Source organism: Pseudophryne corroboree, chromosome 7 (genome assembly GCF_028390025.1).
Source record: "Pseudophryne corroboree isolate aPseCor3 chromosome 7, aPseCor3.hap2, whole genome shotgun sequence".
NCBI lineage: Eukaryota > Metazoa > Chordata > Amphibia > Anura > Myobatrachidae > Pseudophryne > Pseudophryne corroboree.
The window spans coordinates 89,516,107-89,588,195 of NC_086450.1; positions in this window are offsets into that span (position 1 = coordinate 89,516,107).

Sequence of the window (72,089 nt, forward strand, 5' to 3'; positions counted from 1 at the left end):
AATAATTTATAGAAATGTCACTTGCGGTGAGTCAACTTAAAAGATTGATATTGCCAATTTTTCTTTTCTGATTGAAATGGTAATTGATAAGGGATTAAAAAATACTTCACATAAAATGAAAGTTTGAATCGTAAGGTCACCACGGGCAGGAAAACATGTTTTGTGGTTTACCAGAGCATCTCAGTTGATATGTGATTTGTGGAGGTTATTATGTAGTATTAAATTGCATATACCTAAAACAGCATACAAAAAACAAACCTGTCCATTATAGAGGTTACGTAGTTTTGAAACCATTTAAAAGAAAAAAAATTGTATTGAAACAAAGTGTTTTGCATAGAGATGAGCGGGTTCGGTTTCTCTGAATCCGAACCCGCCAGAACTTCATGTTTTTTTTCACGGGTCCGAGCGACTCGGATCTTCCCGCCTTGCTCGGTTAACCCGAGCGCGCCCGAACGTCATCATGACGCTGTCGGATTCTCGCGAGGCTCGGATTCTATCGCGAGACTCGGATTCTATATAAGGAGCCGCGCGTCGCCGCCATTTTCACACGTGCATTGAGATTGATAGGGAGAGGACGTGGCTGGCGTCCTCTCCGTTTAGACACTTGATTTACTAATTTTGGGGAGCATTAGGAGTACTCAGTAGTGTACAGTGCAGAGTTTTGCTGATAGTGACCAGTGACCACCACTTTTATTTATAATCCGTTCTCTGCCTGAAAAAAGCGATACACAGCACACAGTGACTCAGTCACATACCATATCTGTGTGCACTGCTCAGGCTCAGGCCAGTGTGCTGCATCATCTATTATCTATATATAATATTATATATCTGTCTGACTGCTCAGCTCACACAGCTTATAATTGTGGGGGAGACTGGGGAGCACTACTGCAGTGCCAGTTATAGGTTATAGCAGGAGCCAGGAGTACATAATATATTATATAGTGAGTGACCACCAGACACACAGTGCAGTTTATTTAATATATCCGTTCTCTGCCTGAAAAAAGCGATACACACAGTGACTCAGTCAGTCACATACCATATCTGTGTGCACTGCTCAGGCTCAGGCCAGTGTGCTGCATCATCTATATATATTATATATCTGTCTGACTGCTCAGCTCACACAGCTTATAATTGTGGGGGAGACTGGGGAGCACTACTGCAGTGCCAGTTATAGGTTATAGCAGGAGCCAGGAGTACATAATATTATATTAAAATTAAACAGTGCACACTTTTGCTGCAGGAGTGCCACTGCCAGTGTGACTAGTGACCAGTGACCTGACCACCAGTATATATAATATTAGTAGTATACTATCTCTTTATCAACCAGTCTATATTAGCAGCAGACACAGTACAGTGCGGTAGTTCACGGCTGTGGCTACCTCTGTGTCGGCACTCGGCAGCCCGTCCATAATTGTATATACCACCTAACCGTGGTTTTTTTTTCTTTCTTTATACATACATACTAGTTACGAGTATACTATCTCTTTATCAACCAGTCTATATATTAGCAGCAGACACAGTACAGTGCGGTAGTTCACGGCTGTGGCTACCTCTGTGTCGGCACTCGGCAGCCCGTCCATAATTGTATATACCACCTAACCGTGGTTTTTTTTTCTTTCTTTATACATACATACTAGTTACGAGTATACTATCTCTTTATCAACCAGTCTATATATTAGCAGCAGACACAGTACAGTGCGGTAGTTCACGGCTGTGGCTACCTCTGTGTAGGCACTCGGCAGCCCGTCCATAATTGTATATACCACCTAACCGTGGTTTTTTTTTCTTTCTTTATACATACATACTAGTTACGAGTATACTATCTCTTTATCAACCAGTCTATATATTAGCAGCAGACACAGTACAGTGCGGTAGTTCACGGCTGTGGCTACCTCTGTGTCGGCACTCGGCAGCCCGTCCATAATTGTATATACCACCTAACCGTGGTTTTTTTTTCTTTCTTTATACATACATACTAGTTACGAGTATACTATCTCTTTATCAACCAGTCTATATATTAGCAGCAGACACAGTACAGTGCGGTAGTTCACGGCTGTGGCTACCTCTGTGTCGGCACTCGGCAGCCCGTCCATAATTGTATATACCACCTAACCGTGGTTTTTTTTTCTTTCTTTATACATACATACTAGTTACGAGTATACTATCTCTTTATCAACCAGTCTATATATTAGCAGCAGACACAGTACAGTGCGGTAGTTCACGGCTGTGGCTACCTCTGTGTCGGCACTCGGCAGCCCGTCCATAATTGTATATACCACCTAACCGTGGTTTTTTTTTCTTTCTTTATACATACATACTAGTTACGAGTATACTATCTCTTTATCAACCAGTCTATATATTAGCAGCAGACACAGTACAGTGCGGTAGTTCACGGCTGTGGCTACCTCTGTGTCGGCACTCGGCAGCCCGTCCATAATTGTATATACCACCTAACCGTGGTTTTTTTTTCTTTCTTTATACATACATACTAGTTACGAGTATACTATCTCTTTATCAACCAGTCTATATATTAGCAGCAGACACAGTACAGTGCGGTAGTTCACGGCTGTGGCTACCTCTGTGTCGGCACTCGGCAGCCCGTCCATAATTGTATATACCACCTAACCGTGGTTTTTTTTTCTTTCTTTATACATACATACTAGTTACGAGTATACTATCTCTTTATCAACCAGTCTATATATTAGCAGCAGACACAGTACAGTGCGGTAGTTCACGGCTGTGGCTACCTCTGTGTCGGCACTCGGCAGCCCGTCCATAATTGTATATACCACCTAACCGTGGTTTTTTTTTCTTTCTTTATACATACATACTAGTTACGAGTATACTATCTCTTTATCAACCAGTCTATATATTAGCAGCAGACACAGTACAGTGCGGTAGTTCACGGCTGTGGCTACCTCTGTGTCGGCACTCGGCAGCCCGTCCATAATTGTATACTAGTATCCAATCCATCCATCTCCATTGTTTACCTGAGGTGCCTTTTAGTTGTGCCTATTAAAATATGGAGAACAAAAATGTTGAGGTTCCAAAATTAGGGAAAGATCAAGATCCACTTCCACCTCGTGCTGAAGCTGCTGCCACTAGTCATGGCCGAGACGATGAAATGCCAGCAACGTCGTCTGCCAAGGCCGATGCCCAATGGCATAGTACAGAGCATGTCAAAACCAAAACACCAAATATCAGTAAAAAAAGGACTCCAAAACCTAAAATAAAATTGTCGGAGGAGAAGCGTAAACTTGCCAATATGCCATTTACCACACGGAGTGGCAAGGAACGGCTGAGGCCCTGGCCTATGTTCATGGCTAGTGGTTCAGCTTCACATGAGGATGGAAGCACTCAGCCTCTCGCTAGAAAACTGAAAAGACTCAAGCTGGCAAAAGCACCGCAAAGAACTGTGCGTTCTTTGAAATCCCAAATCCACAAGGAGAGTCCAATTGTGTCGGTTGCGATGCCTGACCTTCCCAACACTGGACGTGAAGAGCATGCGCCTTCCACCATTTGCACGCCCCCTGCAAGTGCTGGAAGGAGCACCCGCAGTCCAGTTCCTGATAGTCAGATTGAAGATGTCAGTGTTGAAGTACACCAGGATGAGGAGGATATGGGTGTTGCTGGCGCTGGGGAGGAAATTGACCAGGAGGATTCTGATGGTGAGGTGGTTTGTTTAAGTCAGGCACCCGGGGAGACACCTGTTGTCCGTGGGAGGAATATGGCCGTTGACATGCCAGGTGAAAATACCAAAAAAATCAGCTCTTCGGTGTGGAGGTATTTCACCAGAAATGCGGACAACAGGTGTCAAGCCGTGTGTTCCCTTTGTCAAGCTGTAATAAGTAGGGGTAAGGACGTTAACCACCTCGGAACATCCTCCCTTATACGTCACCTGCAGCGCATTCATAATAAGTCAGTGACAAGTTCAAAAACTTTGGGTGACAGCTGAAGCAGTCCACTGACCAGTAAATCCCTTCCTCTTGTAACCAAGCTCACGCAAACCACCCCACCAACTCCCTCAGTGTCAATTTCCTCCTTCCCCAGGAATGCCAATAGTCCTGCAGGCCATGTCACTGGCAAGTCTGACGAGTCCTCTCCTGCCTGGGATTCCTCCGATGCATCCTTGCGTGTAACGCCTACTGCTGCTGGCGCTGCTGTTGTTGCCGCTGGGAGTCGATGGTCATCCCAGAGGGGAAGTCGTAAGCCCACTTGTACTACTTCCAGTAAGCAATTGACTGTTCAACAGTCCTTTGCGAGGAAGATGAAATATCACAGCAGTCATCCTACTGCAAAGCGGATAACTGAGTCCTTGACAACTATGTTGGTGTTAGACGTGCGTCCGGTATCCGCCGTTAGTTCACAGGGAACTAGACAATTTATTGAGGCAGTGTGCCCCCGTTACCAAATACCATCTAGGTTCCACTTCTGTAGGCAGGCGATACCGAGAATGTACACGGACGTCAGAAAAAGACTCACCAGTGTCCTAAAAAATGCAGTTGTACCCAATGTCCACTTAACCACGGACATGTGGACAAGTGGAGCAGGGCAGGGTCAGGACTATATGACTGTGACAGCCCACTGGGTAGATGTATGGACTCCCGCCGCAAGAACAGCAGCGGCGGCACCAGTAGCAGCATCTCGCAAACGCCAACTCTTTCCTAGGCAGGCTACGCTTTGTATCACCGCTTTCCAGAATACGCACACAGCTGAAAACCTCTTACGGCAACTGAGGAAGATCATCGCGGAATGGCTTACCCCAATTGGACTCTCCTGTGGATTTGTGGCATCGGACAACGCCAGCAATATTGTGTGTGCATTAAATATGGGCAAATTCCAGCACGTCCCATGTTTTGCACATACCTTGAATTTGGTGGTGCAGAATTTTTTAAAAAACGACAGGGGCGTGCAAGAGATGCTGTCGGTGGCCAGAAAAATTGCGGGACACTTTCGGCGTACAGGCACCACGTACAGAAGACTGGAGCACCACCAAAAACTACTGAACCTGCCCTGCCATCATCTGAAGCAAGAAGTGGTAACGAGGTGGAATTCAACCCTCTATATGCTTCAGAGGTTGGAGGAGCAGCAAAAGGCCATTCAAGCCTATACAATTGAGCACGATATAGGAGATGGAATGCACCTGTCTCAAGCGCAGTGGAGAATGATTTCAACGTTGTGCAAGGTTCTGATGCCCTTTGAACTTGCCACACGTGAAGTCAGTTCAGACACTGCCAGCCTGAGTCAGGTCATTCCCCTCATCAGGCTTTTGCAGAAGAAGCTGGAGGCATTGAAGAAGGAGCTAAAAGGGAGCGATTCCGCTAGGCATGTGGGACTTGTGGATGCAGCCCTTAATTCGCTTAACAAGGATTCACGGGTGGTCAATCTGTTGAAATCAGAGCACTACATTTTGGCCACCGTGCTCGATCCTAGATTTAAAGCCTACCTTGGATCTCTCTTTCCGGCAGACACAGGTCTGCTGGGGTTGAAAGACCTGCTGGTGACAAAATTGTCAAGTCAAGCGGAACGCGACCTGTCAACATCTCCTCCTTCACATTCTCCCGCAACTGGGGGTGCGAGGAAAAGGCTCAGAATTCCGAGCCCACCCGCTGGCGGTGATGCAGGGCAGTCTGGAGCGACTGCTGATGCTGACATCTGGTCCGGACTGAAGGACCTGACAACGATTACGGACATGTCGTCTACTGTCACTGCATATGATTCTCTCAACATTGATAGAATGGTGGAGGATTATATGAGTGACCGCATCCAAGTAGGCACGTCACACAGTCCGTACTTATACTGGCAGGAAAAAGAGGCAATTTGGAGGCCCTTGCACAAACTGGCTTTATTCTACCTAAGTTGCCCTCCCACAAGTGTGTACTCTGAAAGAGTGTTTAGTGCCGCCGCTCACCTTGTCAGCAATCGGCGTACGAGGTTACATCCAGAAAATGTGGAGAAGATGATGTTCATTAAAATGAATTATAATCAATTCCTCCGCGGAGACATTGACCAGCAGCAATTGCCTCCACAAAGTACACAGGGAGCTGAGATGGTGGATTCCAGTGGGGACGAATTGATAATCTGTGAGGAGGGGGATGTACACGGTGATATATCGGAGGGTGAAGATGAGGTGGACATCTTGCCTCTGTAGAGCCAGTTTGTGCAAGGAGAGATTAATTGCTTCTTTTTTGGGGGGGGTCCAAACCAACCCGTCATATCAGTCACAGTCGTGTGGCAGACCCTGTCACTGAAATGATGGGTTGGTTAAAGTGTGCATGTCCTGTTTTGTTTATACAACATAAGGGTGGGTGGGAGGGCCCAAGGACAATTCCATCTTGCACCTCTTTTTTCTTTTCTTTTTCTTTGCATCATGTGCTGATTGGGGAGGGTTTTTTTGGAAGGGACATCCTGCGTGACACTGCAGTGCCACTCCTAGATGGGCCCGGTGTTTGTGTCGGCCACTAGGGTCGCTAATCTTACTCACACAGTCAGCTACCTCATTGCGCCTCTTTTTTTCTTTGCGTCATGTGCTGTTTGGGGAGGGTTTTTTGGAAGGGCCATCCTGCGTGACACTGCAGTGCCACTCCTAGATGGGCCCGGTGTTTGTGTCGGCCACTAGGGTCGCTAATCTTACTCACACAGCTACCTCATTGCGCCTCTTTTTTTCTTTGCGTCATGTGCTGTTTGGGGAGGGTTTTTTGGAAGGGACATCCTGCGTGACACTGCAGTGCCACTCCTAGATGGGCCCGGTGTTTGTGTCGGCCACTAGGGTCGCTTATCTTACTCACACAGCGACCTCGGTGCAAATTTTAGGACTAAAAATAATATTGTGAGGTGTGAGGTATTCAGAATAGACTGAAAATGAGTGTAAATTATGGTTTTTGAGGTTAATAATACTTTGGGATCAAAATGACCCCCAAATTCTATGATTTAAGCTGTTTTTTAGTGTTTTTTGAAAAAAACACCCGAATCCAAAACACACCCGAATCCGACAAAAAAAATTCGGTGAGGTTTTGCCAAAACGCGTTCGAACCCAAAACACGGCCGCGGAACCGAACCCAAAACCAAAACACAAAACCCGAAAAATTTCAGGCGCTCATCTCTAGTTTTGCATTTATATGTGTTCTAGAGCTTGTGAGTTAAGTGTAAAGTAGCCCATGCCCTAGGAACTAGATGCCCGATTCATGTTTGTACGGCATAGGTGTGCGCAGGGGGGGTGCCTGGTGCGCACAGGCACCCCCTAATGTCTGGCACCCCGATCTCACATGCCTGATGCAGCGATCGCTGAGCAGGCTGATTACTGTCCCCTCTGCACTGCACCCTGTCAGGATTGCATTACTGACCGGGCGCCTGGGTTAATCAAGGGTGCCACTGCCACCGGCTTTCAAACTCCCGGCTCCACCTCAATGTACAAAAACAGCGTGATGTGACGTGATGACGTCATGCTGCTCGCACGCCCACCCATCACACGCCCACCTCTCTCCTTCTATGATATGCCAACGCCAGCCACTGATGAGGATCAGCATGCAGCCAGCATTCCTCTTAGGAAGACAAATTCAATACTGGCAGGCGGTCGGCAGCAGCATTGACACGTCACTCATTTTTCCAGCAGCGGCAGTACTAGTCTGCTACTGTCAGTGTCAGTGAGTGACTGACTTGTAAGTAAGCTGCTGCAGCTTGCAGGGGAAAGAGAGGGGGAGCCAGACCAGGCTGAGAAGGAGCAGTGTAATTGCAGCGAGTGCCATCAGGGGTGTTTGTTTGGTGCACACCACAACATCTGACAATGTATCTGCTTTATTAGGATTGGTACATGGGTGGATATTTTATATTGCGTTGACCGTCAATAGATGGTGCTAGAAACGCTCCTCCAACAGTGCACCCCCTAATAAAATGTGCTGCGCACGCCTATGTTGTACGGCATAGCACAGTTGCCAGGAAACGGCTTGGCAATTCCGTCTACTTAAAATTTGAATACAGCAGGAGGCACTTAGCTAGATGCCTCCTGCTACCATTGGCGAGGATTCGAGTGCTGCTGCTGAGGATGCAGCCTCGAATCACCATTGCGACCATTGGGTGCGTTTCACGGCAGTTACAGGCACCAGCCTTTCTGCGTATCTGAAGCTTACCAAGGCTGTCCGTAAAATCTGGTCACGGGGGCAACATACCCCCACCCCATTTTGAACAACGGTGCCAGGTGCCACCCCCACACCGCCCACACCGCCCACCAAGTGCCGTAGCATATTAATTATGCTGCGACTAATAGGGGGCTGCAAGGGACATTGCAAGACCTGTTCTGCACGGGTGTAGTATGGTATGCCGGCGGCCGGGCTCCCGACGACCAGCATACCGGTGCCGAAAGTCCGACCGCCGGCATACCAACAGCGTGGCGAGCACAAATGAGCCCCTTGCGGGCACGGTGGCGCGCGTTATTCTCCCTCCAGGGGTGTTGTGGACCCCCACGAGGCAGAAAAATTGTCGTTTTGTCGGCTGTCGGGATTCCGGCGCCGGTATACTGTGCGCCGGGATCCCGACAGTCGCCACCTGAAGACCACCCGTTCTGCACATGCATAGGACGGGTCTTGCGCCTCTGCAGATGCCCAAACATCATACTCATCTGCAAACCATCGGTTTTACTTACAAATATGAATCAGGCCCCATGTGACATGGACAAATCACACATTTGAATCTGTGTCCATTTAATTCATTTAGGTGCTAACATGTATATACCCACCAGAATGGAACATGTCTATAACCAGTTCATACACATCCCTATGCAGCTGTAAAATGATAGCGGACTGTCTTATATATTTTCAATTGCTGCAAGTCACAGGATGTTTATGAAGATTGGTGTATCTGCCAATATTCATGTACAATTTACAGGGATGTTTTTCTTGTGAGCATATAAAGCTCCTGCTATTAGGCGAGCACACGGCATTACACATCCCCTAATCTCCAACTTGAAAACCAGTGGTGGACATAATGAAGATATAACACAATGACATTGTAGACAAATAATTATTTAACTAAAATAACTAAAATATCTGCTCTTGTCTCTACCACTAATGTCTCATATTTAAAATGTAGTTATCTACTGTATAGGCAGAAACTGTATTTACTAGTGGACTAAATTAATTTTTCATTTGATTGTATTTTATCAATTCACTAGCTATAACGACAGGACTGAGTTATAAGACATAAGAGTGGAAACGTTGACATGTGGAAGAGTTGCCCGTCTAAACCAATTAGCTTCTAGCTATCATTATTATAGACTGTACTTGATAAATACAAGCTGAAAGCTGATGGCTCCGGCAACTCCTCTGCTTGCCCACGTCTCCGCTCTTTAGACTGTTTGATACATTTCCCCCATTGCGTCTCACAACTCAGTGCTATCATTACTATCTAGTAAATTGATACAATACAATCAAGGGAAAAATTAGTTTGGGCTACTAAATACAGTTTCTGCCTATACAGTAGATAAGTACTATCTAGTGAAGGTTTGTTACATTTCCCTCCAAAGTCACTAGTTCCCACTAGTGAATTTTAAGACTCATCGATGACTGCCTCTACTGTGTTCAAGCAATTGAGAGTTTATGGGGCATATTTAATTAGCCATGGGGCTTCCCGTAGGAGGATAGCCTTGAGCTTTAACAGCCGACGCTATTCGATTTTAAGACTATTTCCTCCCACGGTAAGCTCATGGCTAATGCATATTAACCCACAGATTTTGGGTTCAGTGTCCGGAGCTATGGGATCACAGATTCACGGCAGCCTATGAGTAGGGCAAACAACCCTACTTACCACGGATTTCTTTTCACACCTCAGGAGGGTACAAACAGAAACCTGCGGCTAATTCAGTATGGCCCTAAATGTATTTCTGTGCATGTATGTTCTACCCAGAGGGCACCTTGGTGACCTGAAGAACTTGTCAGATAACATGATGGGTGAAATGGTGAAGGTGGAATCTCGCCTAAGATATCATTAATGCTTATTCCACTAGAAGAAGGGGCAGTACGGATGGTGTAATGGTTAGCATTACTGCCTCACAGCACTGAGGTCATGGGTTCGATTCCCACCATGGCCCTAACTGTGCAGAGTTTGTATATTTTCCCCGTGCTTGCGTGGGTTTCCACCGGGTACTCTGGCTTCCTCCCACAAAATATATACTGGTAGGTTAATTGGCTCCCAATAAAATTAACTCTTGCGTAAATGTGTCTGTGTGTACATGTGGTAGGGAATATAGATTGTAAGCTCCACTGTGGCAGGGACTGATGTGAATGGGCAAATAGTCTCTGTAAAGCGCTGCAGAATATGTGTGCGCTATATAAATAACTGGTAATAAATAAATAATAAGACCATTTCTACAATACGGTTTAACTAGCAGTCAGGGTCCAAGGCCCAACCAGGAAATTTAAGAAGAACATGATGTACATTTCAACATTCATTTTTTTATTGACAGTTATTTACATAGGGCCTAATTCTGAGTTGATCGCAGCAGAAAATATGTTAGCAGTTGGGCAAAACCATGTGCACTGCAGGGGGGACAGATATAACATGTGCAGAGAGAGTTAGATTTGGGTGGGGTTTATTCAAACTGAAATCTAAATTGCAGTGTAAAAATAAAGCAGCCAGTATTTACCCTGCACAGAAACGAAATAACCCACCCAAATCTAACTCTTTCTGCAAATGTTATATCTGCCTCCCCTGCAGTGCACATGGTTTTGCCCAATTGCTAACAAACTTGCTGTTGCGATCAACTCAGAATTACCCCATAGTGCGCACTTATTAGCCTATGCAGTCTAGTTCAGTATTGGCACTGGAGCAAAGAATACACCGGATCTAACAATGACAATACTAAAAACTGGACACCCCTTACACAGCATATACGTAATCTGAAAACTGTATATAAAAACAAATGAGGGCAATTGTGGAGGAATTTTGTGCAAAAAAAACTTTGTGGTGTAACAGGAGATTTCCTAAAGGAGCGATATATATATTTTTCGATTTCTGCTTTCACGCCTCTGCATTTGCAAATCCCTCATTCCACATTTTAATAAATCTGTGTTTATTGATGACAATGTATTTTGTCATATGCTGTATTTGGGTTCAATTATGGGTGATGTCCAACTTTAGCTAACAGTGAGGGAGAAAGATATATTTTTTTATCTCTTGTCTCTTTGTTCCTTTCTTATTTTATAATTACATACAGGGTTCATTTCTATACACTTTTGCCTGGAAATAACTAATATATTATTTATATACAGCTCTTAGTCTTTTTAACTAACTCTTTTGTCGCCTGCTTGGTATTTAATACTGAGAACGAGCAGACTGGGAAGGCCTTGTGTCTTGTGCATGTATCGAAAGGTTCTAACAGCATCTTTACATCTGAGAGCAGAACACGAGCTGTTTCTAGGATCAATTAGAAAATTAGATATTTAAAGTAGATAATTACAGAGCATGTTTACGCTCCCTTTTACCAACTGACTCAAGCTGCAAGCAGCTGAGTGCATTTACTGCCACCTACTGGTCATCATGTGCTCCCTTCAGTTTCTACCTAATGCTACAGATTCTGTAGAATAAAATCTACACAGTGGAATTTACATCTGTATCTACCTAAATAGTTTATCTATTTCTTCTTAATATCTAAATATCATGACATCCATGGAATTACTAACAATCTTTTATTAAGTACTTGATATTTTATTAAACAGAAAAGTTATAAAATGTGTTATTTGTTCTTTATGGAATTGACATTTTATTGAATGCATTAAATGAAAAGTTTGTAAAGTTAAAGATTAATAAGAAGCAAATCCATAGAACCAAGTTAAAAGAAGCAATTTTATCAATGGAAATAAAATTAGGATTATAATAAGGAATGTTTTAGTAAACTAATTACAAAAGACATTAATTAAAAGTGACAGTAGTTAAGTCTTGCCTACTTTTTGGCAAGGTAATGACTAAATCAGGACAAAGATGAATCGCTATCATTTAAGAACCATTCGGTGAAAGAAAGCTAGTTTAATATTCTGGATATGGCATAATCTGTTATTCATGTGCTAACATGCATTAATTATACACTGATGCATGGCTGGCGACCGTCTATAAATTTAAGGACAGCTAATGGCAAAAATAGTAAAAATAATTGCTTGTCAGTAACAAAAACTGAATGATGACAGCCTTCTGACCTTACTAAATATCACACTGCAGTCACCGCAGCAATTATTAGGGGACTATGGGGATTATTCAGGTTGCATCAATGATCGATGCGATCACAATAACCCAGAGCCGGCCCTAACCAATATGATGCCCTAGGCAAGATTTTGGCTGGTGCCCCCTAGCACCGCCGCTAGTTCTGCAGGAGATGCCTGGCATGAGTCATCTGGCAGCTCTGCTAACGTCTGGCGCCTTTTGTTTCTGAAAATGCATCTTATTTGCATTACTATGTGGCTAGGTTGCACAAGCAGCTTCTACTAATTAAAATGATATGCAGCATGCCTATATTCTGTGTGCGAGTGCGGCTGTATCTGCATACGAAATGCTACATTACAGTGATTTCCAGGAATACAGTGCAATGTAGTATTTCGTATGCAGATACAGCCGCAGTCACACACAGAATATAGGCATGCCGCATATCATTTTAATCAGCAGAAGCTGCTGGTGCCCCTAAGCATACCAAATGCCCTAGGCATTTGCCTAGTTTGCCTATGCCTAAGGCCGGCTCTGCAATAACCCCAGCTGCAGTGGCAGTGCGCAAATGCAGGTCTCATCTTGCGCATGCGCTGGCAGCCAATGTGATCTGATCGCATTGGATGCGAATGCCTCTGCCTGACTGACAGGCAGAGGCATTCACGGAGGGTGGACGAGGGAGCATTGCTGGGGCGGTGGGTTTTAAACGGGGTCATGCCAGTGTCAATTTCGGGGCAGCTGCATGTGACCTCTGATCAAGAAAATCGTGACGGACTGCCTGCCTACGCATGCTAGCTCTGGCTGCAGGGGGTCGTCCACAGTTGCTGTGACTGCAATTAAATTGCGGTCACTGCCACTGGGTAGGCCATTTAGCATGCTTGGCGGCCTTGCCCTGCGATGGGCGGCCCCCAGCATGCAAAAGAATGGATTGCAAATTCTGCTTTTTAGCAGAATTTGCAATCTGTACTGAATAACCTCCTATATACTGCAGGGTTCCAACCTACCTTATATTCAATCATCCCGTGGCCCCCCTATATACATAAGTACATTGGTGGTCATTCCCAGTTGTTTGTTCGCTGCCAATTTTCGCAGTGCGGCGATTAAGTAAAAAAATTTCAAAAATGCGCATGCACATAGTACGCAGCGCGCATGGGCTAAGTACTTTCACACAAAACTTTGTAGATTTACACAAGGTCGAGCAACGTTTTTTATTGCTCGAGTGATCGTAGTGTGATTGACAGGAAGTGGGTGTTTCTGGGCGGAAGCTGGCCGTTTTCAGGGAGCGTGCTAAAAAACGCAGGCGTGCCAGATAAAAACGCAGGAGTGGCTGGAGAAACGGGGGAGTGGCTGGCCGAACGCAGCGCGTGTTTGTGATGTCACAACCAGGAGCTAAATGGACTGAGGTGATCGCAGTCTAGGAGTAGGTCTGGAGCTACTCAGAAACTGCAGCAAATTATTTAGTAGCAGTTCTGCTAATCTTTCGTTCGCTATTTTGCTAAGCTAAGATACACTCCCAGAGGGCGGTGGCCTAGCGTTTGCAATGCTGCTAAAAGCAGCTAGTGAGCGAACAACTCGGAATGAGGGCCATTAAACAATGCCCGCTGTCTACGCACTTTTCATGTGCAGACCTGCATGAGAAGTTGTAAAAACAGCTTAAATAAAAGGGCCGGGCAAGGCTTAGAATTTGCATTGAAAATGCATCAATCTCGGTACGGCACGGTTGGTACAGCAGTTAGCAGTGTTGCCTTATGAGTGCAATTTCTGACCAAGGTACTATCATCCCCATGTTTTTGTGGGTTACTTTCCTTACAGTGCTCTGGTTTCCTCTCACACTCCAAAAACATATACGTAGGCTAATTTGTTTGTGACAAAAAAAGTAACCCTATAGTGTATGTGTGTCCATGTGATAGGGAGTATGCATTGTTAAGTTCCAGTGGGGTAGGGACTAATGCATACTTGCCTACTTTTTGGCAGCTCTCTCCGGGAGAGAGCTGCTAGGACGGCTCAATGGAGGGGCTGGGCAGGAAAATGACGAGAGGAGTGGGCGGGGAGGAGGCGGAATGGGGCGGGGAGGAGGAGGGACATAGGTGGAATGAGGGCGGGGTTACACCATTGAGCCACGCCCCCACTCGGTAATGCCGCTATAACCGGCATTTTATAGCAGGGGGCGTGACTATGATGACGCGATTCAACAAGAATCGCATCATCTACTGTCCGGACCGCCCACTTTACTCTCAAAGTGGGCGGCCGGGCAGGGGGTAAGTTAAAAACCGGGAGACTTGTCTGCTCTTCCGTGGGGCCGGGACGGCCATTCCGGGAGAGTAGGCAAGTATGGACTAATGTGAATGAACACAATATTCTCTGTAAAGCCCTGTGGAATATGTGTGCACTATATAAATAACTGGTAATTAATAAACAAATAATGTAGCCTAACTGGCATGCTGCTTTGTCTATATGGGTCATGACAGTAACATTAAAGGATATTTTGCTGTAGATTTGGTGCCATCGTATGTTTAATTGGACTTGCTGCACATTCTCTCTTATTGCTGAGCACTCTGGAAATGAAAGGCATAAACACACAAGTACTGTATGAAAAATGCATTTAGCAAGGCTGTATTGAACTCTTTATTCCCATTATAGCATTGCATTTTAGATCTTCCAATAATAATAGGGCAATTGTAAAACACAGCAAACTATCTATTAAGTAAAATAAAAATTCTTAAAGAATGGCTTTATCCAACATGTAACACTTAGTTTTAGGTGAAGTACGATAAGGTAAAATAATTTTTCATTTTTTTAATTATCGTCCATGCTACAGTCAGCAGATCCTCAGGGGTCCCTGTCTGATCTAATGGCCCCACGCTGGAGTCCACTCTTCATTCGGCATGTTATAGTTTTATCTTACTGTACATGTGTTTTTTTCCCTTTCACATGGACCAATACCTCTGTCCTGTGAAGTTCCCAATAACATCAGGGCAGTAAGAGGAGAGCGAAGCTTGGCCTGGAAAAATCTAATGGGCAAAGCATGAAGAGTAAATAAAAATTATTATTTTTCTTTATGTAATAATAATATAATCTAATTCCGTTCAAAACAATAGAGGTGGGAATGATCATTTGAAGATAGTTGACATAAAAAAAAGTTGCCTCATACAAAAAGCTACTGGTAAAGTTCACAAAAACATAAGTCAAAGTTTACTATATGCTTATTAACATTAGTGAATGCCACAAGTTGATTGGGCAGACACCACTTTAAGTTATGATGTACGGATTTTGACAATGGACTTTTGACAATTTTCCTGTTGCAATTAGTGAGTTTCAATTGCCTTCACTTTCGATTTTTGAAGCATTTGTTGCTAAATAATGGAAATTCAAAATAACTGAAAATGATGGAACTTATTTGCTAAGAATTCTAAATAATCTATGTACCTCTGACCCAGCTCAGGGAAATAACCAGGTGTGTGAGCGGTGGCATCACACAGGGCACAGGGCTTTGGGGATGGCCATATTGCTGTCCCATGGCTGCTGCATTTGACTTAGAGGGCACCCTGCAGCCAGTATCTGTTTAGGAGCTGCCTGGAGCATCCTTTGAGCTGCCTGGAGCATCCTTTGGACCCTCCAGACACACACCCTACAGCTTGTATAGCAGGCCTGGACTTTTAGTGTGCCTTGAGGACCGAGGTTGAGAATGCCTGTTGTAGAGCTTGCCCGGAGCATGCTATAATAGTGATGTGGGAGCAGGAATAGTGCTGCCAAACCTTCAAACAGCCCTGCCACTGCCATTAAATAAAAAACAACCACATTTAATAATTAAGTGTTCCTACAGCAAACAGCCCCAACATAAAATAAATAGTATTCCAACTTAATAAATAGCTGGCCAATGGAAAAAACCTCTCCAAGTTGTGCTTGCCACAACCAATGTCCATGTGCCCTAAGCTTCAGCCTGATCATCAGCCTACAAGAAGATCAAGCGTTAGATACTGTGCAGCTCGTGGCTTAGCATAGCTGTCTTGCAACTCCTGAGCCGGGACAAATGCACTATATATGTGGAGTTGTACAGGACTCCTCTGCTCCAACTGCTCCAGTTTCCTTCCACAGTCTAAATGCATACTGGTAGGTTTATTGTCCCTATAATGTGCACTAAGAACTTAGGGGTGTATTTATCAAGACTCTGAAATGAAGATTTGCTATCACTGTTCTTTGTGATAGAAAACCTTAATTCATGCAATTTCTAAAAAATACAAAATCCTCACCCATGCATCAGAGCGATGCTAGCTTACCGGTGACACTGGACAGCAGCGGTGAGATTGGTCTTATGGCTTGCCATCTAGCATGTCTGTCTGCGCATATGTGGGCTTGCTTACTGGCTCCACATGACCACAACGACTGAGTTTCCAGTTCCAGACTTGAAATTCCAGTTCCAATGCCTTTTTCATAAACATGAACACTGAATTATTGGTTTTCACAATACTGGATGTCCATTTAGGTAAAAATTCCGCTGATTATTAACATATTAAGCCATTATGAACCAAAGAAACCAAAACCAAAGAAACAAACTTACATGTGTAGGTCATATCTCTTCCCTCCTCACACATACATCAGGTTTTGGAACTGCCCCTGGAAACACACTACAGTATAAACCTGATTTTACAGGATTTCGAGTTTGGTTGGATATATGGATGGAGGAAATAGTTTAAATATAATTTAAGTCCAACACTTTAGGAGGGTGTGGTATAGAAGAGCTACAGTTATTAGATAGACAGTCAATAGGATGACCCCATATGGTCGACAGGCATTAGGTCAACAGGGTCGGCAGGTAAAAGGTAGACAGTACAACATTTTGACATGGAGATGGCCAATACAAAAAAGGTTTACACGAGTTTTTGGAAAAAAAAATTGGGGTGTCATTTTGTATGTTTCATCACCTGTGACCCCAATTAGTTGCAACATAGACCCTTGCAAGCTCGGTTTACTCGCCATGCTTCGGGCAAGGTGCCTCGCTCTGCTGCCACTGTACTTAGCGCAGGTTACTGTTCCCAACTGTAGTCCACGTGGATGGTAAACCAGCAACAGTTTAAAAAAAATTGAAACCCCCCCAAAACTCATGTCAACCATATGTGTGAACCATTGCCATGTTGACTTTTTTAACCTGTCAACCTTTTGCACCTGTTGACCTTTTGTTTACCTTTTACCTGTTGACCATTTGACCCTGTTGACCTTTTGGCCCTGTCGATCTAATGCCTGCTGATCATATGGTGTCACCCCATTGACTGTCTATCTAGACATGTTCTATCCATAGTCCAGATACCACTTTAGGCACATCGTATCGCTGATCTCAACTCAACAGTTGTTCTAAATTCCTAAAAAAAGACTCCTCATTCTAACCTTGTTTATGGCATAAATTAATGACAAGAGTGCAACGATATTGGGCCTGCCTTTCTTACGTGTGCCATCCTAGTGTATAGATGTCTAAATTGAGAAAAAAACATGATAGGAAATAAAGCATTTGCCATAAATATGCTGATTAATATGGGTAAATGCCATGGTTTTATCAATAGATGATAAAACCATAAGTCCTCTGTAATAAACATTTCATTGTTATCAATCAGAGATTTATCTGAAATCAGAATAATCTTTGTTTTACGCTGGATGTATTTACTAAATATATTTACATCTGTACCTACAGTGCAGCAGCTAAATTGAAAATATGAAATATTATTCCTCTACAGCATACCCAAAAAATGTTTCAAAAGCATTTAATGCAATGATAAAACACACCATCACGATGATAAAATTAAAATGACCTTTTAAAAACATTTCCATTTATTGATTTCAAGCTGACTTTTTTCTTTCAAAGAATGTTCAGATGGCTTGTGAAAATACCACTTCTACCTTAACGCATGTCCAAACAATTTCCATTTGCTGGTGTGTCAACACAGAAAGATTGAATAAGCTTTTCTTAAGTGAAAAAAAACCCAAACAGAAACAACAAGAAAAAAAGAGATAGAGATAAAAAAAAAACCGATTCTAGTCTGGTTTATAAAGGCGGAGAAAGAGAAGGGCTTCTTAATAAAGTGTATTTTAGGTACTTGACATGACGCATCTAGTCAGACGTAAATAATGACAGACGGAAACTATCATGAGGGCTGTGAAGCGTCAACGTGCGCCCATCATTTTGCCTCTAAGCTTGCATAGCTAGCAGCTTTCAGCTTTGTGGGCTGAGAGATCATTTAAAAAGCAAATTCTAATGATTCTGCCCACTGTAACAGTCAGCTGAATTGGCATCAAGTTTGCAAGCGTTGTGTGAGAAGAGACAACACAGTGGTTGACTCCGCAGATTTGCATTATACTTTTATCACACTCTCATTCTGTGTCTACACAGTATGCTTCAGTGGTGAGAAACTAAAATGTTTCTCTTTCTTTTGTTTTTTTTCTTTTTTGTTGTGCTATTTGCTTTACACATTTTTTTTTTCAACATTTTGCTCTCAAACATTTGGTAAGAAATACGCAACGTTCTTGTGCTGGCCCAGAGACTCACAAACTGGATACATTTCAAATAAACAGATTTACATGGCTTCTCTAATGAATGTACAATGACAGACCAATTTTGCAGATGTAGCCTGCAAAACATAAAAAAAAAGAAAAAGATTTTGTTGTTAAATAGACTCTGTTTGCCAAGTCCTGTATAAAAGCACTTACACGTTTATTTGCTAAGGCAGTGACTTTCTTGTACACTGCTGGGAACTGATGTGCAATAACATAATAGCATTATCACTTAGCAAATAAACCAGTAGCTTTGCTTGAGCTCAATTAAGGTACAAGGGCTCTTATGAAGACAGAGAACACGGTACGACGGCACTTGATCAAAGAGCTAAGTGTTCCATTTGTTAAAGGTGTACCCTTATGTATTGCCTGTTATTCATTGGCTTTTTTTTTTTTTTTTTAACATGCATTTTTGTTTTGTTGATTTCATTTACTACATTTATACCCAGGAAACAAGCACCTAAATATGCAGAAACCAATGTCAACGAATCATCACTTAGCTTAAATTGAGGCTCCACAAGTTGAACAATGAACGCAAAAATCTGATTGGATGCAGTGTTTTTTTTTATTTTTTTATTTACAATAACAAAATCCCGATGTGCAGTAACCCATAGCAACCAATTAGCAATTAACAACTTAGACAATGATAGGAAAAACCTGATTGTTATTAGTAAATAACCCCCCACAACAGTAGATTTTGTTTTCCTCATCCTGCATGAATTAACGTTACTATATATCCGATAATTTCTTAGGAAATCAAAACAGGTACTGTAGGGTTGATTTCCCTCCGGCATCAATGAAAAATGTTCTATTTGATTTTAAATTTAAACTTAATAAATAACTAATTTAAAAGCGTGTTCTATATGCAAAGAAATAATCTCACGACATTCATTTTAAAAGGTTCCATTTATTCTTGTGTGCTTAATTATGGCGGGGGAAACTGTGAGCAATTTGTTTTTTAACACTGTCTGATTTCTGAGAATGGTTATTAAATATTAAATGGATGCATAATTCAGGCAATTAAGAAAGTAATCACACAAAGTAATGTAATGGAAGTTAATTATTACTGCATAAGCAAATAGTTCATTAATGCTAGTAGTTGCTATGGCTGCATTCTTAATACATGCAGAGTTGAAACATAAATCCTTAGTGTATTGCATGAGGTAGTGAAAGTACTGGAAGGCTTAGCAATACAGGAAGACTGGGAAGCCTGGTGAAAAAAAAAAGGTTATTCTGACCTCTGACTTGTGGAAATAAAATGGGATCATTGTTACACGAGAATGAATTATAGCTGCTTCATGACTATCCTAGCTGTCTATAATCTTTTCTGTATGTAGTGCAAACCACGGCTTATTTAAACTAGAACTAAGGGAATTCAGCTTGTTTAATCAAAAATCAGCAATCCATCTTCTGTCTCTAAAGTCCGGCCCAGAAGACATTGGCTTTTACAGAGATGCTGAAAAACAATAGTTTGGAGAGCTGTGTATAAAGGATAGAGTACTGCTCTCATTATATATTGTCATTTAACATTTAGATAATTACTCCCTGGCAGGGGTAAGAGGTAGGTACTGTCGGTGATTACTATATATCATTAGGTGGGTATACAGATGGAGCATATATTTTTGGACAGGCGGTGGGCATTAAGCAGCTGTTACAAGGTGCGCAGTTCCAGCACCTCCCTCTAGATGTCCCACACTTACATGCAAGTGGGCGGAGCTAGTAGCTTTATGACACTTTGTTGCATTTCAGAATGCACTCTGGGCCCTCTTTATTATTACATACGTTTTTTTCCACATTAATTAACATCTGTTATTGACAATACAGGGCATCCGAAGGGAGAATGTCTTGTCTTTTCCTCATTCAAAGCTCATTCACAGCTTGCTTTTATGAACTTGCTAAACCTTTAAAGACAGCAGTCCCCACAAGCGATTTATTATAATAAGTGCAGTATGTGCGATGCACACGGGCCGCTGGGTCCGGGGGGGCCCACACCACACTTACTGCACCCATATATTATACTTACCCCTCCGGAGTCCCACATTTCTGAGTGATTTGCGCATCCCCGGGAACAAGGCGCGGGCCAGAGTCTACTTGCCCCTATAGAGGAGGGGACCTGCCACGGAGGCTGTACACGGGTTCCCTCCACTCTTAAAACGCCCCTGGCAGTCACTTATAGAATTAATCAGACTGCGGTACTTAGCTGAACGTAGAGCTTATCCCTGATAGTTTCTGTGTTCAGCATTTGTTATATTGCCCCAGTGCATGGTTTTGGTATATCTGAGGTATATTTGAGTTGTAAAAAAACAGAAAATCAATGATGTAACAGATCATTCTAGATTTAAAATGAACAATGCTCATATTGGCTTCTCTTGATCAGCTACTGAACAAAATCACAGAGCTGTAAATAATGATACACAACATCACACGGCAGCGCATTGTATCACAGTGCATAACTATACAGTGCCTGAGAGAAAGACAGAGTTTGCATTAGAGATGAGCGGGTTCGGCTCTCTGAGAACCGAACCGTACCGAACTTCACGATTCGAGCCCGGTTCCGAGCCCGGCTCGGGTTTTCCCGCCTGACTCGGAAACCCTAAGGAGGCAAAACGTCATCATCCCACTGTCGGATGCTCACGGGATTTGGATTCCATATAAGGAGCCGCGCGTCACGGCCATTTTCACTCCAGTCTCAGCGAGTGTAGAGAGAGGACATGTCTCCGTCCTCAGTGTCTGTGTGGGGGCGGGAAAGTGGGGTGGCGAGTATTGTGCTGTGTTGTGCTGCTCGGTCCAGTCCAGTGTAGTCAGTGTATTGTGCTGCATCAGTCCAGCCAGTCACAGTGTTGGTGTCCTCTGCTGCTATATGTCCCCAGTGCTGCTGGCTGCTGTATAAGTCCCTTGCATTTTTGCTGTGTTGTCTTGCATCAGACCAGGGGAAGTGTCTTGTGCAGCATCAGTCCAGTGACCAGTCACAGTGGTGGTGTCCTCTGCTGCCATATATCCAGTGTAGCTGTATAAGTCCCTTTTAGTGGTGCTGTGTTGTCCTGCCTTAGACCAGGGGAAGTGTCTTGTGCAGCATCAGTCCAGTGACCAGTCACAGTGGTGGTGTCCTCTGCTGCCATATATCCAGTGTAGCTGTATAAATCCCTTTTAGTGGTGCTGTGTTGTCCTGCCTTAGACCAGGGGAAGTGTCTTGTGCAGCATCAGTCCAGTGGCCAGTCACAGTGGTGGTGTCCTCTGCTGCCTTATATCCAGTGTAGCTGTATAAGTCCCTTTCAGTGGTGCTGTGTTGTCCTGCATCAGACCAGTAGGAGTGTCCTGGCCATCAGTCATTAGAGTGACCAGTCAGTCACAGTGGTATACGCTGCTGCTATATGTCCACTGCTACAGTATAATAATAATAATAACAACAACAACAACAACAAGTCCCTTACAGTGTTGCTGTGTTGTGCTGCATCAGACCAGTGGTAGTGTCCTGGCCATCAGTCATTCCAGTGAACAGGTAGTCACAGTAGTATACGCTGCTGCTATATGTCCACTGCTGCCGTATAATAATAACAACAACAACAAGTCCCTCACAGTGTTGCTGTGTTGTGCTGCATCAGACCAGTGGTAGTGTCCTGGCCATCAGCCATTCGTGTGCCGCATATTGTGTTATATAACTCCAGAAACATAATGGAGAACAAAAATTTGAGGATAAAATAGGGATGGATCAAGAACCACTTCCTCCTAGTGCTGAAGCTGCTGCCACTAGCCATGACATAGACGATGAAATGCCATCGTCATCTACCAAAGCCGATGCCCAATGTGATAGTAGAGGGCATGTAAAATCCAAAAAGCCAAAGTTCAGTAAAAAGACCCCAAAAAAGAAATTTAAATGGTCTGAGGAGAAACGTAAACTTGCCAATATGCCATTTACGACACGGAGTGGCAAAGAATGGCTGAGGCCCTGGCCTATGTTCATGACTAGTGGTTCAGCTTCACATGACGATGGAAGCCCTCATAACTGAGGCCTTGACACTTATGTTGGTGTTAGACGTGTTTCCGGTATCCACCATTAGTGCAGTGGGATTTAGACAATTGATGGAGGTATTGTGTCCCTGGTACCAAATCCCATCTAGATTCCACTTCACTAGGTAGGTGATACCGAGATTTTGCCATTTAATTCCAGTGATTTGGACGTATAATTATTAATTACAGTGATTTTGCCAAATAATTCCAGTGATTTGGACGTATAATTACAGTGATTTTGCTGTATAATTACAGTGATTTGGATGTATAATTATTAATTACAGTGATTTTGCCAATTAATTCCAGTGATTTGGACGTATAATTATTAATTACAGTTATTTGGATGTATAATTCCAGGTATTTGGACGTATAATTATTAATAACAGTGATTTTGCCAATTAATTCTAGTGATTTGGACGTATAATTCCAGTTATTTTGCCAATTAATTCCAGTGATTTGGACATATAATTATTAATTACAGTGATCTTGCCAATTAATTCCAGTGATTTGGACGTATAATTACAGTGATCTTACAAATTAATTCCAGTGATTTGGACGTATAATTCCAGTGATTTTGCCTATTAATTCCAGTGAGTTGGACGTATAATTCCAGTTATTTGGACGTATAATTCCAGTTGGAATTGTTTGTGTCGCTTGGCTTAGTCATACAGCTACCTCATTGCACCTCTTCGACATCTTTGCATGAGGTGCTGTTTGGGGCCTAGTTTTTGAAAAGTGCCATCCTGGCTGACACTGCCGCATGAGTCCAGGGATACTGCTGTATTAGTCCTGGGGTACTGCCGTATAAGTCCACCAATTGCAGTTTTTTTTTTTTAAATGACTGGAGCGTGCTGGAGATGCTGTCAGTGGACTGAACAATTGCGACCCACTCTCGACATTCAGCCACTGTGTGACACTACTAGATAGGCCAGGTGGTTGTGTCGCTTAGTTTAGTCATACAGCAACCTCGGTGCACCTTTTTTTCTTCTTTGCATCATGTACTGTTAGGGGCCTTTTTTTGATATCTGCCCTCTTGTCTGCCACTGCAGTGCCACTCCTGATGGTAATTTTACAAAGATGGGAGTTCTATTTAAGATGGGATGTTGCCCACAGTAACCAATCCAATTGTACTTCTCATTTATCTAGCACCTTCTAGAAGATAATACCTGTAATCTGAGTGGTTGCTGTGGGCAACATCCCATCTTAAATAGAACTCACATCTTAGTAAATTTACCCCCTAGATGGGCCAATTGTTTGTGTCGCTTGGCTTAGTCATACAGCTACCTCATTGCACCTCTTCCACATCTTTGCATGATGTGCTGTTTGGGCCATTTTTTTTATATCTGCCCTCCTGTCTGCCACTGCAGTGCCACACCTAGATGGGCCAATTGTTTGTGTCGCTTGGCTTAGTCATACAACTACCTCAATGCAATTCTTTTTCTTCTTTGCATGATGTGCTGTTTGGGGCCTTTTTTATATCTGCCCTCCTGTCTGGCACTGCAGTGCCACTCCAAGATGGGCCAGGTGTTTTGTGTTGTCCATTTGTGTCGCTTAGCTTAGTCATCCAGCAACCTCGGTGCAACCTTTTGGCCTAAAAACAATGGTGGTCATTCCGAGTTGTTCGCTCGTTGACGATTTTCGCTACGCTGCGATTTGTTGCTACGCAGCGCGCATGTGCTTAGTTATTTAACTAAAAACTTAGCAGTTTTGATGTTGATCGTGCGGCGCTTTTCAGTCGCACTGCTGATCGGTGAGTGATTGACAGGAAAGGGGCGTCTCTGGGTGGTAACTGAGCATTTTCCGGGAGTGTGCTAAAAAACGCAGGCGTGTCAGGGAAAAACGCGGGAGTGTCTAGAGAAACAGGGGAGTGGCTGGCCGAACGCAGGGCGTGTTTGTGACGTCAAACCAGGAACTAAATGGACCGAGCTGATCGCAATCTGTGAGTAGGTCTGGACAGTGCCAGATTAAGGTCCACATGGGCCTGGAGCTGAAAGTTATTAAGGGCCTATTGTGTGCCTCGGAAGGAGGTGTGACAAGCACTGCGGTGGTGTGACTAGTGATGTGACCAGTTTGGTATAAATAGGGGGTGTGGTCTGTGCCATGAGTGTGGCTATCGCTGTGGAGGTCATACAGTAGCTAGTGCTTACCTTGAACTACTTAATAGTTAACTATAACAAGAAAAAGTTTGTGACCACCGTATAATACAGAGCATCAGTGACCACCATATCATACAGGGAACATCGCAGTGACCGCCATATAATACAGAGAGCTGTATCAACATGCAAAGAAGGTGGAAAGGGGAGCAAAGATGGGGCAATACAGAGCATATGTGGAAAGATTAGAAAAGATAGGGGCAATACAGAGTAGACCGGCAACTGAGGGCTCCTGGGACACACTTATCGACACAGACACCACTTACTGACAGACACACTAATACAGGCACACACACAGTGGCGGATCTTGCCACGGGCAAGCAGGACTTTTGCCCGGGGCGCCGCCTTCTGGAGGGCGCCGGCGCCATCCGGAGGGCGCCGCACCATGGCAAGATCCGCCACTGTGCCCCCCGCAGTGCCCCGCTGTGCCCCCCGCTTTGAAGGGAACCAGATGCGTAGCGTCTAGTTTCCCTTCATGGAGAGGACCTTTGTTGTGCGGTGCGTGATGATGTCATCGCGCACCGCACCGCAAAGGTCCTCTCCATGAAGGGAAACTAGACACTATGGTCTAGTTTCCCTTCATGGAGAGGACCTTTGAGGTGCGGTGCGCGATGACATCATCGCGCACCGCACAGCATAGTGGCACAGACACTAGGGGTCATAATTGACCTCTAGTGTCTATGCTGTTCTATGGGAGAGACGTAATAACGTCTCTCCCATAGATCGAGGAAAGGAGAGGAGAAGAACGGCGCCGGTGGAAGAGGTCTGCAGCGGTCTGGATCAGGAACGGGGATAGTAAGTATACTTTTTTTATTTTATTTTTTCTTTCAGCGGCTCTACAGGGGGCACTAATGGGAGCATAACTGACCATGCCCCCATTTGAAACCACGCCCCTATACTTTGCCCGGGGCGCCACAAGGCCAAGAACCGGCCCTGCACACACACACCACTTATTGACACATACCACTGTCAAAGACTTACTGACACATACTCAGACACACCTTACTGACAAACACTTACTGATACACACATTTATAGACACAGACACCACTTACTGACAGATACCCCTTATGGACACAGACATCACTTACTGGCACATACATACTTAATGACAGACACCCATTACTGACAAAGATACAATTTACTGACACAAACATACAGGCACAAACACCACTTACTGTCAGATACCACTTACTGACACAGACACCCTTACTAACACAGATTCCCCTTACTGAAACAAATGCACTGACCCATGCACACTTACTGACACAGACACACTTACTGATACAAACACACTGACACAAACAGCCCTTATGGACACAGACACCCTTACTGACACAAACACCCTTACTGACACAGACACACTTACATAAACAGACACCCCTTACCGACAAAGACACCCCTTACTGACATAAACACACTTACATAAACAGACACCCCTTGTTAAAACAGACACACTTACTGACACAAAAAACCCCTACAGATACCACTTACTAACACAGACACCCCTTCCTGACACAGATGCCACTTACTGACACATGCACTTACTGACAGATGCTACTTACTGACAAAGACAACACAGATAAACTTACAGACACAGACAACACTTACTGGCAGACAGACACACACACACACACACACACACACACACACACCTGGGTTTTGCACACCTGCTCTGCTCTGACATTCATGGAGGCAGGGGCGGATTGGGATGGAAAACCAGCCAGGACATTTCTGAAGAAGCCCTAAATAGGGGGTTGAGTCTATGGGCCTAATTCAGACCTGATCAATTTCACAGACATGCAGGGGGACACACCCAGCATGTCTGGCCCTACCCCCGCACAAGTACAAAAGCATCGCACGGTGCAATGCTTTTGTACTTGACGAGTAGTTCCCTACCTGCGCAGCTCCTGCTTGCTGACAGGGAGCCACCCGTCGCTGTCCGGGTTGCAGCGGCTGCGTGTGACGTAACGCAGCCACCGTGGCCCTCCCCCCACATGGTCCCTGCACGCATGCGTTGCATCACCTGTTCCTTCTCTCACACTCCGACTCCCCCTCTCCTTCATCACTCATACTCCGGCACCTCCTCTCCTTCATCCCTCATACTCCGGCACCTCCTCTCCTCCATCACCTGTTCCTTCCCTCATACTCCGGCTCCCCCTCTCCTCCATCACTCATACTCCGGCACCTCCTCTCCTCCATCACCTGTTCCTTCTCTCACACTCCAGCTCCCCCTCTACTCCATCACTCATACTCCGGCATCTCCTCTCCTTCATCCCTCATACTCCTCCTCTCCTCCATCACCTGTACCTTCTCTCACACCCCGGCTCCCCCTCTCCTCCATCACTCATACTCCGGCACCTCCTCTCCTCCATCACCTGTTCCTTCTCTCACACCCCGGCTCCCCCTCTCCTTCATCCCTCATACTCCGGCACCTCCTCTCCTCCATCACCTGTTCCTTCTCTCACACTCCGGATCCCCCTCTCCTCCATCACTCATACTCCGGCACCTCCTCTCCTCCATCACCTGTTCCTTCCCTCATACTCCGGCTCCCCGTCTCCTCCATCACTCATACTCCGGCACCTCCTCTCCTTCATCCCTCATACTCCAGCGCCTCCTCTCCTCCATCACCTGTTCCTTCTCTCACACTCCGGCTCCCCCTTTCCTCCATCACTCATACTCCTAAACCTCCTCTCCTCCATCACCTACTCATTCCCTCACATTCTGGCTCTCCCTCTCCTCCATAACTCTGCTTCATCCCTCACATTCTGGCCCGTCCTCTTCTCCATTACCCTCCTTACTTTACAGCCACAGCGCTCAGTAAAAGCCAGACAGAGCAGGTCTACAATATTGCAGCCACTCCTCCTCACATTTCCATGCCTGACCTCTATTTCCCTGCAGGTTGTGCAGCCAGTGTGAAAAATAAGGGAGATAAGAAAACGGTGATCCTTGAAAACTATTCTTTCAAAGGGCCTAATTCAGACCTGGTCACAAGCAGGCATTTTTTGCACTATAGGGGAAAAGCTTCATGGGGAAGGGGCGTGGCCACATAGCTCCCTTTTACACAGTACGGCAGGTAGAGTCCCCCTTTTACACAGTGCGGCACGTAGAGTCCCCTTTTACACATTAGGCAGGTAGAGTCCCCCTTTTACACAGTACGGCAGGTAGAGTCCCATTTTATACATTAGGCAGGTATAGTCCCCCTTTTACACATTACAGCAGCAGAGTCCGCCTTTTTTACACATTAGGCAGCAGAGGTCCCCTATGTTATATATTACAGCAACAGAGCCCCCTTTCTTCTACACATTAGGCAGAGGGAGAATGTGTGTGTGTGTGTGTGTGTGTGTGTCACATTAGGCAGGGGGAGTGTGTGTTTGTGTGTGTGTGTCGCATTAGGCAGGGAGTGTGTGTGTGTTTTGTCACCTGTGGGGGCGATCCGGCATCCAGACCTGCCAGGCGCAGACTCTGTTCTACAGACGCTCCCACTCGTTCTCCATTACTGATGTGGCAGTGGGTCTAACAGGCGGAATCAGCAGAGGCGGGTCATATACTGCAGCTGGCGGTTTCAGTAGCACTCCCTCTCCTTTGCAGCGGTGGCGAATCTCACTGGCGGAATTACCGCACGGGGGACTGTGCTGTGTAACACCAAATGATGCCTGCGCCACCGCTCCCCATCCCTTACCGAGGAAGCAGCGGGACACAGGCGCCGGCGGACAGCGTGACTTTCACTACGCACTCACTCACTAAAACGCTCATACGTTGGGGTGTGCTGCCTGATGGTGCGCCTCCAGTGCAGTTGCGCTGTGGGCAAGGCATCATCGGCACACACCTGGTTACAGCCCTGATCAGAACAATACCAGGCACACCCTACATTAACCAACAACAATCACCATAAAACTAGTGGAGGAAACACAGGGAGTAATTCAGAGCTGATTGTAGATGTGCTAAAATTAGCACATCTATGATCAGTTTCTCTGACATGCGGGGGGACGCCTGGCACAGGGCTAGTCTGCCCCACATGTCAGGCCCTACCTACCCCCCCCCCCCCTACCCCCCCTGCCAAGTAGCTCCCTACCTGCGCAACCTAGATGTGCTGGCCGGTGGCTACCCACTACGCCTCAGCTTGTCAATCAGGCAAAGGCAATCGCACCAGTGAGATGCATTTCACTGGGACTTACTGAGTGCGTGGGCGCACTCCTCAAAAGCCTTCAGAGTGCAGCGATCGCCCCTGAATCATCCCCACAGTCCATGAGGCTTACACATGATGTAAGCCCCATAGACTGCCCCCCTGATAATATTGTTCAGCTACCTGCACCCCCATTTATATTTAAGTTGAGCATCCTCTCCCCTTTATAGATTCACTTATGCCATCCCCCCTTATATATTAATTTAACTTGTACCTGCCCCCCTTATATATTTATTTACTTTGTGCCTCTCCATCCCCTATATATTAATTTAACTTGTATCTACCCCCCTTATGTTTTAATTTACCTTGTGTCTGTCGCCCCCCCTCCCCTTATTTATTTATTTACCTTATGCAACTATCGCATGTTAAATAGTATATTAAGTGCAGCGCCACCAGACAGGGAAAAAGCAAAGGTGAATTAAGCTTACTGACTGTTCACAGCCAGCCAGTGCCACATCAGATGAGGGCGCGGAGCTTTGGGCCGGGTCGGGGCGGAGCCACGGACGTGTCTGGGGGCGTGGCCTCGGGCAGATTCAGGCAGTGGCAGTTTCGTGGTCGGAACTCTGATCTGTGCCCAGCTGGTTCGGTGTGGAGGTTACTGAGCAGCTGGGAGGTGAGTGAGGAGAGCTGCTGGTGATGACAGGAATATTTTTTCCTGTCATCACTGGCTGCGTTGCATTGGAGCCTGTGGGCCTATTTTCAATGGGGGGCCTGGAGCTGCAGCTCCATCCGCCCCATTGTTAATCCGGCCCTGGGTCTGGAGCTACTCAGAAACTGAAAGAAAATATTTAGTAGCAATTCTGCTACTCTTTTGTTCGCTATTCTGCTAAGCTAAGATACACTCCCAGAGGGCGGCGGCCTAGCGTTTGCAATGCTGCTAAAAGCAGCTAGCGAGCAAACAACTCGGAATGAGGGCCAATATTGTGAGGTGTGAGGTGTTGAGAATAGACTGGAAATGAGTGGAAATGATTGTTATTGAGGTTAATAATACCGTGATTTTAGCTGTTTTTATGTTTTTTTCAAAAATCATCCAGATCCAAAACCAAAACCCGAAAGTGGAATTAGAACCAAAACCAAAACACGAAAAGTGCCAGCCGCACATCTCTAGTTTGTATTGGTTATGGTCTTGGCCTCTTACTTTAGAGTTTACATTTTTATGAGCCTATTTATCAATTATTATTTGTGGGATGTCCCCCTAAAACAATACAGTAGACTGCAGAAGATATCCGAGATATCTGCTGTGATCCTCCATTTTTTACTTCAAAATAAGCCGGCATAGGTTTCTATGGGGTCTGCTTTTTCTGGAACTCGCCCCCTGTAGCTAATGCCATCTTTAGATGGCACTCGTCATTGTAGCCTATGGTTTACACTTCGCAAACAGTATCAGAAGAGGAATCCATATATTGTCATGTGTGTGAGGTCTTTGGATGACTCTTAAATGGTATGGAAAAATAGGCAGTGGATGATCCTCATAGACAAATGCAGGGAAGAGGGTGGGGGGTGTCCGGTTGCCGGGAAACCCACCCTCCTCTTGGAAAGTGGCTCAAATTATGACACCATTAGCAATGGCAGGGCTGCCATCAGAAATTGTGGGGGTCAGGACTAACAAATTAGACAGGGCCCCTCACCCTGAAAATATTTTGCTGCACGGCTCCAACCCTATGTGATGTCATACATTATGCTGTTACATATAGATGGAGCATTGCAGACCTACAGGAATGGTTCGCAGAGAGCTGATGCACAGGGAAAGCTTGTTTTAAGAAGTCATCCCTGTGCATCAGTCAACTATTGTTTTACAGCCTTGTGCAGCTCTCCTGGTATTGGCGGTAGGAGCCAGGGGTGGAATCCCCTCTCTGTAAGGGCCCAGGACACCAGTCCCCAAAGTCATACCCTGATGGCTGCCCTGAGCAATGGTATATAATACGATTACTAGAGCTGCTTATATATAATGCAGTTTAAGGGACAGAGCAGAGCTGCTGCATATGCCCAGTGGTAGCAGCTTCTACCAAGTTTTCAGTGTCTGTGGTCCTCAATTAGTGCGCTGGACCAGAGTAACTCCCAGGAAGAAGAGACAGGAGCTTTACCATGAGGTGGGAGATTGTGTGCTTAGAATGTGCAGTACTAGTTCTATTATGTTTGAGTATTTATTTTAGTATGTTTATCATTTTCCTGACCACTTATGTTATTTATATTATTTAAATATGTTTGCTACAAGCTACTGTATGCTATAGACCATCTATAGTGTTAAATATGAATACTGTATTCCATGTTCCGCAGAGTGGGACATTGTGCATTTGGAAACCCCCCTCTGTAAATCCTGCGTTTGCCACTGACCCTTGCATTTTAGTTGCGCTAAATTAGATTTTATTAAATCACAAGCTGTTCTACCCGTTCTTCGCACATGAGTTTCTGATTTTCCCGGTTTTAAATATAAATGAGTGTTAAAAATTTGGTAAATCTATAGAGGTGTAAATTTGAGACGTCTTAATGTAAGTAAATATTAATCCATGGTACTTGTTACTGAGTTGCCCTCATAGCAGATACAGTAAAAAGTGACAGGACCATTTTTGTCGTTTATTAAATTCTACACACTGGTCCATTTGGGTTATCAGTGATAACGGCCAAATGAACATTGTCCATTTGGGCGTTATCATTCACGCAATGCAAGCCACACATGGGTAATAAATTCATTATGTCAACCCCTTTTCATCCCCTTAGGGGAGGTTTATTAAAATTCTTTTTACGTAGTTTTCCAATTTCCAACCTGAGGAATACCTATTTACATTTCAGCTTCCTAACATATTGGGAAGTAAGAGAATTAGTGATTAGTCAGAGTGAGTGAGTGAGTGAGTGAGTGAGTGAGGGCTTTTGCATTTATATATATATAGATATCTTCCTCATTGTTCTGCTTTTGGTGGGGCATTCCAGATTTTTGAGGATGGTCTTATTATCTAGAAATCCACCCCAATGCAATGGGTGGATGGGGTCAGGGCCATCGTAACATATAGGCACACTGGGCAGCTGCCTATGGCCTCACAACTTCAGGGTCTCTGAGCAGAGACAGGTGCTGGTCACACAGTGAGAGCGGTGATTCTGCATTATCTACCTGACTCCCAGCCTGCAGCCAGACTGTGAATGTCTGTCAAAATGCTGATTGGTGGATGACTGGAGCTATTCACCAGTCAGGGTGCTGTCACCTATTCACTGTATGGCAGCATGTGTGCGCAGGATCAAAGGAGGGCAATGTTATGATTTTTTATAATTGGTTCCCGTGAATGGTTGTGTAGGGTTTCCAGTGCATTGCTTTGCACAGGGTCTACTATGTTCATAAGATGACCATGGATGGGGCGGGGGTGTGGCACAGCATGAGGCATAAAAAAATGATTTTTCACCTCCAGTATGCTGCGGCCACTCAGTCTGTAACCACTTCTGAGACCTCTCATGTTTGTAAGTATGAAAAAAACCTGGAAGAACAAGTATGGAAATGGGAAATGGACATTCCTGAACTATATTCTGGAGCTTGGCCAAGTGTGTTGTGATTTATTTTTATTTTGTTAACAAATCTTAAATAACATTCTCTGGCCACTTGTTGTTGCAGATCTGTGAACTTGCTGGAAGTCACCAAGATCCCAACTTGTTCTTCTTAATTGAATGTGCCCACTAATGATTTAGGCTATTTTCCTAAAAAATGAACATGTACCATAGATTGTTGGATGGCAGTAATCATTCCCTCTTTCAATAACAAAAATAGAGTAACAATTTTATTTTATAACAGTACAAATAAATCTGATGTAATAACCCAGGATAATCTGCCTAATTGCACTTAATATGCAAGGGGATTAGGGAACGGGGATGTCCTCTGCACTAGAACAATTTCGACTCATTTATGATAAGAGTTGCCCCTAATTTTATGATTACAGGGAATGAATCACCATTCATCATAGGGGGTGCTGCCATAGACAATAAGATACAGAACAACACAAGACAGGGAAAGATTGTCTCTTTGTTGGCGCACTCAAGGGAAGAAGAATAAGTTTATTTGTATTTATGACATTGTTAAAAAATAACTTTTATTAATATCATTTTAAAATAATGCAATTGAGAAAAAAAAAATGTGGACAAATATGTGCAAGATTCTGTGACTTCCGTGAGACAATTCACAAGTGTAAAGAAAATAAAAAAGAAGAAGAAATTAATATATTAACTGTAATAACTATACACAATACTTGATTTTTGTTTTTATAATAAAAAACTGTTACACAATGCTTAATTTTTGTTTAATTGGTTGAATATACGTTACTGGATCGTGAGTGAGTAGGTGGTAACTATATGTGGGTTGAGGTTATTTATATCGTTCTCACAAATTGATTATGGATACAAATAATTAATTATGCGTAATTCTTTATATTGTATAATTCCGTAACATCTGAGTTCCCCACTGATTTCATATAATTGATAATAACCACTTTGTAATCCCCTTTATCATATAAAAGAGGTATTCACATTCACTCACGTGTGGATGAAGGAGAGTTGGAGTTATAGGTAGTAAACCTATCTGATCAAATATTGATTGCACGTAAGGTTTATTGGAGAGTATACATATCTCTATCCATAATTTAGTGCAATCAATAAGCAGCAGTCTGTAATACAGACTCTATATTTGGCAATGTACACCATCTGGGTCTTGACATGTATTCATCAAACTCAGGGTGTGTATTCTGACAGTGAGCTCTGTGGTTGATAATATTCAACAAATCAGAAAATTAGTATCAGGGCTGCAGTAAATATAGAGCTTTCACAAGGGTCTCATCAGGATTATATCTAGGGAACGTCCCAACCCATGCCATATATCTATTGATGAAAGGTCCCTGTGCATGTATCACTGTGAGTCATATCCCACTGTTGTTAATGGGAGTGCATTCTAGATTTATTAGGAGTCATTCATGTCTCTATCTGTGGTTTGATACAATCACAGATAGTAGTCTGTGATGCAGACTTAATGTTTGACAATGTGTACCCTCTGTGTCTGAATTATATTCATTAAACACGGCGTGTGTATTCAGGCTGCAAGTTCCGTGATTGGCAGTATCAATACAGTCATAGACAGCAGTCTGTAATACAAAATTTATGTTCAGCAATATGCACCCTCTGTGTCTGAATTATATTCATTAGACACGGCATATATATTCAGGCTACAAGCTCCGTGATTCACAGTGTTGGTCCTATCGGAGCTACGATGGATATAAAGCTTACACAGGAATCCCATTTAGATTGTATCGAGGAAACATACCATATAATTATTGTTTCCTATAGTAAGCATATGCTTTGTCAGGATACTATTTATCGGCCAATTTGTGTAGTATTACTGCCGGTCAACGTGTTCCTGATTGTGCGGGAATCACTATGTCCCGTGTTATGTATCAATTAATGAGTGATTCCTGTGTTTAATTCACTGTGGGCCGTACCCCATTGTGATCAGTAAGTGAAAAGTTCTAAAAAGGGGCTTGATGTCTGATATGAGGATCATAAACTGTGGTGAAATGATCAGATAAGCATAAAGTTTTAACCCACGCCGGTAAAGGTAGATGGCATAAACCCTGTGATATATTCAGATAGGGTTAATTCATGCCTAGCATATGTATTCAGATAGAGACATCTTTAGTATCAGTTAATGTTTCATCCAGGTAAATTTGGATCGGCTGGTCACCGTGTCAGGCACTTATTGCTCCCAAATTACTCCCTGAATTCTGTGGCTCTAACTGCACTGTTCTATTAGTGGCATGATTCCTACTTAACATTGCCCTATATTCTCTGACTTGGACTGCACTGATAGGTATATTACATTATATCATCCCTACTTAACAATGCTTATCTAGTATTCCTGTCTCCATCACTCGCCTATCTCCACTATCCTATATTGAGATTAAACCATTGTCATTGTGTGAACAGTATAGATGAGCTTATTAACAAAGCTCAGAAACGCCGACGTGCACGTTTCGCAATTGCTTTAACTGGGCGAACCCGATTGTCCAGTCCTGGGTCTTTTTAACAGTGCCCGCAGCCTATCCCGAATTGCTTCCCCCATCACATGATCTGTGATGTATCGCGGGCTACAATGAGCCGCATACGTCATGTAGAGGGAATCCCGGTGAACCGCATGATCCATCGTCATGATATCACGTGGTAAGTATACCCCGATCGCTCGTTCTTACGGGCGCTCTGTTGCACGCGAGGGGAATCCCCTATTCCCAATGAATATATTAGCTGTCGCTACTGAGTTCCGTTGTGATAGGGTTAATACATTTAAATATTTTCGCCAGTGGCGTGATAATAAATATATATATAAAGTATTGGTAGGGTGAGAGTGAAATCAAAGAAAGTGTGCAGATAAGGCTAAATTGATAAAATAATGACAATAATAGAATAAATAGTTGAGTGAAAATGTCGTGATGTGTGACCAAAAATGTCTTATAGTGACACTTGGATAGTGGAGTAATAATTAATAATATTGCTAAATAAAAATAATAAATAGAAGGAATTTGTTATAAAAATATTAATGTTGAGTGATAATAAATTGATGTGGCATATTAAGGTGCAATAAAGGATAAATGGAAAACTGTTTGTGAATACGAATATTAAATACATGTGAAACACACAAAAGTGAATAAAACTAATAAAAAGTGAACCGAAGTGTATCCATTGCTCGAAAATATGTTGTGCATCTTTAATGTTGCCTTATAGAAGGATTTAATCTATTAATAATACAGACTGTATCTTTTAACATACTAGTAATCCAGTAATAACCATTTGTGGATATGGAAAAATTGGTCAGAAGGGAAAATTATGACGAAACTTATTATTTACTGTAGTAGTGGATCCCAAATCCACTAATAGAAATGTTGGAAGGGTGCAAAGATCGCTTTAGAGTGTCACCGGGACAGTGAGTATTACAAATGTATGATAATAACATGTAGTTAGAGAAACATAATAAAAGAAAGGGGGAAGAGAAAGAAAAATCGGGAAGGGCTGGAGGGGTTGTTGCTGGATGCGTATGATTGTAAACATAGTAACATGTTCTTGGACCCAGATGGATACGATGTTAAATAAATAGAATAAAGAGACCTATCAATGGTCACACACATATTTGTTATTATTCTAATCTGGTGTGTGAATACACTGGGCGGTTGTTAGGCTATTTTTCCCCCTAGCAGCTAAAAATAACTGCATATTGTATGGAGGGAGAGATGAGAAACAAGCACAGAAAAAGAGAAAGGAAGAGAAGGAAGAAGATGGATGTAGTTCCACTAGAATCAGTGTCAACTACTTGATATATAGTTGAATTAATTTATTTTACAAATTGCACATAAAGCAGATGATCATTCATAATGAATACAAGATTTGAAAAATATTTCATTCAAAAATGAATGAATAGGGAGAACAAGGAAGCAAGATTTGAAAAATATTTCATTCAAAAATGAATGAATAGGGAGAACAAGGAAGATAATTGAGACCATCCCCCTAGAATGCGTTTAATATAAGGGGTGCACGTCACAGGAATGGTAAGTAACTGTTGCCATCATTCAGACCCCTGGGTTGTAAACTATCCATCAAGAATATCATTTTGCACTCAAATCTCAGAAGGTCTCCATCGATGTCACCACCACGAATCCCTGTCTTGAAATGTTTCATACCGAAAGCTTGCAAACCTTTGGTAAGTCCATCGTGGTATCGTAAAAAGTGACTAGCAATGGGAGTGAGTGGTTTAAATTTGGCTCTGTCCTGCTTCGCATTTCTTATAGTGCCCACATGTTCTAACAGCCTCACCTTCAGTTGTCTTACGGTTTTGCCAATGTATATCTTGTTACAGGGGCATATTAGTTGATAAACTACCCCTGGTGTGGTACAGTCTATATAATCGTCTATGTCCCACCTCCTGCCATAGGCATCTTGGTAGTTCGTTCTAGTTATCATGTATTGGCATGCTTTGCACTGTCTGCAGCAGAATGAGCCTTTTTTCTGGTATAGTGATTTTTTCAAAGATGGTAGATGGCTTCTTACTAGGATATCCTTTAGATTGCGTGTCCTTTTCCAACTACTCTGGACTTTCTGTGGTAATATTTGTTTGAGGTCATCATCAACTGTCAGTACTGACCAGTGTTTTTGTAAAATGCCGTTGATTTCCTTCCATTTATTATTGAATGTACTGATAAATCTCACCGGTTCTTCTCTGGGGGCTTTTACTCTTGGTACCAGCAAAGACTCCCTAGTGTAAGTCTTCACATCGCGTTTGGCTGTTTTTATTAGCCGGTTGCTGTATCCCCTTTGTTTAAGTCTATCTGCCAGCTGTTGTTCCCTCATGGAATACTTGGTTGTGTCGGAGCAGTTGCGTTTTGTTCTAAGGAGTTCCCCTTTTGGGATGGCCCTAATAGTAGCTGGCAAGTGTGAGCTACTAGAATGTAGGATGCTGTTTGTTGCTGTCTTCTTTCGATACATATCTGTTGATATTGAGCCATCCTGTTCAATGCTGATTGTGAGATCTAAAAAATTAATAGTTTTCTGACTAGTTTCACCTGTAAGTCTTAAATTAAGGTCATTGTTGTTAAGAATATCGATAAATTCGATTAATAGACCTTGATCCCCATCCCACAGGATGAGGATGTCATCGATATAGCGCAGGTACACTATGATGTGGTTAGTGTATTTCTCATGGCTGTCATGAAAGACTAGCTCGCGTTCCCACCAACCCAGGTAGAGGCCAGCGTACGTGGGGGCACACGCCGTCCCCATCGCTGTGCCCCTAACCTGGAGGTAGTACCTGTCATTGCATGTAAAATAATTTTTTGTGAGAATAAATTCCAGCATTGAAAGTAGGAATGAATTGAAATCATGTTGGATAGTCATATCCAAAAAGAATTTTACTGCTCTGATTCCATTTGTGTGGCCAATGCTTGTATATAAGCTTTCGACGTCATACGTCGCCAACCATGTGCCAGGTGGTACAGTGATATTTTGTAATCTTGCTAATACGTCCATTGTATCCTTCACATAGGCTGGTAATGACAGAACAAAGTGACGTAAGTACTGGTCCACAAAAATGCTGGCTTTCTCGGTGAGACTGCACCCCCCGGGAGACCAATAGTCTCCGGGGTGGGCAGTCTCACCGAGAAAGCCAGCATTTTTGTGGACCAGTACTTACGTCACTTTGTTCTGTCATTACCAGCCTATGTGAAGGATACAATGGACGTATTAGCAAGATTACAAAATATCACTGTACCACCTGGCACATGGTTGGCGACGTATGACGTCGAAAGCTTATATACAAGCATTGGCCACACAAATGGAATCAGAGCAGTAAAATTCTTTTTGGATATGACTATCCAACATGATTTCAATTCATTCCTACTTTCAATGCTGGAATTTATTCTCACAAAAAATTATTTTACATGCAATGACAGGTACTACCTCCAGGTTAGGGGCACAGCGATGGGGACGGCGTGTGCCCCCACGTACGCTGGCCTCTACCTGGGTTGGTGGGAACGCGAGCTAGTCTTTCATGACAGCCATGAGAAATACACTAACCACATCATAGTGTACCTGCGCTATATCGATGACATCCTCATCCTGTGGGATGGGGATCAAGGTCTATTAATCGAATTTATCGATATTCTTAACAACAATGACCTTAATTTAAGACTTACAGGTGAAACTAGTCAGAAAACTATTAATTTTTTAGATCTCACAATCAGCATTGAACAGGATGGCTCAATATCAACAGATATGTATCGAAAGAAGACAGCAACAAACAGCATCCTACATTCTAGTAGCTCACACTTGCCAGCTACTATTAGGGCCATCCCAAAAGGGGAACTCCTTAGAACAAAACGCAACTGCTCCGACACAACCAAGTATTCCATGAGGGAACAACAGCTGGCAGATAGACTTAAACAAAGGGGATACAGCAACCGGCTAATAAAAACAGCCAAACGCGATGTGAAGACTTACACTAGGGAGTCTTTGCTGGTACCAAGAGTAAAAGCCCCCAGAGAAGAACCGGTGAGATTTATCAGTACATTCAATAATAAATGGAAGGAAATCAACGGCATTTTACAAAAACACTGGTCAGTACTGACAGTTGATGATGACCTCAAACAAATATTACCACAGAAAGTCCAGAGTAGTTGGAAAAGGACACGCAATCTAAAGGATATCCTAGTAAGAAGCCATCTACCATCTTTGAAAAAATCACTATACCAGAAAAAAGGCTCATTCTGCTGCAGACAGTGCAAAGCATGCCAATACATGATAACTAGAACGAACTACCAAGATGCCTATGGCAGGAGGTGGGACATAGACGATTATATAGACTGTACCACACCAGGGGTAGTTTATCAACTAATATGCCCCTGTAACAAGATATACATTGGCAAAACCGTAAGACAACTGAAGGTGAGGCTGTTAGAACATGTGGGCACTATAAGAAATGCGAAGCAGGACAGAGCCAAATTTAAACCACTCACTCCCATTGCTAGTCACTTTTTACGATACCACGATGGACTTACCAAAGGTTTGCAAGCTTTCGGTATGAAACATTTCAAGACAGGGATTCGTGGTGGTGGCATCGATGGAGACCTTCTGAGATTTGAGTGCAAAATGATATTCTTGATGGATAGTTTACAACCCAGGGGTCTGAATGATGGCAACAGTTACTTACCATTCCTGTGACGTGCACCCCTTATATTAAACGCATTCTAGGGGGATGGTCTCAATTATCTTCCTTGTTCTCCCTATTCATTCATTTTTGAATGAAATATTTTTCAAATCTTGCTTCCTTGTTCTCCCTATTCATTCATTTTTGAATGAAATATTTTTCAAATCTTGTATTCATTATGAATGATCATCTGCTTTATGTGCAATTTGTAAAATAAATTAATTCAACTATATATCAAGTAGTTGACACTGATTCTAGTGGAACTACATCCATCTTCTTCCTTCTCTTCCTTTCTCTTTTTCTGTGCTTGTTTCTCATCTCTCCCTCCATACAATATGCAGTTATTTTTAGCTGCTAGGGGGAAAAATAGCCTAACAACCGCCCAGTGTATTCACACACCAGATTAGAATAATAACAAATATGTGTGTGACCATTGATAGGTCTCTTTATTCTATTTATTTAACATCGTATCCATCTGGGTCCAAGAACATGTTACTATGTTTACAATCATACGCATCCAGCAACAACCCCTCCAGCCCTTCCCGATTTTTCTTTCTCTTCCCCCTTTCTTTTATTATGTTTCTCTAACTACATGTTATTATCATACATTTGTAATACTCACTGTCCCGGTGACACTCCAAAGCGATCTTTGCACCCTTCCAACATTTCTATTAGTGGATTTGGGATCCACTACTACAGTAAATAATAAGTTTCGTCATAATTTTCCCTTCTGACCAATTTTTCCATATCCACAAATGGTTATTACTGGATTACTAGTATGTTAAAAGATACAGTCTGTATTATTAATAGATTAAATCCTTCTATAAGGCAACATTAAAGATGCACAACATATTTTCGAGCAATGGATACACTTCGGTTCACTTTTTATTAGTTTTATTCACTTTTGTGTGTTTCACATGTATTTAATATTCGTATTCACAAACAGTTTTCCATTTATCCTTTATTGCACCTTAATATGCCACATCAATTTATTATCACTCAACATTAATATTTTTATAACAAATTCCTTCTATTTATTATTTTTATTTAGCAATATTATTAATTATTACTCCACTATCCAAGTGTCTCTATAAGACATTTTTGGTCACACATCACGACATTTTCACTCAACTATTTATTCTATTATTGTCATTATTTTATCAATTTAGCCTTATCTGCACACTTTCTTTGATTTCACTCTCACCCTACCAATACTTTATATATATATTTATTATCACGCCACTGGCGAAAATATTTAAATGTATTAACCCTATCACAACGGAACTCAGTAGCGACAGCTAATATATTCATTGGGAATAGGGGATTCCCCTCGCGTGCAACAGAGCGCCCGTAAGAACGAGCGATCGGGGTATACTTACCACGTGATATCATGACGATGGATCATGCGGTTCACCGGGATTCCCTCTACATGACGTATGCGGCTCATTGTAGCCCGCGATACATCACAGATCATGTGATGGGGGAAGCAATTCGGGATAGGCTGCGGGCACTGTTAAAAAGACCCAGGACTGGACAATCGGGTTCGCCCAGTTAAAGCAATTGCGAAACGTGCACGTCGGCGTTTCTGAGCTTTGTTAATAAGCTCATCTATACTGTTCACACAATGACAATGGTTTAATCTCAATATAGGATAGTGGAGATAGGCGAGTGATGGAGACAGGAATACTAGATAAGCATTGTTAAGTAGGGATGATATAATGTAATATACCTATCAGTGCAGTCCAAGTCAGAGAATATAGGGCAATGTTAAGTAGGAATCATGCCACTAATAGAACAGTGCAGTTAGAGCCACAGAATTCAGGGAGTAATTTGGGAGCAATAAGTGCCTGACACGGTGACCAGCCGATCCAAATTTACCTGGATGAAACATTAACTGATACTAAAGATGTCTCTATCTGAATACATATGCTAGGCATGAATTAACCCTATCTGAATATATCACAGGGTTTATGCCATCTACCTTTACCGGCGTGGGTTAAAACTTTATGCTTATCTGATCATTTCACCACAGTTTATGATCCTCATATCAGACATCAAGCCCCTTTTTAGAACTTTTCACTTACTGATCACAATGGGGTACGGCCCACAGTGAATTAAACACAGGAATCACTCATTAATTGATACATAACACGGGACATAGTGATTCCCGCACAATCAGGAACACGTTGACCGGCAGTAATACTACACAAATTGGCCGATAAATAGTATCCTGACAAAGCATATGCTTACTATAGGAAACAATAATTATATGGTATGTTTCCTCGATACAATCTAAATGGGATTCCTGTGTAAGCTTTATATCCATCGTAGCTCCGATAGGACCAACACTGTGAATCACGGAGCTTGTAGCCTGAATATATATGCCGTGTCTAATGAATATAATTCAGACACAGAGGGTGCATATTGCTGAACATAAATTTTGTATTACAGACTGCTGTCTATGACTGTATTGATACTGCCAATCACGGAACTTGCAGCCTGAATACACACGCCGTGTTTAATGAATATAATTCAGACACAGAGGGTACACATTGTCAAACATTAAGTCTGCATCACAGACTACTATCTGTGATTGTATCAAACCACAGATAGAGACATGAATGACTCCTAATAAATCTAGAATGCACTCCCATTAACAACAGTGGGATATGACTCACAGTGATACATGCACAGGGACCTTTCATCAATAGATATATGGCATGGGTTGGAACGTTCCCTAGATATAATCCTGATGAGACCCTTGTGAAAGCTCTATATTTACTGCAGCCCTGATACTAATTTTCTGATTTGTTGAATATTATCAACCACAGAGCTCACTGTCAGAATACACACCCTGAGTTTGATGAATACATGTCAAGACCCAGATGGTGTACATTGCCAAATATAGAGTCTGTATTACAGACTGCTGCTTATTGATTGCACTAAATTATGGATAGAGATATGTATACTCTCCAATAAACCTTACGTGCAATCAATATTTGATCAGATAGGTTTACTACCTATAACTCCAACTCTCCTTCATCCACACGTGAGTGAATGTGAATACCTCTTTTATATGATAAAGGGGATTACAAAGTGGTTATTATCAATTATATGAAATCAGTGGGGAACTCAGATGTTACGGAATTATACAATATAAAGAATTACGCATAATTAATTATTTGTATCCATAATCAATTTGTGAGAACGATATAAATAACCTCAACCCACATATAGTTACCACCTACTCACTCACGATCCAGTAACGTATATTCAACCAATTAAACAAAAATTAAGCATTGTGTAACAGTTTTTTATTATAAAAACAAAAATCAAGTATTGTGTATAGTTATTACAGTTAATATATTAATTTCTTCTTCTTTTTTATTTTCTTTACACTTGTGAATTGTCTCACGGAAGTCACAGAATCTTGCACATATTTGTCCACATTTATTTTTCTCAATTGCATTATTTTAAAATGATATTAATAAAAGTTATTTTTTAACAATGTCATAAATACAAATAAACTTATTCTTCTTCCCTTGAGTGCGCCAACAAAGAGACAATCTTTCCCTGTCTTGTGTTGTAATTGCACTTAATGACAGACCATGGTGCTAATTCAAGGTGGATCATTAATTTCTTATCACTGCATATTGCGGCAATAAGAATTGACTATTCTTCCCAATTTAACAAATGACTTTTGCTGGGATAGCAGATCCAATAAGAAGCTGTCCAAATGAAGAGCTTGGCAGTGAATGGATCACCTCACTGTCTTTTATGACACTGCGCAGGTGCGGCCATTAGGCACAAAGCAGTGGCTGGTGCGTTTATCACCTTGCACTTATCACTGGTTTATCACTTCATTATGACTTCTCCAGGTTAATACATCTGCCCGAAGATGCTATCAGTGCCTGTGCCACTTCCACCTCCTGCAGCTTTTCCCCCACATGTTTCCATGTGTACCCCAAATGCCCCTAGTGTCTCCCTAACATCCACTCTCCACAGCAGCATGTTCCCCACATCCTCACTACACAGCATTATGTCCTTACACTACATCCACCCTATATGCTGTTCTACGTCACAACACTTATGGGTCTATTTACTAAGTCTTGGATGGAGATAAATCCGACGGAGATAAAGTCCCAGCCAATCGGCTCCTAACTGCCATGTCATAGGCTGTGTTTGAAAAATGACAGCTAGGAGCCGATTGGCTGGGACTTTATCTCCGTCGGATTTATCTCCATCCAAGTCTTAGTAAATAGACCCCTAAATCATTGCGCAACACCTCCCCCCATATGCTGCAATACATTACTATGCTCCACCCGCCTACACACCAGACTACATCACTACCCTATATGCTGCACTACATCACTACCCTATGACCCCCATACGCTACAACACTACATCACTGCACTACTCCCCCCCATATGATGTACTACATCACTATGCTACACCCCCCCACATACCACACTACATCACTACACTACACCCCTCTGTATGCCGCACTACATCACTACACTACAGCCCCCCTATACAGTGCAATACATCACTAAGTTTCATCCCCATATACTGTGCTACATTATAAACCTACATCACTACACTACATTCCTCTACACACCGCACTATATCACTATGCTATGACCCCCTATATGCCGCACTACATCCACACACTAAACCCCCTACACACAACTCTACATCATTATGCTATGACCCCACCCGATATGCTGTACTACATCACTACATTACAACCCCCCTATATGCTGCACTACATCACTGTGCTATATTCCCCCATGCACTGCACTAAATCACTGTGCTACATCCCCCCTTGTGTGCAGTACATCACTACGCTATGACCCCCCTATACTGTATGCCACAATCGATCACTACGCTACACCCCCCCCTACATGCCACACTACATAATTGCACTGAACTACAGTTCTCACAATAACAATAACATTAAAACATCCCAGTTCCTCCCTCCACATGAACTTACCATGGGGTCCTGCTCTGTCATACAGGAGCTCCAGAGTATAACGAGAGTAGAGTGGAAGGAGGAGCACACCAAGGGGGTCATTGAGACCCATTCGCATCAGCGTCCCACAGCGCAGCTTGCCTGTGGCGGCAAACTGCTCATGTGCAGCCGTTGCGGCAACACACATGCAATGTGATTGACAGCAGCGGGGGTTTGCTGAGTGGCGACATGGCGTTGGGGAGGCAGTGTCAACGGGGGTGGGCCAGGACTGTTTTCAGGGTGGCTACGTGACATCATACACAGCCGCTCACAAAAAAATGGTGTCTGGTTCCGATTGTGGATACATTGGGAGGCAACCTCACACATGCTGGGTGGCCTTGCCTTGTGCTAGGCGGCCCCCCAGCAAGTGAGGAGATGAATGCAGATCTGGCAGCAGGATGAGGGGAAGAAGGGGGTGGGCTTGGCCCTGTGTACAGCTGTGTTGGCCCTGGGATGTGGAGAGGCAGCTGTCACAGCGCTGTGTGGCCTGTTGAGCAGGACAGATAATGGACATTGGAGAACTGGGGAGGATGAGCAGCAGCTGGTTCTACAGAAACAGAAAGATCCCCAGCAAATAGTGCTGTATTCAGCTTGCACTGCATATCTGCTATCTGTAACCATCGATGGTCTGTGACCATTGGTGTATACTTTTACCAGCATTGGGTGAGAACTTAATGGTTTCCTGCCATCGATGGTAGAGAGCTACCGGATTTTTATTTTTTTTCTCCTTAGCTCTGCCCCACAACACCCGTGTTGACCCATCCCATGCTGTGATTGTCCCGCCTTTCATACACACAAATGTAAGGCTGACCATTGTTGGGTAAAACCATTGATGGTACCCTTACAGATGGTTTTACACAATCAAGGTTATTCATCAGTGGTACCATCGATGGTGACCATCGATGGATAACCCACCAATGGCTATCCCTAACCAGCAGCGCCCGCTGCCCTGTGAGTACCGGGGGTGTGCACACTGGGGCCTTTCCTGTCACGGCAGAGGGGAAGAAAGGGGCAGGCCAGGGTCTAAGGAGAAGAGGGAGCAGATGGGAGGGGTAGAAGGGGGCAGGCTGAAGGGATTAAGGGGAGGATCTGGCCCTATGAACATGAGGGAGCAAGGAAAAAGCTGTCAGGCTTGGAGATGAAGGGGGCGGACTTGGTTCTGCAATTGCTGCTCCATAAGGGGAGTGGACCCATCGCCATTCGCCTCCCCTCCTTCGATAGGACTGCCTCCTCCTTGCGTACGGAACTGCAGCGACTGGGCGTCAACAAGGTGCAAGTCCACAGCTTGAACCATATCAACATTGTGGTGTAATCATTATGAATGGCATAGTGCCATAATGGTTAATGTCATCCATCTGACCTTATACCCCTTATGGGAGTTAGAATTTTTAAAGGGCATTTTCATTATCCATAAAAGTAAAAAAAAAATATAGATTTTTTTTTTGTGTGAAATCCTCATTCACTAAAGCTGTAACAAAGGAGATATGCCTAATATCTCCTTTGTTACAGCCTGCTTCGATAATGCTACACTCCCTACACTATAGTATGCGGATGTACAAATTAGTTCATTCATCAAACTCCGAAGACGCATTTTTTTTGGAGTTCGATCATGAAACTGTTTGCCATCCTGAGACGGCGTTCAGTTTTACGAATGTGCACCCAAGCTGTATACTGTTCTGTATTCAGCTGTGCTGACAGATATGGGAAGGCAGGGAAAGGGTGTGTGTGAGGCTACAGCAGCGCTCACCGCTCACCCCCGTACTGTATGTGTCCAGGCTGGAGCAGGTCCAGGCGGGAGCAGTAAGAGAGCCGCGGCTGAGCGCTCACCTCTCCACACTGACAGTCCCGGCAGTGGAGGTGGAGGGGGACGAGGCTGCGCTGAGCTCACTGGCTCACAGCTCACATCACCGGTAAGAGGATGCGACGGCATAGGCGGCAGGGAGGGGGGTGTTGGCGACACACAACGGCAGCGGGGGTCTGTAATGGGTCTATTCATGTAGCACTGAAAAGCCCTTTATCAGTGATAACAGGGCTTTTCACTGTTATCTCCTATTCACAGAAGCCGTTACCGTGCGGTACCCCAGCTCTGTGTCAGGATCGCTTCCCCATACATTAGTATGGGGAGAGCGATTCATAAAAGCACGGAATGCTAAGCTTTCTGCGTCTCTTAATACAATCTATTCACCATTTGAGGATGGCGTAGACAGCCTGCAAAATGGAGAAGGGCAGTGGAGCCTGCTGTCTCCCTGCCTCCTCCCTGTTCTCCCCACCCCTTCTGTTCTGCCGGCCAATCGGAGGAGCCAAAGGCATATGCCACTGCCGGGACTGTCAGTGTGGAGAGGTGAGTGTTTCAGATGTATTAAATGAAGACAAACACTGCATGCTAGCTCCAAGTAGTCATGTTGAACAAGGCAGCCTGGACAGGAAGTCACACCCCCATCACAAGCAGCTACATCTATATAACTCACATAGCAACACTAGGTTAGATTAACATTACACAAACATCTTCCTTTTTTTTATTTTATTTTTCGTATGCTGCAGGTATAACATAACTAACAATGCTAACAATGTCCTCCATTACTTTGTTTATTTTGAAACTATAAATCAAGTCTGTCAGGTGGCCGTGAATGACGGCCACTACGAGTAAAAACAGGAAGTTGAGTCGGAGATGAATTTCGTTGGGCAGGAGTCTGTATAACTCTAGCGGGTGATAATGATGGACTGCCATCCGGAATGTCTGCATGTTCCATGTTCTCATTTTCTCCATATTCAGGTATAACAATCTATGGCCTTTCAAATTCCTGATTCACCATTGGCGCAACCGGCTCCATAATCAAGCCAGGAACGGAATGCCCAACATTCTTATGTAGTATTGTCCCTTCAGCTACTCGCAAATCCACACGATTGCGTCTGTACAAATTACCTTCCACATCCACAAGATATGAGTGTGGTGCAACCTTGCGCACACAGGTACCAAGTCTCCAACGGCCTGTGCGATCTCCAGGAAGGGGCTTCATGCGAATTGGCTCACCAATAGCAAGTTCAGGCAACTCCTTAGAAGATTTATCATACCCCAGCTTAGAAATCTGCTTCCTCTGCTGTAGCAATTTAGGCACACCTTGGACTACACTCGGATAGAGCAAAGTGCTGGCTACTGGTAAAGATGTCTTAAGTCTCCTTGACATCAGACGCTGTGCAGGACTAGTCCCCATGCCCTCGGTGGGTGTATTTCTCCAATGTAATCTGGCCTTCCATTGGTCTGTATTATCACTGCTAGCTTTTTTGCACAAATTCTTTACTATCTTAACTGCAGACTCAGCTTTACCATTCGATTTTGGATAACGTGGGGATGAAGTAACATGCTCAAACTCCCATTCAGAGGCAAATCGTCTAAATTGTTCACATGCAAACTGCGGTCCATTGTCCGAGATCACTCTTTCAGGCTGGCCATAACGTGCAAATTGTGCCTTGCAGTGCTTTATTGTAGTCTCTCAGATGATAAATCTGGGAGAAGCTCAATTTCCCAAAAATCAGAATAATGGTCCGCTATTAACAGAAAGTCTTTGCCTGCATAAGTAAATAAATCCATGCTGACAATCTGCCATGGACGCACTGGTATCTCATGTGACATCATAGGTTCTTTCTGTTGTGCATGAGCATAGTCATTGCACGCCGAGCAGTTACCAACATAGTTCTTTATCTCACTTTGCATGTTAGGCCAGTACAATGTATCTCTTGCTTGTCTGTAGCATGCATCACCTCCAAGATGGCTGGAATGTATGCGTGCCAGCATCTCGGATCTCAAAGATTTTGGTATGATGACTCTTGGCCCCTTGTACAAAATGCCATTCTGTACGCTTATCTCATCTCTAAATGACCAATAGTCCCTCACTATGATTGGTGTCTCTTCTTTTGAGTCCGGCCATCCAGCCAGTACAATAGACTTCAAAATCTGCAGGCTCTCATCAGTCATGGTGTGCTGCTGAACCTGCTGCAGTCGCTGATCAGTGACATTCAGATAATCTGCCTGGTTAATCTTTGCAAAGTCAGTCATTACCGGATGCATGGTGCACACTGTGTGATAACTCTGAGCTGCTCCAGAACTCCCATCCATAGCTATTGCTCTACTAAGAGTGTCACTGATATACATCTCAGGGCCTGGCTTGTAGGTGACACAGAGATTGTAATGCTGTAATGTTAACATCATACTCTGAAGTCTTTTAGGTGCACACAGAAGAGGCTTTTTAAAGATGGCAATTAGCGGTTTATGATCAGTCTCCACTGTGATCACGTCCCGGCCGTATAGAAAATAATGAAAACGGGAACAAGCAAAGACAATGCTCAAGTACTCCTTTTCAATTTGTGCATAATTCTGCTCAGTTGGAGTCAATGCTCTTGAAGCAAATGCAACTGGTTGTCCTTCTTGCATCAAGCAACATTCCAGTCCGGTTTTACTCGAATCACTTTGTACAGTGACTGGCTTGGTAACATCATAATACTTCAGCACAGGTGTAACTGTGACCATATGCTTTATTTCCTCCACAGCCTTATCATGCTTTGGAAGCCAGTGCCATATCGAATCTCTGTCCAGAAGCCTGTGCAGGGGTTCACATACCTCTGAGAGGCGAGGCATAAATTTGGCCAAATATGTCACAAACCCAATCAAACGTTGCACGGACTTTACATCAGTGGGCTTTGGCATTTCCAAGACAGCTCTAACTTTTTCAGGGTCAACTTTCAAACCTTCAGAGGACAGGATATGGCCATGAAAATGAACCTCTTTCAACTTAAATTGCAGTTTCTTCACACTAAGTCTTAATTTCACTTGTCTGCAACGATCCAATAGCGCTAGCAACTTGCGGTCATGATCAGCCTCCGCTTCCTTTACTGTCTCGCCACAGCCAACCACAAGTATATCATCTGCTATCGGCTCAATGCCGCTAAGTCTAATCAGCAATTCGTGTTGTTTTCGCTGGTAAACCTCAGGTGCTACGGAAACTCCAAAAGGAAGTTTAAGCCATCTTTTCCTACCCCAAGGGGTCCAAAAGGTTGTCATATAGCTGCTTTTCTCTAACGTCCTAAGTGGATGCTGGGACTCCGTAAGGACCATGGGGAATAGCGGCTCCGCAGGAGACAGGGCACAAAATAAAAGCTTGAGATATCAGGTGGTGTGCACTGGCTCCTCCCCCTATGACCCTCCTCCAAGCCAGTTAGATTTTTGTGCCCGGCCGAGAAGGGTGCAAACTAGGTAGCTCTCCAGAGCTGCTTAGAATAAAAGTTTAGTTAGGTTTTTTTATTTTCAGTGAGTCCTGCTGGCAACAGGCTCACTGCATCGTGGGAATAAGGGGAGAAGAAGCGAACTCACCTGAGTGCAGAGTGGATTGGGCTTCTTAGGCTACTGGACGTTAGCTCCAGAGGGACGATCACAGGTTCAGCCTGGATGGGTCACCGGAGCCGCGCCGCCGTCCCCCTTACAGAGCCAGAAGAGACGAAGGTCCGGTGAAAGCGGCGGCAGAAGACATCAGCACACTTCACACTCCGGTCACTGAGGGTGCAGGGCGCTGGGGGGGAGCGCCCTGAGACGCAATATAACACACATATACCTTAGCTGGCAAAAGGAATACATCACATATAGCTCCAGGGCTATATGGATGTATTTTTTCCCCTGCCATTTTACACAAAAAAGCGGGAGTTAAGGACGTCGTGAAGGGGCGGGGCCTATCTCCTCAGCACACTGGCGCCATTATTCCCTCACAGCTCCGCTGGAAGGACGGCTCCCTGATTCTCCCCTGCAGTACTGCATCTGATTCAGGGTAAAAAAGAGAAGGGGGGGGCATTTTGGCAGCAAATAACTAGATTAACAGCAGCTATAAGGGATTAACACTTATATAAGGTTATCCCTGTATATATATAGCGCTGGGTGTGTGCTGGCAGACTCTCCCTCTGTCTCTCCAAAGGGCTAAGTAGGGTCCTGTCCTCTATCAGAGCATTCCCGGTGTGTGTGCTGTGTGTCGGTACGCGTGTGTCGACATGTATGAGGAGGAAAATGAGGTGGAGGCGGAGCAGTTGCCTGTGTTAGTGATGTCACCCCCTAGGGAGTCGACACCTGACTGGATGATTGTGTTTAAGCAATTAAGTGATAATGTCAGCAATTTACAAAAAACTGTTGACGACATGAGAAAGCCGGCAAATCAATTAGTGCCTGTTCAGGCGTCTCAGACACCCTCAGGGGCCCTAAAACGGCCGCTACCTCAGTGGGTCGACACGGATCCAGATACAGATACTGAATCTAGTGTCGACGGTGACGAGACAAACGTAATGTCCAGTAGGGCCACACGTTACATGATCACGGCAATGAAAGAGGCATTGAACCTTTCTGACACTACAAATACCTCAAAGGCGGGTATTATGTGGGGTGTGAAAAAACTGCCAATAGTTTTTCCTGAGTCTGAGGAAATAAATGAGGTGTGTGATAAAGCGTGGGTTTCCCCCGATAAAAAACAGCTAATTTCAAATAAGTTATTAGCACTATACCCTTTCCCGCCAGAGGTTAGGGCACGGTGGGAAACACCCCCTAGGGTAGATAAGGCGCTCACACGTTTATCTAAACAAGTAGCGTTACCGTCCCCTGATACGGCCACCCTCAAAGAACCAGCTGATAGGAGGCTGGAAAATATCCTGAAAAGTATATACACACATACTGGTGTTATACTGCGACCAGCAATCGCATCAGCCTGGATGTGCAGTGCTGGAGTCGCATGGGCGGATTCCCTGACTGAGAATATTGATACCCTGGATAGGGACAATATTCTGTTAACTATAGAACATTTAAAGGATGCATTGCTATATATGCGTGATGCGCAGAGGGATATTTGTACCCTGGCATCAAGAGTAAGCGCAATGTCCATCTCTGCCAGAAGAGCATTATGGACCAGACAGTGGTCAGGGGACGCAGATTCCAAACGGCACATGGAAGTATTGCCGTATAAGGGGGAGGAGTTATTTGGGGCTGGTCTAACAGACCTGGTGGCCACGGCAACGGCTGGAAAATCCACCTTTTTACCCCAGGTTACTTCACATCAACAGAAAAAGACACAGTCTTTTCAAACTCAGTCCTTTCGTTCCCATAAGTACAAGCGAGCAAAAGGTCACTCTTTTCTGCCCAAGGGCAGAGGAAGAGGAAAAAGGCAGCACCATGCAGCCGCTTCCCAGGAGCAGAAGCCCTCCCCTGCTTCTGCCAAGTCTTCAGCATGACGCTGGGGCTTTACAAGCAGACTCACTCGCAAGTGGATCCCTGGATTCTACAGGTAGTATCACAGGGGTACAAACTGGAATTCGAGGCGTTTCCTCCTCATCGGTTCCTGAAGTCTGCTTTACCAAAGTCTCCCTCCGACAGGGAGGCAGTTCTGGAAGCCATTCACAAGCTGTACTCCCAGCAGGTGATAATCAAGGTACCCCTCTTACAACAAGGGAAGGGGTATTATTCCACACTATTGTGGTACCGAAGCCGGACGGCTCGGTGAGACCAATATTAAATCTAAAATCTTTGAACACTTACATAAAAAGGTTCAAATTCAAGATGGAGTCACTCAGAGCGGTGATAGCGAACCTGGAAGAGGGGGACTATATGGTGTCGCTGGACATCAAGGATGCTTATCTCCACGTCCCAATATATCCTTCTCACCAAGGGTACCTCAGGTTTGTAGTACAAAACTGTCATTATCAGTTTCAGACGCTGCCGTTTGGATTGTCCACGGCGCCTCGGGTCTTTACCAAGGTAATGGCCAAAATGATGATTCTTCTACGAAGAAAAGGCATCTTAATTATCCCTTACTTGGACGATCTCCTGATAAGGGCAAGAACCAAGGAACAGTTAGAAGTCGGAGTGGCACTATCTCAGGTAGTGCTAAGTCAGCACGGATGGATTCTAAATATTCCAAAATCGCAGCTGATTCCAACGACACGTCTACTGTTCTTAGGAATGATTCTGGACACAGTCCAGAAGAAGGTGTTTCTCCCGGAGGAGAAGGCCAGGGAGTTATCCGAGCTAGTCAGGAACCTCCTAAAACCAGGACAGGTCTCAGTGCATCAGTGTACAAGGGTCCTGGGAAAAATGGTGGCTTCTTACGAAGCGATTCCATTCGGAAGATTCCATGCAAGAACTTTTCAGTGGGATCTACTGGGAAAATGGTCCGGATCGCATCTTCAGATGCATCAACGGATAACCCTGTCGCCAAGGACAAGGGTGTCTCTCCTGTGGTGGCTTCAGAGGGCTCATCTACTAGAGGGCCGCAGATTTGGCATTCAGGATTGGATCCTGGTAACCACGGATGCCAGCCTGAGAGGCTGGGGAGCAGTCACACAGGGAAGGAATTTCCAGGGCTTGTGGTCAAGCATGGAAACATCTCTTCATATAAACATTCTAGAACTAAGGGCCATTTACAATGCCTTAATTCAAGCAAAACCTCTGCTTCAGGGTCAGGCGGTGTTGATCCAGTCGGACAACATCACGTCAGTCGCCCACATAAACAGACAGGGCGGCACGAGAAGCAGGAGGGCAATGGCAGAAACTGCAAGGATTCTTCGCTGGGCGGAAAATCATGTGATAGCACTGTCAGCAGTGTTCATTCCGGGAGTGGACAACTGGGAAGCAGACTTCCTCAGCAGACACGGCCTTCACCCGGGAGAGTGGGGACTTCACCCAGAAGTCTTCCACCAAATTGTAAACCGTTGGGAAAGACCAAAGGTGGACATGATGGCGTCACGTCTAAACAAAAAACTGGACAGATATTGCGCCAGGTCAAGGGACCCTCAGGCAATAGCAGTGGATGCTCTGGTAACGCCGTGGGTGTACCAGTCAGTGTATGTATTCCCTCCTCTGCCCCTCATACCGAAAGTATTGAGAATCATAAGAAGGAGAGGAGTAAGAACTATACTCGTGGTTCCGGATTGGCCAAGAAGGTCTTGGTACCCGGAACTTCAAGAGATGCTCACGGACGAACCGTGGCCTCTACCTCTAAGACAGGACCTGCTACTGCAGGGGCCTTGTCTGTTCCAAGACTTACCGCGGCTGCGTTTGACGGCATGGCGGTTGAACGCCGGATCCTGAAGGACAAGGGCATTCCAGAAGAAGTCATCCCTACTCTGGTAAAAGCCAGAAAGGAAGTAACCGCAAAACATTATCACCGCATTTGGCGTAAATATGTTGCGTGGTGTGAGGCCAAGAAGGCCCCTACACAGGAATTTCAACTGGGTCGTTTCTTGCATTTCCGGCAAACAGGACTGTCTATGGGCCTAAAATTAGGGTCCATTAAGGTTCAAATTTCGGCCCTGTCGATATTCTTCCAGAAAGAACTGGCTTCAGTACCTGAAGTTCAGACATTTGTGAAAGGGGTGCTGCACATACAGCCTCCTTTTGTGCCTCCAGTGGCACCTTGGGATCTCAATGTTGTGTTGAGATTTCTAAAATCACACTGGTTTGAACCATTGTCTACGGTAGATTTAAAATATCTCACGTGGAAGGTGTCGATGCTGTTGGCCTTGGCTTCAGCTAGGCGTGTGTCAGAATTGGCGGCTTTATCATGTAAAAGCCCTTACCTAAATTTTCATTCTGACAGGGCGGAATTGAGGACTCGTCCTCAATTTCTACCTAAGGTGGTTTCTGCATTTCACATGAACCAACCTATTGTGGTACCTGCGGCTACTAGGGACTTAGAGGACTCTAAGTTGCTGGACGTTGTCAGGGCCTTGAAAATATATGTTTCCAGGACGGCTGGAGTCAGGAAAACTGACTCGCTGTTTATCCTGTATGCACCCAACAAGCTGGGTGCTCCTGCTTCAAAGCAGACGATTGCTCGTTGGATTTGTAGTACAATTCAGCTTGCACATTCCGTGGCAGGATTGCCACAGCCAAAATCAGTAAAAGCCCATTCCACAAGGAAAGTGGGCTCATCTTGGGCGGCTGCCCGAGGGGTCTCGGCTTTACAACTTTGCCGAGCAGCTACTTGGTCAGGGGCAAACACGTTTGCTAAATTCTACAAATTTGATACCCTGGCTGAGGAGGACCTGGAGTTCTCTCATTCGGTGCTGCAGAGTCATCCGCACTCTCCCGCCCGTTTGGGAGCTTTGGTATAATCCCCATGGTCCTTACGGAGTCCCAGCATCCACTTAGGACGTTAGAGAAAATAAGATTTTACTTACCGATAAATCTATTTCTCGTAGTCCGTAGTGGATGCTGGGCGCCCATCCCTAGTGCGGATTGTCTGCAATACTTGTATATAGTTATTGTTACAAAAAATTCGGGTTATTATTGTTGAGCCATCTTTTCAGAGGCTCCTTTAAATTTATCATACTGTTAACTGGGTTCAGATCACGAGTTGTACGGTGTGATTGGTGTGGCTGGTATGAGTCTTACCCGGGATTCAATATCCTTCCTTATTATGTACGCTCGTCCGGGCACAGTATCCTAACTGGCTTGGAGGAGGGTCATAGGGGGAGGAGCCAGTGCACACCACCTGATATCTCAAGCTTTTATTTTGTGCCCTGTCTCCTGCGGAGCCGCTATTCCCCATGGTCCTTACGGAGTCCCAGCATCCACTACGGACTACGAGAAATAGATTTATCGGTAAGTAAAATCTTGTTTTTTCATCCAGCTTACATTGCAGTAATGTATCACGTGCATCAACCAGTGTAAAGACTTTTGCTTTGGGCAGCTTATATAAAACATCCTCCAATGTCGGCATAATATAATGAGATCTTCGCAGTGCTTGATTTAAAAATTTAGGATTAATACAGATTCTTAACTTGTCAGGCTTTGCCACAATGACCATATTGCTATTGCTAATCCAGTCAGTTGGTTCAGTCACAGGTGCAATATGCCCATCTGCTTCATACTGATCAAGCAAAGCTTTCACTTTCGGCTTGAGGGCTATAGGCACATTGCGTGGAGCACACTGGAATGGCGGAACACTTGGATCAAGTTCAAAATGTACTTCGCCAGGAACAGACTTTACTGGCCACTTGAACACATCATCATAGGCCTCTATTATTTGCTCTTTCCTCAATGGTCCAGACAAATCATGTTCCATCTTATGTAGCTCAGAAGGAATAGTAAATTGCATCAACCCCAAACGCTCACATGTGGAACCGGACAATAATGGTTTCTGGTGGGCCTCTACAATTTCAAAAGTAAGCATGTGGGTATGTCCACTAACAACGCATTCTGTTTTGAACCGTCCCAATGATTTCATCAGCTCTCCAGAATACAGCTTCAGTTTAGTGTCACTTGGCAGTAATGGAACTCTAGGAGCCAATTTCATCTTATCTTCCAGACTCATAACATCACATGTTGCCCCTGAGTCTAATTGACATGGTTGCCTCTTATTATTCAAAGTCAGATGTGCAAACCACTTTTGGCCTTCTGATCTTATAGTACCAATACATTCTGTTGAATAAATCACCTCAGCGCTATGGGTATCCGCTCCAGATGTTTCATCTACTATGTGTACTTTCCCTGCTTTATTCCAGCTCTTGTTTGATAAGCACATTTTAGCAAAGTGATTGGTAATACCACATGATCTACAAGTTTTCCCTAGCCTGTGCCTATTACCACAGTATTTACAGGCCATATATTTGGCTGCTGGTGAGTTCTGCTGCCGATTTGCACACTTTGGGCTATCCAGCAAATCACCCCTGCTGTGCTGTTGTCTGTCTGTAACATTGACATTATCAATCTGTCTGTCTATTGCTCTGATTCTCTGGTCAGTGAGCTCTGCTGTGCGACACATTTCAATAGCTGCTGACAGATCTAAATTCCGCTCTCTTAGGAGACGGCGGCGTGTGTTTTCACAATTTATGCCCAATACTAATTTATCTCGTATAAGTTCATCTTTCAATGTGCCATACTCACAGGTTGCTGCCTTTTCTCTCAACCGGGTAATAAATTTATCAATGGATTCACCTTCCTCTTGTTTACTGCAGCCAAAAATATACCTTTCATAAATGACGTTTTTTGCAGGCTTAAAGTATGCCTCCAATGCATCTAGGATTGCGGTTACATCTGTTTGTTGCTGCGCAGAAAGACTCAGGCTGTGCTTATAAACATGACGACATTCACTGCCCATCACTCTCCTCAGTGTGGCTGCTTGCCCCTCAGCTGATTTATCATTCAGGCCTGTAGCTAAAGAAAAATCTTCAAACTCAGCTCTAAAGTTCTCCCAGTTAATGCACAAAGTGCCACTCATCTGCATCCCATCAGGTGGAGGAATATTGTTGCTAGTTGCCATGTTGGTGCACTCCCACTCCAGAGAAGGCAGACAAGTTTAACACAATGGTGATTCAATCCACTTGATATCTATGCAATCCTTATCCTTTTCTTGTCACTGCAGGTTTTCTCATAAGCTTGAGCTGCTGCTCTGCCAATAATCAGCATCATTTGTGGGCTCAGGAACTTCTGACACCATGTTTCAGATGTATTAAATGAAGACAAACACTGCATGCTAGTTCCAAGTAGTCATGTTGAACAAGGCAGCCTGGACAGGAAGTCACACCCCCATCACAAGCAGCTACATCTATATAACTCACATGGCAACACTAGGTTAGATTAACATTACACAAACAGTGAGCGCTCAGCCGCGGCTTTCTTACTGCTCCCGCCTGGACACATACAGTACGGGGGTGAGCGGTGAGCGCTGCTGTAGCCTCACACCCACCCTTTCCCTGCCTTCCCATGTCTGTCAGCACAGCTGAATACAGAACAGTATACAGCTTGGGCGCACATTCATAAAACTGAACGCTGTCTCAGGATGGCAAACAGTTTGATGATCGAACTCCAAAAAAAATGCGTCTTCGGAGTTTGATGAATGAACTAATTTGTACATCCGCATACTATAATTATGCATATGCTGGGTCCCCTGCTCCTGACTGTCCGTCCCACTGCTCAGGTGACCTCTGGCTGCGAGCCTACCCTCACCGCTGCTATAGGGTCACCTCCTCCTTACTGCCCCCGCTGTCCCAGTGCCCCCTTGTTCTGCCCCGATCCCCCGCCGCTGCTATAGCCAGGTGACCCAACATATGTAAATGCCGGGTCACTTTTGCTGACTGCCCTTTGCCCCCTCGCCTTGCCCCCACCCTGCTGTGGCTGCCGGTTCACTGTTCCTCGGTCTCCGCTCTACCCAGTGTCCCGCCGCCACCGCTGCTTCTTCCCTGGTGCTTGCGGAGTAAGAAGGAAAGACGCCAAAGGTAAGAAAGAAAGGGAGAAGCCGGAATCGCCGAAGACCCAGTTACCAGATTGGAATGGGAAGACTTACCGTCTTCCCATTCCAATCTGGTAACTGGATCTTCGGCGATTCCGGCTTCTCCCTTTCTTTCTTACCTTTGGCTTCTTTCCTTCTTACTCCGCAAGCACCAGGGAAGAAGCAGCGGTGGCGGCGGGACACTGGGTAGAGTATTAATGAATCGCTAGTTAAAATGAAAAATAAATCACGATATAAGAATACGATGTTTAGTGATTACTAAACCCTAAATATTGCATTCTTTTATGAATAGACCCCTAATAGTGGCGGGTCGTGCATTGTAGTTAACTATTAGCTGCAGGGGGTAGAAGAGGTACAGGCGCCGACAGCGATTGGTAAATGTTGGTGGCACCTCCACCCCCCTGCCTCATGCCGTGAACATCTCAGCTTTGCTTGCATACTGCCATCAGGCTACCTCCCACTTACCTGCACCTCTTGTCATCTGTCTGTCGCCCCTCCCCAATAGATTGTTAGCTCTTCAGAGCAGGGCCCTCTTTCCTCTTGTTATCTAAGCCCTCGTCTCAACACATTTCACTCACAGCTCTCCCCTACTCAACGACCATCTTTATCCTGCTAGTAAAGGCTCATCTCCATCTATGGCCACCAGCCTCTAGTAGTATGATGATCACTCCCTCAATACTTACATCTTAGCTGTATTATCACTTTTCCGAAAAACTGCTTCGCAAAAATAGCGGTTTTTCGGAAGTGATATTTTTACATGGGAGGCATGCTGAATTTCGAAACTATTGTGACATGAGAAGGTGAGAATTGAAAACTAAAAATTTTCATTTCACAATTTTTTCATGATGAATATACCCCTTAATGAGGAGGGGTTGGGGTTAGCCAGCATCACTACTTTCCGTAATAATTCTGTATAGTGATTTTCCAAAGCAAAAAAGTATTTATTCTTTCCTTATCTTGTGTGTAAAAAAGTCTTTGTTTTTAAACTGGGAAATGGTATTAACCACTACTTTCACCATAGTAAACTTTGTACATGTTATGGTATACATGTGAGAAATGAAGGCAGCACTAATCTAAGTTTATTATGTGTAATAGTAGCTAAATAATTATTGAATGCACAGTATTTTTGCAGCTCAGTGTAATTATAGGGAAATTCAAAATGTGAAGTAATCATTGTGTCGCTCTGAAAGTTTTTCCCAAGGAGCAGAAGAATCTCAACAAACAAGGAGCAACGAGTGTGCAAAAGTGTCTGGTTTCATTGCACTTTGGTGTGTTAGTTTAACTGTATACAGGTGCATTTGTGCGAAATGAAGCATATCATTTACAATGTACTGTACAGTTATAAATGCCCCCCACTGTCTGGAAATAATTCATACATAATAATATAATGGAAATGATATATGCCCTACTGTAAAATAGAAGCATGTTAGAAGCCACTGAGGAGCTGCATGACCATATGAACACGTAATACCCCAGGCATACATTATACAGGTCACAGCACTCTAAGGTCATACACAGGTGTGTCCTGCCATCACTGACAGCTATGCATCGCATCACTGAACACTTTCAAAATGAGCCACGTGACACTAGTAACCAGACTCCTCTCCTATTATAGGAATAGATTTGATATATATATATATATATATATATATATATATATCCCTCTTCCTTGTGCATTTGAAAATTATACAGATGCAAAGGAGGAAATATTATGTAGTTTGGTGTGTACAGTAAATACAACAATAGTCAACTGAGCTGGTGTCAAAACTGCTAATATCTCATTTTCTCTTCTTGCTTTCAGGTGGAAACACGGTTATAAATGTACAATCGTTGGCGAATTTCCCACTAGGCCCGTGAGGCACGGGCCTAGGGGCAGCACTTGGATGCTGGTGTTGGTACTGTCATCCCAAAAAGTACCAGTAACTGCAAAATGTTTCCACTGTAATGTACTATATGCCATCTTTAATGGAGTGTAAATGGGTAAGACATGCACGTACTGCCCCGGTAAGTTGTCCTACTTATAATAATATGTATAATAGTTTTTTATTATTCTATTAAATTGGCTATCAACAAATGAGGGCCTATAACCAATCAATAAAAAAAAAATTAGGTAGAAGGGGTTGGGAGGATGGAGGCTGAGGGGGGGGGGGGTGGCCATTACTGTTGTGCCTAGGGGTGCCCTCTCCCCTAAATCCGCCCCTGTGTACAATAGGCATCAAGTGAACTCACCATTATGTTTAGCCATTGTTTTATTAGTATTCTAATTTTAGCCATTCTCAAGACCTTAGCAATTTTGTAAAGTGGAATTCAGTTTTGTAGAAGTCTCAGAAAGTGAGCCTGTTAGGATGTTGGCAAACCACATTGCAATTGTCAGTAAATTTCAGAAAGAAATCAGTAATTAACGGAAATGAAAAAAGTATGTGTGCATTTGTGTCATGCGACTGTGTAATTTGCATGTTTTGTTACATTTATTGTCACATACTGGAAGATCTAACAAAACATCAGAATACAATACTACTAAAAACTATACCAAAACAGTAGTCAATGTCCAAAACCAAAGTCATGGCAAGCAGATTACAGGCAGGGTCAGAATTTAGGCATTGTCAAGCACCAATGAAACTATAAGAATCAGCATTCCCAGAAACCTATAACACTGACTGTACACAGGGCACCCTGATTCTGAATAGAGATGTATGATTCAGTTCTCCAGATACCCAAATCCATCCGAATTTTGTGGATCCAAACTGAACCAAAACCTGGTCCGGATCTACCAAGGAAATCTGAATTGAGTCCCAGCTCAGATCTTACCGTGGTCTGGAATTCTGATTGTAAATCCAAATTTCAGTCTTTTGGATCACAAATATGACATGATTTTAATGTAGTTGTTTTTATAGATTTTTATAAATAATTATCGGTATATAACAGATTTTTAACCAAACCAAAAACCGAATCTGGACCAAAACACAATGATAAATTAGAACCAAAACCAAAACACGGGAGTCCACATACAGTGCATCTCTAATTCTAAGTCATAGGTGGTCATTCTGAGTTGTTCGCTCGCTGCTATTTTTAGCAGAATTGCTAATAGGTTAAAATCCGTCAGTTCTGCGCATGCGTATGCACAGCAGGGCGCACGCGCTAAGCAATTTTACACAAAACGATGCTATTTTACTCACGGATCAACAAAGCTTTTCAGTCGCTCTGTTCATCGGAGAATGATTGAAAGGAAGTGGGTGTTTCTGGGTGGTAACTGGCCGTTTTCCGGGAGTGTGCTAAAAAACGCAGGCGTGTCAGCAGAAAACGCAGGAGTGGCTGGAGAAACGGGGGAGTGGCTGGCCGGACGCTGGGCGTGTTTGTGACATCAAACCAGGAACTAAACGGACTGAGCTGATCGCAATCTAGGAGTAGGTCTGGAGCTACTCAGAAACTGCAAGGAAATACTTAATAGCAGAATTGCTAATCTTTTGTTAGCAATTCTGCTATGCTAAGATACACTCCCAGAGGGCAACGGTTTTGTGTTTGCATTTCTGCTAAAAGTAGCTAGCGAGGGAACAACTCGGAATGACCACCATAGTTAGCTCCATATATAACCACCATAGTTAGCTCCATATGTAACCACATCTATTGATTTTTAACAAACAGCACATGCACAGTAGTGAACATACATATATTTGCAATTCTGAATCAAACGGATCTCTGACATTTACATTAATATGTGAAATGGGGGTAAATGGGTGGCAACTGGCTGCACACACAGAAAAGAACTGTCTTGTTAGAGTTTCATGAATTGTTGTGGGCATGTAGCCAAGTTGTTCTATGCCAAGGAGACTCCTTTTTCAGATAGATCTCTTGCACCCATCATGGTGTAGGTGTAAGTGCCAATATTAGTGATGACCACTGCAGATTGAAAAAATGTTTGTGGAGCAAAGCGTACATGCACTCCATTCGCAAATAATTGCCATCTTACACATATTGGTGGTTGAATCGGGTCCGGACAAAATTGGCCTAGCCCTATGTGTGGTAAGAAATTAGGAACGTAGGCTCCAATGGGACAGAGACTGATTTGAATGATTATACATGCTCTGTAAAGCGGCGAACAATATTGTCAGCACTATGGTGGTCAGTCCGAGTTGATCGCAGCAGCAATTTTGTTAGCAGTTGGGCAAAACCATGTCCACTGCAGGGGAGGCAGATATAACATGTGCAGAGAGAGTTAGATTTGGGTGTGGTGTGTTCAATCTGCAATCTAAATTGCAGTGTAAAGATAAAGCAGCCAGTATTTACCCTGCACAGAAACAAAATAACCCACCCAAATCTAACTCTCTCTGCACATGTTATATCTGCCTCCCCTGCAGTGGACATGGTTTTGCCCAACTGCTAACAAAGTTCCTGCTGCGATCAACTCAGAATTACCCCCTATATTATGATAATACAAATATAAAATAGCCTTAAAGATAAATGAAATCCCAATCACTTTGATGAAAAATTGTAGAATTTTGCAGAATGTCAAGAATTGCAGAACAGAATGATACAGTTTAGCACAGATCTTCAAAACTAAATGCACCTATATACCTTGCAAACATTTAGCATGCAATTCCCTTGCTCTATCAACTGGAGAAAATGTCCTCTGTCTTGTTCCTCACTCATGCACTTCAGTGGCAAACTACAGTAATTCTGGGGCAGATTTATTAAGCCTGGTGAAGTGATAAATTGGAAGGTGATAAAGTACCAGCCAATCAGCTTCTAACTGCCATGTCACAGGCTGGATTTGAAAAATGACAGTTAGGAGCTCATTGGCTGGGGCTTTATCAACTTTCACTTTATCTCTTTACCAGGCTTAATAAGTCTGCCCCTCAGTCTCTAACATGGAGTTGCTGGGCTATGCTGTGTCATTGTTTCGTAAGCTGCTCCCTACCCTGAATGACAGGGAACTTCTTATTGACCATATATACAGCCTTCCCAGGCCTAGGAAAAATTAAAAGATTAAACAAGGCCATCTTGTCATTCTTGGTGACTTTCATTTGGTTTCAGTCCCAAACTAGATACAGTAGATCCCACCAGACACCTCTCCCAGACCGTGGCTGGATCCTCCCTGGCATTTTGTAGGCTCCCGGTGGAGTTTGATCTTTATGACATATGTAGACCACATGATCCCAAGAGTCGGCACTATACCTTTTTCTCCCTGTACACCATAATTCCTATTTTGTTGTATTGAAATATTTCTGACAAATTGACCTTGCAGCATTCTAGATCAGTTTTCATTTCCCCATTACCTGGTCTGAGCAGGCTTCCCTACAGTAATATGGACTTGGGATCTCTCCCACTTGGAGATCACTGCCCACCAGGGACATGCGGTGAGGTAAATGACTCAGGAGGTACTGGCTAGTGCCAGAGCCAGATTTATACACAATATATGAGCCAAAGGGTGCATGTGGGCATTATACACAGTTGCAGCAGTATAAACTCCTGGAGATTTGGTAAGTTTTGATCGGAGATGTGCGGAAAAGGTAGGCAGGGGAGGCACTGCCTCTCCTGTTATAGACTTTTTGCCAGAGTTTTGACTATAAAAATGATTATAATAATAAAAAGAAAATATTTATAACATATTCTTTGTATTTTTCATATACTTTATACAGTCAAAACTCTGGTCAAAACATTAGTATGCCAGGAAAGGCTCTGCCTCACTTGCCTCAGCACACCGCACATCACTGCTGCCAACCCTTGGAAGTTGTCTCTGCATCTTTTGACTGAAGTTGATACTAAAAAGTCTTTAAAGCATAGCCTTTTAAATTATTTTGATACTAAGGGGGACATTTACTAAGCAGTGATAAGAGTGGAGAAGTGAGTCAGTGGAGAAGTTGCCCTGTCAACCAATCAGCAGCTCTGTATAATTTTATAGTATGCAAATTATAGATGTTAGTTCAGTGCTGATTGGTTGCCATGGGCAACTTCTCTACTGGCTCACTTCTCCGCTCTTATCACTGCTTAGTAAATGTTCCCCTAACTCTGCAGCTGGTACCTCTAGCTCTTCTTTTTGGTATGCCTTATGGGTACAGCCATTCCAATGGGTGCTAGGCCAATAGTCATAATCCCAATCTGAGCTACAATCCTGATTTACTGTGATTTAGTCCCAAAGTAAATAGAATTAAACACCTTACTTCCTTCACAGGGGTCAAAACTATTAACCCCGCTGATACCAACAACAAATTTGCTATCTATTATGTTCGACTGTATAATTTATCTGCTTTTACCTCTGTTCCTCTATTCAGTTCTTTTTACCAAATCTTAAATTAGGGTGAATTGTCCAGTGGATGAACAGTTAAGGGAGTTCTCTTGTTTAAGAGGATGGTGTAGACACAACATAAATTCACTTTTGAGATACAGTATGTACCATCATCATTAATATATCTGCTTTTTGAAGAAATTTTGGTTTTAAAATTGTTAGAAATAGTTAGAATTTTACAACCAAAGAACAGGAGAGGTGCAGAAATTACCAGTGATAGAATAGACAAAGCCTGCAAATGAACACACAAGACCAGCAAATGAACACTGTAGCTTACGTTAATAAAACAAAGGCAACATGTCAGCTTACATAGATGGTATGTTATATCAAAGTATGAGATAATACAAGTAGATTAAAAAATAATTGAAGAAAAATATAATGTAATGTTTAAATGCTATAAAGCTTCTTTTTCCCTAGATTTAAGTATTTCTGGAATATTGTATACCTCATATCCTCTTGAACCAGTTATACTTGGGCAATTATTTTCCCCTTCACCATGTTATTGTAGCACCATATCCTGTCCTCTTTCTAGGGCAATTTCCAAGAAGTCACTCCTGACATGGTCATGGTGCTTACCCCAACTTGGATATGGATTTTATCTTTCACTATTCCTGGATAAAACTTTCCCTCATATTCTACAACAGGGATGGGGAACCTTCGGCCCTCCAGCTGTTGTTGAACTACACATCCCAGCATGCCTTGCTACAGTTTTGCTATTTGGCCATGCTAAAACTGTTGCAGGGCATGCTGGGATGTGTAGTTCAACAACAGCTGGAGGGCCGAAGGTTCCCCATCCCTGTTCTACAATAACATAGGACCTGATTCATGTTTGTAAGTAAAGCAAAAAAGCAAGCAACTGGCCAAAACCATGTTGCACTGCGGGGGAGGGGGGGGGGGCATATGTAATATGTGCAGAGAGAGTTAGATTTGAGTGGGGTGTGTTCAAACTGAACTCTGAAGTTATTTGCTTTTTTTGCTTTACTCACAAACATGAATCAGTCCCTTAGTCGTCAATATATAAAGTTATGACTATGTGTTGGCTTCCATTAATGTTATCTTAATTAGCGTTCTTGCTTAAATTCTCAGGGGGGAATTCAATCGTTTTGAGAACGGTGATAAGTAATGGGAGCCCAAAGGAGCAATTCAATTGTTTTGGGTGCGAATTACTTATCACACTTGTTGAGCTCAAAAGCAACAGATTTAGCTGCATATAGTGGATAAACTGAAGTCCTGAAGCCCTGGTTTGAGTGCCCAAACTGCCTTTTGGGTGCTCAAACCAAAGACATTTCTGCTTGCCATCTTAGGATGCTGTGAGCAGAAATGTGGGTACATGCAGCATTCATGCCCGATCGGAGCATCAATTGAATTGCTCCATCAGACTAACTAACTGCTTCCACCCTCAGTGTCTCCACTTGACTCAGGCAGTGAAAATTCATCAGTCAGCTGATGTTTGAGGTTCGATTGTTCTCTCTTTCTTAGATGTCTATGCAGAACTTGTATTGTATTTTTGAGCTTACCTTTGATACACTTTTGCCTTTTTTCTAGTTTACTCTTTTCAGCTGCCCCAATATACTTCTTCTTTGCTTTTTCTGATTTTGTTTTTAGTAGTCTTTTTTTTATTATTATTGTTTTTTTCTGTGCTTTCAAATCAAAATAAGATTTTCCATTTTGGTGAAGTAATGGAAAATGGTGAAAAAAAAAGTCTTAGTCCAGAGGCAGATGGGGACAACCATTTTAAAGTATGTACACCCAATCAATCATTTTCATTGCATCGTGTTGCATCTGATATGTTGCACATCAGGTGGGACGATGCGATGTACAATATGATTTGTATGCACATAATTTAAAGGAGCAGTTAATAATTAGATACAATCCTCCAACATTATATATTGTGCCATAATTTGGAAGATTGCATAGTGTGTACACTCTATATCACGCGTTGTGGGATTTAGTCAAATTAGGATAACTGTCGCAATGTTTGTTACATTGTACTGTATATAGTGTACCCAGCTATAGAATGTCCCCAAAATGCATATGTTTATAAAAAAAAATATGAGGGTCATTTGATAAGTGTGGGAAAAAAGTGAGTAAAAAATATTTTTGGCGAAAAAATTGTCTTTATTTCTCGAGGGCGATACAATTGGTCCAGCGAGTTTCCAATTTTTTTATGTCGTCGGAAAAGTAGGGGATCTCAAATCCTGCAAAATTCTCTTTGACGGCGGCAATGACTTCCTCATTCGATGAGAATTTCTTCCCACCAGGCCAGATTTTCAAATGAGAAAAAAGGTTAAAGAATCATGGGGCCAAATCCAGAGAGCAGGGTGGATGGGGAATCAATTCGAAGACCAAATCGTGTAATTTTGCCATTGTGACGGTCGACTTGTGGAATGGCACGTTATATTGGTGGAAGAGCACTTTTTTGATCCCCAATCTTGGCCGTTTTGTTTTCAGGTCTTCTCTCAAATGGTCCAATAAGTTACATAGTACTCTCCTGTTATTGTTTTACCCTTTTGCCAATTAGTGAAGAAAGGTTTGATTCTGCATAGTGCTTGTCTGGGTAGAATCACATTCATATCTCGTGAGAGAGATTTTATGGTAACCAACGTATATATTAATAAAGCCTTGTATTCAAAGACAATTGCCTGAGTTGGTGGTGCTCCCCAAGAGTCAAAAAGGCAATATTTTTAGCTATGGAGGAAAAGAAGGATTCTGGTGATGGGGCATTCTTACAAAAATTAGATAGTTCTAAAATAAAACTTTTATTTATATGAGTTTAAATTAAGTATTAACCATCATATAAAACCAGTAAGGATATACACATTACATATAAACAAAAATTTTTTTAATATGTCACAGGTTTGGATGATTGCAATGGTTCTAGATAGACAATTATCCTGCACATCACAATAATGATAAGCTGTATTAATAAAGTGAAAAATGTGAAAAAATCTAAATACATATAATTATAATCACAATGGAGTATGATCGCATTCTGGGGAATTGTGGGTATGGGGACCCCATTAAATACATCTGTATTGAGCTTGAACTAATAAGATGGGTCTCCCATGAGACAACAATCTTGGTAATGCCTGAAAAACTTCTGATGTGGGTTAACACATGGTCATACTGTCTCGCTTGGTGGATGACACTGGCCGCAGACACTGGTTGTGGTGCCCCGTGCGATTGCACAGCTTTCCCGGCCCTAGTTGCGGCCCTGGATACACATAATGGTTTTCAAGAATTGTTTATTCGATTATCCCAACATGAAAATTGTATTTTTAGAATTGGAAAACTGCTGTATCACTCTCTTTTGCTATACTTCCTCCCCTACCCCCAGGTTTGTGGGAGACCCTCAAAAGATTTGTGGAATTACAGATTAATCAGTATCAGATGCACTTTGAGCTATATAATTCCTACTTCAAAACTGAAAAGCTAAAAGTATGGTGCATTCTTTTGATACTTAAAGATGCAGCACTGGCATGGGCCATCCCCCTACATCGACACCAAGAGCCCCATATTAGAGAGTCTTGACAAATTTCTCAAAGCAATGAGATTAACGTTTGATGACCCAAACCAGAAGGAGATGGATGAAAAGGCTTTACTGAAACTTTGTCATGGGAGATGTACAGTTGCACAAGGGTGTAGCTACCATAGGTGCAGGGAGTGCAGCTGCTATGGAGCCCAGAGCTGAGAGGGGCCCACTTTCCCTGTCAAAGTTACATGTGTTATTTACATTTTTCACTATTGGGTTATATATATTTTTCATCATTAAGGGGGTACATAGGGACACTTACAAACTTTTGCCTTGGGGCCTGCAATATATCTAGTTATGGCCTTGGACCTGCTCATTGTAATGTGGTATAAAATTGATTGGAGGGCATTATAATATTAGAAAATATGAGCTAGGGTATAATATGAATTGTAATGTTGCTTAATATGAACTGGGGGCACTGTATGTCGTAATATGAATTGGGGGTACTGTGTTACATAATGTGTATTGGCTGCCCTACAATGTGATATAATGTAAACTAAGTCACTACTATGGTTCAGAAAATGAACTAGGGCACTATTATGGGGGATAAAAGTAACAATTACTGCGGAGGTGTCTCTATTGATGCATTGGGATTGGGGCCCCTTCAAAATGTTGCTATGGGGCCCACAAAGTTCTGGCTATGCCCCTGCAGTTGCAGAATACAATGCTGATTTTTAGAGATGGGTTCTTGACACCACATGGAATGCTGAGGCGCTACTGTCTGTTTACCATAAAGGACTGTCTTGTACTATTAAAGATGTATTAGCCTGGGCAGATGCACCCAATGCACTGGAATCTTTTGTCCACCATTGCGTTCGTATTGACACCCATTTTACTGAGAGATGGCAAGAGAGAAGGGCCTCAGCCTGGACCAATCTAAATTATTGTGAATCTTATGCTTCAATGTTTGGGGCTGCCAAGGTGAGAACATATACTAAATTTGAAATTAAACCCATGCAAGTGTACACACTTCACAAATGAAGTTTAAACAAAAGACAGGAGCAACGCCGCCAGGGGAACTTGTGTCTCTGTTGTGGCAAACTAGGGTATTATGCATCTTGGTGTAAGTCTATAGGGTGCATTTACTAAAGCTTCTAAAACAGACAGTTTCTAGGTGATGCCTATTTCAAACTATCAGAGTCTTTCAATCATTTTCTAGGATGCAATATAAAAATGATAGCTACAGTAGAATCTGGTTGCTGTGGGCAATTCCACTACTTTTCATTTGTAGAAGCATTAGGAAATTAACCCATATGTATCAAAATATTGACCCTCCTGTTTCAGTTAGAGATGGGCAAATCATTCCTTTCAACATTTAGGCTCACTAAATCCGGAGAAAGGCATAGCTACGTCACAACAGTGTGTGCCTGCAAGAGTGTTGCCATGATCTGAGGGCCTGCAATGCTGGGTTGTCCCTTATGGAAGTTCTCGCCAACTACTCATTCACTACTGCTCCAGCGGTAGCAGATACAACTTCTAGCTGATTGAGATAATGTAGTCAGGGTAATGGGATGGTTTCCTCAAATCAGGACTGCCCTGCTGAAATCAGGACAAGTTGGGAGGTATAGGCAAATTCAGTGAATAAATAACACCCACTGGAGAATAAGGCCATTCACTGTGCATGAATCATGAAGAAGGAATTCAGCAAATGTCAGATGTCTAAAAGTCTCAGATCTTAGTAGACTTATCTCTTATGGATACTGGAGAGATGGTGATTATAATGACCACATGCAGCAATTTCTGTACTTGGTTTCAGTTCCATTAACTAGGTTTTGAAATTATTTATTTATTACCAGTTATTTATATAGCGCACACATATTCCGCAGCGATTTACAGAGAATATTTGGCCAGTCACATAACTCACTGCCCCAGTGGAGCTTACAATCTATATTCCCTACCACATATACACGCACACACATTCACGCTAGGGTAAATTTGGTTGGGAGCCAATTAACCTACCAGTATATTTTTGGATTGTGGGAGGAAACCGGAGGAAACCCACGCAAGTACGGGGAGAATATACAAACTCCACACAGTTAGGACCACTGTGGGAATTGAACCCATGACCTCAGTGCTTTGAGACAGTAATGCTAACCATTACACCATCCGTACTGCCCGAATGCACCATGCATCAATTTAAACTAGGGAACAAGAGCATTTAGCTGATTTGTTAATAGAAACAGAGACTCAAAAAGTTAGCTTCAAAATGTGTGCGAATGGGTACAAAATGTAATATCAAGGGCTTGCGAGACAGCCGGAGCTCCAAAACACCGGCCGAACTCAAATGTTTTTTTAAAGCAGCAAACGTTTACAAGGCAAAACCAACCAGGTTTTGCCTTGTAAATGTTTGCTGCTTTAAAAAATACGTACAAGTTCGGACGGAGTCTTGGCGCTCCGGCTTTCTCGCAAGCCATTACATCCGACCCTTAGAGTTGCATTTCTATTAGAAAATTGCTGCAATGAAAACAATATTAAAAAGTCATAACTTTTGATATGTATTTAGAAAGTATTCAATAATATTGCTAAAAAATATATGTATACTGTTAGGTGGTATCGCATTATCTGCATGCATGTGATGTGAATCAAGTCTGTGCAGTTTTCCATTTAAAATAAAAAGTTAAAACTAATTCATTTGTACCATATAAACATTCTTCATTTGATTCTAATAACCAGAATAATTACATTGCATTACAAGCTCTAAACTGCTGTCTTGGACATTCCTGCGCATAGCAGATAGCTTGGCGCCTTTTTTACAGCTACGCCTGTTAAGATTTAATAGACACGAACTTTCATTAGGGAGCCGTTGGTGCAATTAACATCCAGAAGGTTTCATCATGTACAGTTACTCTGCTAACTAAAGGGATTTTATTACTTTTTCATTGTTGTATTAAATGCCATTATTGTGATGAACATGAAGAACCGGATTTAGGAAAAGTGTAACTTAAATACAGACTGCTCTTTATGTAGAAGGGGTAGAATAAGCCTTTTCTGGCCTATAAAATTATGAAACATCTATGAAGCTGAACAATTTTGGATAAATATTCTATACTGGTTCTGAAAGTACCGCAGGATAGCATATGCCAATATAGGGCCTAATTCAGATCTGATCGCAGCAGCAAATTTGTTAGCAAATGGGCAAATCCATGTGCACTGCAGGGGGGGAAGGGGGGGGGGGGCAGATATAACATGTGCAAAGAGAGTTAGATTTGGGTGGGTTATATTGTTTCTGTGCAGGGTAAATACAGGCTGCTTTATTTTTACACTGCAATTAAGAATTTCAGTTTGAACACGCCACACCCAAATCTAACTCTCTCTGCAAATGTTATATCTGCCCCCCTTGAAGTGCACATGGGCCCTCATTCCGAGTTGTTCGCCCGCTAGCTGCTTTTAGCAGCATTGCACACGCTAGACCTCCGCCCTCTGGGAGTGTATCTTAGCTTAGCAGAATAGCGAACGAAAGATTAGCAGAACGGCTACTAAATAATTCCTTGCAGTTTCTGAGTAGCTCCAGACCTACTCCTAGACTGCGATCACCTCAGTCCGTTTAGTTCCTGGTTTGACGTCACAAACACGCCCTGTGTTCGCCCAGCCACTCCCCCGTTTCTCCAGCCACTCCTGCGTTTTTACCTGGCACGCCTGCGTTTTTAGCACACTCCCTGAAAACGGCCAGTTTCCGCCCAGAAACACCCACTTCCTGTCAATCACACAACGATCACTCGAGCGATGAAAAAACGTCGCTCGAGCTTGTGTAAATCTACTAAGTTTTGTGTTAAATTACTAAGCGCATGTGCGCTGCGTACCATGCGCATGTGCATTTTCCACCTAATCGCTCCTTTGCGAAAAACGGCAATGAGCGAACAACTCGGAATGACCACCATGGTTTTGCCCATTTGCTAACAAATTTGTTGCTGTGATCAGATCTGAATTAGGCTCATAATTGGAAGTACACTTCAAGGAAGCGTTGGAAAGAATTTCTAAAGCACAAAGAGCTACCAGAAACATATTGAAGATATGACTTCTGCTAAAGAGGGGTCTTCTAAGTATTGACAGGGTGCCCTAACTTTTGTACATGCCACATTCACTGTTTTATTTTCTCAGTCTTTTAAATTCAGCAAATGACTAGAAAATGTGCATGTGAATGTGCATGAAATGAATATGTATAGTTTGTACCCTGCAAATGTGTTGACTTCATAACTTACTTCATAAATGCTGGGTACACCCCCAAGGGTAGG